Source organism: Malania oleifera, chromosome 2, assembly GCF_029873635.1.
Source record: "Malania oleifera isolate guangnan ecotype guangnan chromosome 2, ASM2987363v1, whole genome shotgun sequence".
Taxonomy (NCBI): domain Eukaryota; kingdom Viridiplantae; phylum Streptophyta; class Magnoliopsida; order Santalales; family Ximeniaceae; genus Malania; species Malania oleifera.
Window position 1 is genome coordinate 14,295,617 of NC_080418.1, and position 72,089 is coordinate 14,367,705.

The 72,089-nt window shown below is 33.5% G+C and overlaps 1 protein-coding gene across 1 annotated transcript; it reads left to right on the forward strand.

The window, feature by feature from the left end:
- Positions 1 to 26,826: 26,826 nt before the first annotated feature.
- Positions 26,827 to 30,728, forward strand: LOC131149443 (probable protein phosphatase 2C 4). The gene is made up of 4 exons (XM_058099886.1): positions 26,827 to 28,724; positions 28,840 to 28,953; positions 29,961 to 30,225; positions 30,327 to 30,728. Exons 1-4 carry the CDS (start codon positions 27,048 to 27,050, stop codon positions 30,440 to 30,442), a joined length of 2,172 nt encoding a protein of 723 aa, XP_057955869.1. The 5' UTR covers positions 26,827 to 27,047; the 3' UTR covers positions 30,443 to 30,728.
- The last annotated feature ends 41,361 nt before the right edge of the window (positions 30,729 to 72,089 follow it).

The following is a 72,089-nucleotide window of genomic DNA, read 5'->3' on the forward strand; positions in this document are numbered from 1 at the left end:
AATACTGATATGTTAAGCAATAGGGAAAAAGGGTGGTGTGCTTTATTACTTGTACTGTACTTTTGTACTCAGTTATTCTGTTTATATGAAACAGATTTCATGACATATAGTAGCTCATTTGCCACACACTAGTAATAGCATATTTTCTCTTACTGAGCGTTGGCTCATCCCAATGTTGAAATATTTTTCAGGTGATCCGGGTAGGTGAGCAGATTAGGTTCGCAAATAGAGGGCGTGCCCCACCAGAGAGTGAGTATCATTTTTTTTGGGAATGATTTTGTGTAGCCCTAGGTAGTTGAGGGCATTTTTGGGGATACAACTATGTTGTATATATTGCAAACCATTTCAGAACTCTGGTATTGAATGTAATGGTTTAGGTTATGTTTATATGATTCTGCTTTTCACTGCTTAAGTTAACACGATGGTATCAGAGTATGTTAATTGCTATTATGGAAAAAAAAATCAATTAATTAAGTAGGTCGTTACAAATTCTATAATTTAATATTTTTTGAAAAGTTACCTAAATGTTTCATGTTAAATGCGGAAACTTTTCCTTAAAAAGGTCTATAAATACCTTCCTTACTAAATGAAGAATACAGTCAAGCAATACATGATTTCTATGCTAAAACTCTCCTAAAGCTCATTCTTGATCACACCTGTGTTGGGGGAAAACTCTACAAAATTTCTAGATTAAAAAGAGGCTTTTAATTCTGAGTTGCATCTAAAATTCTTATATCAATAAGAAAGAACATTTGGTGACTTCTAAACCTTGAGCTCCACATTTTCTATTTAGTTTTTGTTTTGAAGTACGATTTGAGATTTAACTTGTACAATTTGCTCTGTCTTTGAAAGTGTTTTTGTACACAGATATCCATTCTTTTCTACTTGATCTTTGACGGTTCAAGGTATTGTTGAATCAATAGACCAAGCCTTGGTTGTTGCTTGGAGAGGTTTCTCTTCCTGAAAAAGAGGTTGATTATTGTAAAGTTTTTATTCCACCCGGAATGAACAAGGTATAGTGAAATCCTTAGGCGGTTGACCTAAGGCGAGGACGTAGGCTGAGGTAAGCCGAACCTCGTAAAAGTTGTGGCGTCACTCTTTTTCCCTTACTCTCTTTTAAATTTCAGCAAAGATATAAATTGCTTGGATGTTATAATTCTCTCAATTATAAAAACAACGCGCATGGGAAATTAAATAAATCTACGCCTAATTTGTTCTTGGGCTTGCGGAAACCGAAAGGGAGTACGTTGGTTAATCGATATTTTGCGAAAACCGTAAGGGAGTACATTGATTGGTTAACAACCCAAAACCTATTAGCTGAAGGTCTATTTAAATTAGGATCTTGAAAAAGAGTTTGGATGATAGTTTAATTTTCAGTTCAAGAGCAAACTACAAGACTTGCACATTCATATACAGGGCTGCTGAATATTGCAAAGCTAATATTAATTACTTGTATGGTATTTGTTTGGTTTAAATTGGTTGTGTATGTTGTGTTTGTGGATTGAATAGAGTAAGTAGGAGTTTGTGTGGATTGCCTAATCAATAAGAGCAAAAGAAGTCTTTAAAGGATTGTAAAAAGTCAAGCAATTTTAAAAAGACTATAAGGATTTTTAAAATCGCCCAATTCACCCCCCCTCTTGGGACTACACCTTAGGTTTCAATTGGTATCAGAGACCGGTTATAGAAAAACCTAACAAGTAGCTATATAAAGATCAAAATGGCACAAATAGGAGTAGCTCCCTTTGGTGAGGGTCAATCCTCAACTAGGCCACCCATTTTTTGTGGACTAAATTACACTTTTTGGAAGCAACGAATGAGAATCTACCTTCAAACAATGGACGGGAAGGCATGGAATGTTGTTACAAATGGAAATTTGATTCCTACTAAACTAGTAGATGGAAAAGAAGTACCTACATAAGATAAAGAACTAATTGAATCAAATTACAAAATGTTGCAAATTAACTCAAGTGCAATAAACACCTTATATTGTGCACTTGATGCAAATGAATTCAATAGAGTAATGGTGTGTAAAATAGCTAAAGAGATTTGGGATAAATTAGAAGTAACCTATGAAGGTACGGTAGAAGTTAGGGACAGTAGAATTGATATGTTAATTAGTGAATACGAAGCTTTTAGAATGAATTCCGATGAAACTATAACAAGCATGTATACTAGGTTCACACATATCATAAACTCACTAAGTGCCTTAGAAAAAACATATTCCACCCATGAGATGATCCGCAAAATTATAAGAGCTCTTCCACCTACTTGGGAACCAAAATCCACAGCCATAACGGAAGGGAGAAACCTTAAAACAACTTCCTTAGGTGAACTCATAGGATCTCTTCTAACCTATGAAATGATGTTTAAGGAAAGAAGCAATGAAAACAAAAACAAGAAGTCTATAGCTCTAAAAGCCTTGAAAGAACATTCAAGTGAGGAAGACTATGAATCTAGTGAATTAGAAGATGAGGACTTAGCTCTCATAACTAAAAGACATGGAAAATTCTTGAAAATAAACAAGAAATTCACTAGAAAATTCAACGGATCAAAAGCTGAAAGAGGTGAAAGTAATAAAAAGGAATACAAAAGCAAAAATGATCCTCCCACTTGCTATCACTATAAAAAGGTTGGGCACATCAATCCAGAATGCCCACAACTCAAGAAGGAAAAGAAGAAAAATAAGCCTGTAATGAAGGCAACTTGGGATGACACAAGTTCGAGTGAATTGGAGAGTGAGTCAAGAGATCAAGAAGTAACAAACATGTGCTTTATGACACATAACGAAGAGGTAAACTCTTATTACTCTCTCTCTGAAGATTCGTGTGATGAATCATGTAGTAATTCATATGAAAGCATGCCCTCTTACAAAGAACTTTAATCTGAATTATTCTCTCTACATGACAAATTTATTAAAGTCTCAAAGAGAAACATAAGCTTAACAAAACGAAACACTTAGAAATCAGCTTGAGTCTTCAAAACTTGTTGAAGAAGAAAAAGACTTAAAGATTGAAGAACTTGAGAAGAAAGTAGATAACTTGTCTAAAAAATTAGCTAAGTCTCGAGTGAATGAAGATAGCAAGAGAGTGCAAGAAATAAATGATCTTAAAAACCAAATTCAAGACGAAGAAAATGTCATCTACAACTTTACCAAAAGTAAAGATAACTTTAAAAAAATGGTAGGACAACAAAGGATGACAAACAACAAAGAAAGAATTGGTTACAATTGAATACCAAACAAAAGAAAGAAAAACTTGTTTATGGGATATTTTGTAAATCAATCTAAACATTATGCAAGCACTTCATCAACAAATATTTATGAGCACACCACTTGCTACATGTGTAAAAATAAAGGACACATAATGTTTAATTGTCCACTCAAGAAAAAGTACATTAAAGTAAAAAAGGAGTGAAAGATAAATGCTAAAACTAGACAATATTTAAAGAAAGTTAAGAAGGTTTGGATTCCAAAAGTAACAACATAAATCCTTTCTTATAGGTTTGCTTTAGGACCTCTCCGTCTAAGGATAAATGGTACTTGGACAGCGGATATTCAAAGCATATGACAGGAGATAAATCTAAGTTCACTTCCCTCACTCAAAAGGATGGAGGATTTGTAACCTTCGGTGACAATGCAAAAGGCAATATCATCGGAATTGGTAAAATAGGTAAAGACTCTTTACTTACTATAGATGATATCTTGTTAGTAGATGGTCTAAAGTATAATTTATTAAGCATTACTCAACTTAGAGACAAAGAATTTGAAATAATATTTAAGAAAGACAAATGCTTAATTCAAGATTCTAAGGATCAAAAGACACTATTCACTGCACATAGAATGAACAATGTATATTGCATAAACATTGTTGGCTTTGGCATAGGAGGCTAGGACATGCAAGCATGGATCTTATATCCAAGCTTTCTAAAAAGAATTTAGTTAAAGACTTGCCTAACACCAAATTTTTCAAAGATAAAGTGTGTGATGCTTATCAACTAGGAAAACAAATCAAGAAAGGCTTCAAAAAGAAGAAATATATATCAACTAGTAAACCCCTAAAACTCATACACTTAGATTTTTTTGGCCCTACTAGAACTCAAAGCTTAGGAGGAAAACAATACGCCTTTGTAATTGTTGATGATTACTCTAGATATACATGGGTGTTGTTCTTAGCTAACAAAGAGGAAACTTGTAATTCGTTAATCACTCTATGTAAGAAGGTTCAAAATGAGAAAGGGTATAACGTCTCAAATCTAAGAAGTGACCAAGGAAGAGAATTTAAGAATCAAGATGTTGAAAAATTTTGCAAGAACATAGCATAAGTTACAAATTTTCAGCACCTAAAACCCCACAACAAAATGGAGTTGTGGAAAGGAAAAATAGAACCCTTCAAGAAATAGCAAGAACTATGCTTAATGAAAATAACTTACCCAAGTACTTCTAGGTCGAAGCTGTAAATACATCTTGCTGTGTAATTAATAGGGTTTCTATTAGATCAAGTCTCAACAAAACACCCTATGAATTATGGAAAGGAAGAAGGTCAAACATAACTTACTTTCATGTTTTTGGATGTAAGTGTTTTGTACTCAATAACAAAGATAACTTAGAAAAATTTGATGCTAAATCAAATGCAAGTATTTTCCTAGGTTACTCTATAAATAGTAAGGCCTATAGGATCTACAACAAAAGAACACTCACCGTAATTGAATCAATTCACGTAAACTTTGATGAATCAAACCCTTTTCCAAGAGAAGTTAAAAATGAAGAAAATGATGATATTTTAAAAAAGAAGGATGAGTTAGAAATTAAGGAAGAAAAGGAAATAAATGAAGAAAACCCAAAAGATGAACCTATAGAAAATACGGAATTACCAAGAGAATGGAAGTATAAAAAGGATCACCCTCAAGAACAAATTATAGGTGAACCATCTAAACGTGTAACTACTAGATCTTCTCTAAAGAACTTGTGCAATCACTATGCATTCCTATCTCAAAATAAACCTAAATATGTTGAAAAGGCCCTTAAGGATGAATTTTGGATATTTGTCATGCAAAAAGAATTAAACCAATTTGAAAGAAGCAAAGTATGGCAATTAATACTCAAACCTAAAAATCATTCGATCATAGGAACTAAATGGGCAATTAGAAATAAAAAGGATGAGAATGCTATAATCAGTAGAAACAGAGTTAGACTTGTAAGGGTATAACCAAGAAGAAGGGATAGACTATGATGAAACCTTTGCCCCTGTAGCTAGAATGGAAGCTATAAGAATGTTATTAGCCTATGCTTCCTACAAAGAATTTAAGTTATACCAAATGGATGTCAAAAGCGCATTCTTAAATGAGTATGTTAATGAAGAGGTATATGTTCAACAACCGCCTTGTTTTGAAAATATTGAAAATCTTAACCATGTATTTAGACTAACTAAGGTTTTGTATGGATTAAAACTGCCCCCTAGGGCTTGGTATGAAAGACTTAGTGGATTTCTAATTGAGAAAGGTTTTTCAAAAGAAAAAATAGATAGTACCTTGTTTGTTAAAACTAAGGAAGATGACATATTTTTAATTCAAATCTACATAGATGATATAATATTTGGTGCCACTAATGAACAACTATGTAAGGAATTTGCAAAATGTATGTAAGAAGAATTTGAAATGAGCATGATAGGATAGTTAAACTATTTTCTTGGACTGCAAATTAAACAAGCCAAGCATGGGACTTTTATAAGTCAATCCAAATACATAAAATACATGATACAAAAATTCGGTATGGAAAATAGTAAACCAATAGGAACACCTATGAGTACCACCATCAGCCTAGACAAAGATGAAAAGGGAAAATCTGTAGACACAAAGTACTATAGAGGTATGATTGGAAGTCTATTATATCTAACTGCCAGTAGACCCGACATCATGTTTAGTGTCTGTATGTGTGCCCATTTTCAATCAACACCTAAGGAATCACACCTAATAGCTGTTAAAAGAATTCTAAGATGCTTAATAGGCACCATGGACTTAGGACTATGGTACCCTAAGGACACCAGTTTTGAAATGATTTGTTATTCAGATGCAGACTATGCAGGGTGTAAAATAGATAGAAAAAGTACAAGTGGCACATGCCACTTCTTAGAAAGATCTTTAGTTTCTTGGTTCTCTAAGAAAGAAAACTCTGTGGCTTTGTCAATTGCTAAAGCTAAATATGTAGCAGCCGGCAGTTGTTATGCACAAACTAAAACCTAAGGTGTAGTCCTAAGAGGGGGTGAATTGGGTTATTTAAAATTTCTTTGATCCTTTTTGAGAGCTCTTGTCCCTTTTCACAATCTCTTAAAGATTACTTGTATTTTTGTTAATGAGGAAATCCATACAAACTCCTATTTCCTCTAATAAATTCACAATCAACAAATACAATCAATTAATTTACTATTCAAACACAACAACCACACAACAAAAGTCAATTGGAATATTTAGAGGCCATGTATATGAATGTACAACTCCTGTTGTTGGCTTTTGAATTTGAATATTACAACATCCAAACACTTTTTCATTATCAGAACTTAAGTAAACCTTTAGCTAATAAGTTTTGGATATTAACCAATCAACGTACTTCCTTTCAGTTTCCATAAAAGATTGATTAACCAACGTACTCCCTTTCGGTTTTCGCAAGCCCAAGAACAAATGAGGCTTTGGGTTTACTTAATTTCCAATACACGTTTGCTTTATGATTAAAAGTATTAAAACATCCATGCAGGTTATATTGTTGCTGAAATTAAAAGAGAGTAAGGAAAAGAGTGACACCACCACTTTTACAAGGTTCGGCTTATACCCAGCCAACGTCCTCGCCTTAGGTCAACCACCTAAGGAATTTACTATATCTTGTTCCTTTCAGGTGGAACAAAAAACTTACACAATTTACCCTTTTTTTTATGAAGAGAAACCTCTCCAAGCACCGACCTGTGCTTGCTCCAATGATCCAACAAACCTTTGAATCATTTAAAGTACAAGAAGATAGAAGTAGATCTTCGTACAAAAAATACTCTCAAAATTCAGAGCAGGTTGTAAAAATTAAGTTCTAAATTGTACTTCAAGACACCAAAGCTAAATAGAACATGAGAAGATTTAAAGTTTTAGAAGTCACCAATGGTTCTAAAGAAAAATTTGAATGCAATTCGGAACCAAACTTTTGATTTTTCAATCCACCAAAACGTAAAGTTTTTCTTTAGAAAAATGATGTGAACAAAGGAACTTAAGGAGAATTTCAGCGTATTGACTGTTTGATCTCTTAAGCTTATCTTGCTTGTATATTCTCTCTCATTTTTCATTACCCAAAGAGGTATTTATAGACTTTTTCAAAGAACAATGTCCTTATTTAATTAGGTAACATTCGAAAAATCATTAAATTGTTGAGTTAATTTTGAAATTCAAAATTTTGAAAAACTTCCCGTTGAGATCTAAAATCTTTCCAAGTGGTAGTCGCCTGCCATGACCTGGCAGTCGCCTACCAGAGTGAGAATTTGAAAACCCTACTACCTCCTAAATTTTTCTTTTAAATCGTGGCAGTCACCTGCTTATATAAGGCAGTCACCTGACTTTCAGTATTTTTCCTTTTTTTACTTTGAAAACTTTCTTCCTTTGAGGCCTTTTAATCAAAGACATATTTTAAGGTCTTTCAAAAATGTGTTTCTTAGTTTGTTTTGATTTATAAGAGCTTCACATATATCTAGATAGTATTTGGCTTTGAAGTACTTGCAACAATCCTTCTAATCATGGTTTCCTTAAACACTAAGTTCTTCAGCCTCCTTCAGCCTCTCGAGGTTTACTTTTGACTTTAAAAATTGTTTGGCCTTTAACCTCTTCATTTTTCCTTCATTGACCTCAATATTCTGAGGAGCTTCCACTAGATTGACATTGAACTTCAGCATATCAACCGTGAGTGTCCTTTTACCTAAATCTGAAATCAAATCACTCAACACCACATGTTAAAGCATCCTTCATTTTTTTATCATCAAAATAAGATTCAAAATCCCAATTAGGCCAACACAAACACTTTACATGCAACAACAATTAAGAGATTTCAATTTGAAATACACAACTATACCAACTAAGTGTGATAATACGAGTACGATTAATATATCTAAAAATCCTATTTCACACTCAAGAACCAAGCACATTGACATAAGATATCACTTCCTAAGAGATCATGTTCAAAAAGAAGATATCATTTTAGAATTCATCAACACAAATGATCATTGGACTGATATCTTCACTAAACCTCTCTTAGAAGACAGATTTATAACCATTAGAAGAGAGCTTGTCTACAACATAGTAGAGAAACTAACCAAAAGGACAAAGCTTAAAGAAAAATCTACAGTCGGTCAATTGACTCTAAGGTCAGCTGACTGACTGAAGCAGTTTTTTTTTGGAACAGAGGCCAGGCAGCCAACTGACCCTGAGGTCAGCCGACTGACTGATAGAGCAACCCTAGACTTGTTTGTAGAACTCAAAGTTGTCAATCAACTGACCTAGGGTTTGTCTCTTTGTGTGTTCTAAGTTTGTTTTGGCGTGCACTTTGATGATACAACACTTAACTTGGTTGTTTTCCTTATTTCTTGAAAAATAGATTCATGCTTATGCGATAAGCAATATGCTACATGTGTATGTTTTAAAATTGGTATCTTGAAATCTTTAAAGACGATGAAAATATTAATGATGTATGGCTCACTATACTAGTTTGAAAAACTGAGCTTAAAGTTATTAAGTATGATTTAGAAACATGATTTTTGAAATGTCTTGATCATGTATGCCTATGATGGATCACATGAATAAATGAAAAATTGGCATCTATGGACGTATATTGGAATCCATGAATGAATCAATTGGTATTACTTGGTATTTGAGCAATAAAGCATACTTATGCGCATATAATGATATTGATAATATTTCCATGATCTTGGATTTGAATGATGAAACATGAATGCTACTATATATATAAAACATGCATAAATACTTGACTATTGTAGCACACTATATATACTATATTATAATATATTGAAAAATGTGTGGTCATATGTTAATTGGTCTTGAAATTACAAATTGTTAAAATGATGCTTATTATTAGGGGGAGTAGAATAATGCTAGTTGTAAGGGGGAATCTTTTTAAGGCTTACTCATATTTTTACTCCCATTTGTCATCATAAAAAAGGGGGAGATTGTTAGTCTAATTAGGCTTTTCAATCTTGTTTTGATGATAACAAAATGAAGGATGCTTTAACATGTGTTATTGAGTGATTTTAATTGAGGTCTAAGTAAAAGGACACTCATGATTAATCATGGAAGTAAGCTGGAGATCAAAGTTAATCAAGTGAAAGCTTCTCAGTATATTGAAGCAATGAACGAAAAATGAAGAAATTAAAGGCCAAATAGATCTTGAAGTCAAAAGTGAACCTCAAGAGGCTGCAAGACTTAGTGATAAAGGAGATCATGCTTAGAAGGATATTTGTAAGTACTTTAAGTCATCACTATTTAGATATGTGAAGCTCCTTAAAGATACAAAGACTTAGAAACTAGCACTTGAAAAAACTCTTGAAAATGTTTTTGAAATGTTATAATTAAGTTTTTTCAAGTAAACTAGATTTTAAAAAAAATCAAAAATAGAAAATATTTGAAAAAAGAGGACTGCCCAGCCGATTGACTAGTGACCCAATCGAGTGAGTCAACCTACTAACTCTGCGGAGAATTTTTGAATTTCAAACTTGCGGGAAATTTTTCAAAAATTAATTCTATAATTTAATATTTTTTGAAAAGTTACCTAAATGGAAGATTTTCAAAATTAATTCTATAATTTAATATTTTTTGAAAATTTACCTAAACGGAAGATTTTCAAAAATTAATTCTATAATTTAATATTTTTTGAAAAGTTACCTAAATGTTTCATGTTAAATGACGAAAATTTTCCTTAGAAAACTCTACGAAATTGCTAGATTAAAAAGGGGCTTTGATTTTGAGTTGCATCTAAAATTCTTATATCAATAAGAAAGAACATTTGGTGACTTCTAAACCTTGAGCTCCACATTTTCTATTTAGTTTTGGTTTTGAAGTACGATTTGAGATTCAACTTGTACAACTTGCTCTGCGTTTGAGAGTGTTTTTGTACGCAGATATCCATTCCTTTTTACTTGATCTTTGACAGTTCAAGGTATTGTTGAATCGTTGGACCAAGCATTGGTTGTTGCTTGGAGAGGTTTCTCTTCCTGAAAAATAGGTTGATTATTGTAAAGTTTTTGTTCCACCCGAAAGGAACAAGGTATAGTGAAATCCTTAGGTGGTTGACCTAAAGCGAGGACATAGACTGAGGTAAGCCGAACCTCGTAAAAACTGTAGCGTCACTCTCTTTCCCTTACTCTATTTTAAATTTTAGCAAAGATATAAATTGCGTGGATGTTATAATTCTTTTAATTATAAAAATAACGCACTTTGGAAATTAAATAAATCTACGCCTATTTTGTTCTTGGGCTTGCAGAAACTGAAAGGGAGTACATTGGTTAATCGATATTTTGCGAAAACCGTAAGGGAGTACGTTGTTTAGTTAACAACCCAAAACCTATTAGCTGAAGGTCTATTTAAATTATGATCTTGAAAAAGAGTTTGGATGATAGTTTAATTTTCAGTTCAAGAGCAAACTACAGGACTTGCACATTCATATACAGGGCTGTTGAATATTGCAAAGCTAATATTAATTACTTGTATGGTGTTTGTTTGGTTTGAATTGGTTATGTATGTTGTGTTTGTGGATTGAATAGAGGAAGTAGGAGTTTGTTTGGATTGCCTAATCAATAAGAGCAAAAGAAGTCTTTAAAGGATTGTAAAAAGTCAAGCAATTTTAAAAAGACTCTTAAGGATTTTTAAAATCACCCAATTCACCCCTTCTCTTGGGACTACACCTTAGGTTTCAAATGGGATCATCAATGTCAGCAGTAGTGACTCAGCATCCAATCCAGATAGATTTAGAAAGGCTTGGTGTGGAGTTGATAGAGGGAGATCACCATGCACTCATTGCTAATCTAGTACTTCAGCCCACCTTATCGGAAAGAATTAAAGCTGCTCAGATGAAAGATGTGGAATTAGTGAAGATTATGGATAAAGTACAGAGTGATCAGGGAGAGGGGTTTAATATTTCGTATGACGAAGCTTTGAGGCTCCATACCAGACTGTGTGTACCTACTGATGTTGAGATCAAGAGAATTATCCTCGAGGAAGCGTATCGATCCCCTTATACATTGCACTTTGGAAGCACTAAAATGTGCAGGAATCTTTGGGAGTCTTTTTGGTGGAGTAATATGAAGAGAGAAATTGCTAAATTTGTATAGCAGTGTTTGACATGTCAGCAAGTGACAGTCGAGCATTAGAGATCTGCGGGAACGTTGTAGCCACTTCACATCCCCGAATGGAAGTGGGAACATATTTCAATGGATTTTGTCACAGGGTTACCACCAACATTACATGGACAGGATGCCATCTGGGTAGTCATTGACCGATTAATGACGACTATCCATTTCCTTCCTATTAGAATTAACTACTCTATGAATAGACTGGTAGAGTTGTACATACAGGAGATAGTTAGATTGCATGGCATGCTAGTGTCCATAGTTTTGGACCGAGACTCATGGTTCATATCTCGTTTTTGGAGGAGTTTGCAAGGAGCCATAGGTTCTCAGTTGACGTTCAGCACAACATTTCATCTTCAAACCGATGGATAGACAGAGAGGACCATACAGATAGATATGCTGCAAGCTTGTGTGTTAGACTTTGGGGGTAGTTGGATACAGTTTATGTCGTTAGTTGAATTTGCTTATAACAACAGCTACCAAACCAATATTGGAATGGCACCATATGAAACATTGTATGGTAGGAGGTGTTGATCACCGTTATATTGGGATCAAATTGGTGAAAAACAAGTCTTGGGGCCAGAGATGGTTCAGAAAACTTTAAAGAAGATCAGACTCATTCGAGACCGAATCAAAACAACTCAAAGTCAATATAAAAGTTATGCAGACACTCGTCGACGAGAGTTAGAGTTTGGTGTGGGGGATCATATATTCTTGAAAGTTGCACCAATAAAAGGATTTATGAGGTTTTTGAAAAAAGGTAAGTTGAGCCCTAGGTATATTTGACCATTTGAGATCTTGGAAAGAATGGGTCCAGTTGTCTACAGGTTAGCATTACCTCCGGTGCTGTCTAAAATCCATGACATATTCCATGTATCAATGTTGAGGAAATACGTCCCAAATCCTTCACATGTAATCAATTATGAGGCACTGAAATTTAGAGATACCTTATTATACGAAGAAGTGCCCGTGCAAATTCTAGATCGGAAGGAACAGGAACTGCACACTAAAAATATTACGTTCGTAAAAGTACTCTGGCGTAACCACGCAATTGAGGAGGCTTCATGGGAACTAGAGGATAAAATGCGCTAGAGATTCCCACACTTGTTTGGTGGGGCACAATATTAATTAGATGAGTATCATAGTTCAGGTAAAATTTTGGGTTATTATAGTTTATATAGTTAGTTGTATAGTTATTATGTTTTTGTTTTGGTTAAGTTTTGAGAAGTTTAGGGGGAGTTTTAATTTGACTATTTGTGATATCCCAGAAACCATATATGTAACCACGGTATTCTCCCACCACAAGTGAGGGTTATTAATCAAATTGGGACGGGGCCGCTATGTGGGTGACCGCCGACTCTTCCTAGAGTCTAGTAAATAATTCAGTAATTCTCACCGGAGATTATAATAAGTAACGGCTAACAAATTTCGAGGACGAAATTTTTATAAGAAGGTGAGAATGTAGTGATTCCAAAAATAAATAAATCATTATTATTAATTAAATAATATAATATAATAATATAATATACACACACACACACACACACACATATATATATATATACACACACATTCCTGAAGGATCTTAGATCCTTCAAGAAGGAAATTTATTTCCTAAAGCAGAAGACCCCCTTGCTGCGCATGTCTATCTCTCTCTCTGACCACCTCACTTTCTCTCTTCGATTTCTCTTCGTCGGTAAGCCGAATTGAAAAAAAAAAAAAAAAACACCACCACAGGGTTCTAGGGCTGATCCTTGTCAATTTAACCGGAGCAGATTTTAAGTTTGGGCTTATGAGGCACCACTCCAAGGTTAGGGTAAGGATCATGAAATTATATCTAGTTAATTATTTTAAAAGTTTAATAAATTATTGGGAGTGTGTTGTCCTAGGAAATGTGAATATGGTTATCATTTTGGGGTTGAATTGATTAAACTAGGTTTGTGCGATCGCTGCAGGCATCATGTTAGGTTCCTCGCGGGTATATTTTCAGTAATCAGGTAAGTGGAATAAATTATGTTAGGCATTTTGGGAATCAATTGATTAATTTAAAGTAAGAAAATGAAAATGTTGTGAAGGATTTGCTAACGTATTCGATATTTGAAAATACTGGTTTTGGAGTATTATATATTTATTTGAGCAATTACTAATTTATGAAATATTATTTAAAATTAGTGTGGCATAAGTATTTGTCACGCCCCGAACGCAGCAATGGGCTCAGGGGTGATTTAGTAACCTAACATATCCTTGTATCATTCAAACACACATGATACTATATAATGTAAGGGTCCGACCTCGTGGGGTTCCCATATACCCTAATCACATTTACCAACACAGTTTAGGCAGCGGAAAATAATCAAACTATAATACCACGCCATACCATACCAGAGTCTATACAAACCTAACATCCAAGTCCCATAATAAAAAATAAAGCCACGGGTGTCAACAAAACCCAACATGACAACCCGGCCATAATCTAGTACTTACGCTAGTACTAAACACAACTAGACCGACAACCACACTCCCAAAACTAGGACGCTAGTTCTGGCTACTCGAGGGACCTGAAAACATGTACGTACAATAGGGGTGAGACACCTCTCAGTAAGGAAGAATCAGGTTATATCAGTGTGTGGCATATGAGTGTTATTTTAACATAAAACATAACACAGTTCCAGTATTTCTCAATGCAGTTACAATATAATCACAATATAGTTCCAATATATCTCACAAACACATGATCCATATCTAGTGTCGTCACACTCTTTGGAAATGAAGCCGGCGCGCATTACACGGAGTCGCCGACATATGGCGCAACCCTAGGCTCCCATGGGTTGTCGGTACGATATCTGGTGAACCCACACCCTTCGGTGATCAACCGGTATAGAAAGTGATATTTCACACCTTCTTCCTACGGTATTATACCGACCCGTCTCAACATCTAAGCCTTCGGGGATATGTTAGCGCACTTCGATTATCATCAACGTTCGGCCTTATTCCGACTCGCCATTTTCACAAAACCTGGAGCATTTTGGGAACTCACATCCCTATAGCTCATTTCAACAAACCATAGCCTACGGTACACAATCGGTTCGACCTTTCACAAACCTAGAACATTTTTAATAAAATAATTCATTCCACACTTATTTGGTAAATACATAAATTACGATTTCAAGAATATAGTTTAAAAACAAGTCAAGGTGCGGCCATCTCCATACAATATACTCAACAATACATATACGGTTTTCCTATGAAACTAGAGATGCAACCCAAACCCCCTTTTCCCCAAAAATTGTAACTCGAAAACCCCGTAATTTTACTCGTCAGATTTTCCCAAATAAGTAGCCAAATCATACATATGATCTTAAACAACAGTTTCAACGATTCCGATTTCGAAAATAACTGATATAAACAGAAACCCCTTACCTCTCCCCGAAAATCCAAACCCAAACTCTACGGCTCCTAAACAGCGAATCGAGTTCCAAAAACCTATAAATCACGGTACAATACATACTTACAATTCTATTCCTCACAAATCTACCAAAACAGAAATGAAAACCAAGTCTTACCTTGATTTTTGGTTAAAACTAGAAAATCCTCAAAACGGAGATCCGTTCCACAAATCACGAAGAGAATCCTTCCCTAATCCTCGTAGTAATGTTGAATCGTCGATTCTAACAACGAATGGCGAAGAAATCTAGAGAGAAAGAGAGAGTTCTCGTTGGTTCTAGAGAGAGAGAGAGAGAGAGAGAGAGAGAGAGAGAGAGAGAGAGTTTTAGCTTTCTTAGCCAAGAAGCAATGATATAGGATATTTATAGAGCCTTTGACTAAGCCAACCTCGTCGACGAGGCAGTGTCTTCATCGATGAGTCAATGTAGGAAGTTCGTCGATGTAGTAGTGACCTTGTTAACGAGCTTAAGATTTCTGAATTTCCCAAAACCTCTCGGCTTCTCCTCGTCGACGAACCTCTGCATTTCGTCACTGAACCACGGAAGGGCCTTCGTCGATGAAACTCCGGCTTCGTCGATGAAGCCTACTTAATTTACTGTTTTACCCTTTTTTTATTTATTTATTCCATATCTCTTGAATCGAGTTCTTACAATATTGGTTTTGTTAGCGTATATTTAACATATGGAAATATTTTATGATGAGATGTTATTTATACTGGAAGATATTGTAAAATGACAGAATATAATTTATACTGGCTTAGGAGAAATGTAATACATACAGGCATGATATTTTTTTTACTAAGAAATGTGATATATACAGACAAGATATTTTTAATATTGAAATTATTATGAAAATTGTGAAAATGAGAACCCTGATGGACCAGTGATGTATTTTTCCTAGCACGGTACTGTTGTTAGGAAATGAGTCAGTGCAACCACACTACTTGGTAAGAGTGTTGGTATTGAAAGTCGATTGGGCCTACGGAGAGATGTTGACTGCCCCTAGGTCCGGACCAGGCTGTGGTGGGCCAATCGTACTGCAGACGAGGTATGTTTTGACTTAACTTGGTAGGCCAACCATGGCTAAGTCCCACCTGAGGGCCGTATAACCCGGTCATATGAGGTGATTACATGATGATGATATATGAATGTCCATTCAGGTTGGCTCCTCGTTACAGACATGATGGAACTACAATTACAGACATGTTGGGTTTTGAACCCAGGAAAACGTATTAAGCACGTACATATTTTTGAGAAAATATATGGTTGGTTGCAAATGTATATATGGGTACATATTTCATGATTACTCAGCTATATTGTTTATTAAATGAACGTGTTTGATTCATTTAAACTCATGTTGCCATACACTGACAATAACTTATTTCATCTTACTGAGAGGTGTCTCACTTCTTAATATTTTAACATTTCAGGAAATCCAGAGAAGCGAGCTTAGAGAGCTCTGGACAGGATTAGTAGTTGGGTTGAAAGATAGTGCTGGTGAGACATGAGTAAGTATATGTATATGGATTTACTTAGTAGTACCTTGGGTTTTAATATTACCTAGTTTTAGGAAGACATGTGTATATGTATGATATGATGGTTCTAGAACTCTGGTATTGTATTCGAGGTTATGTGTATGTTTCCGGTACATGTTTTATTTGAGTTATGGTATCAAAGAAATATGAAAATGAAAAGGAAAAAAAAATATATGGTAGAAATTTCGAGGCGTTGCATTAAAAACCCATTACATTAAAATTTGAAGCCAATTGTTATGTCAAAAATCAACTAAGTTAGGATCTGCTTGACATATTATGTTTTCTATTTTTGTTTTTGCACCGAAACTAATTATAAAAGCATGTTTGTTTATATTGCCAGCTTTCTGTTTTTGTTGTTGATTTTTTTTTTTTTTTGCTTAAAAATTGAAAATCAAAATTTGTGCTTTTCAGTTGTTTTGACAACCTGTTGTCAAAATTTTAAATATCCAAAAATAATTCTTCTAAATTAAATTATTCATTTTATACACTTTCAATTTAAAATTTAAAACAAAACAATCATATAAACTTAAATATAATTGCATAAAAAAATATTTAAATTTAAGAAAATAATAATAAAGCTAATTACAAAATATTTCGACAAATTTTCAATTATCATGTCCAATAAATTTATTGTAAAGTAAACTTTAAAAGTATAACAATTAAATAAAATAACTATAATCAATTTTATTTTTATTAAAATATTTTTAAATTTTTATTATTTTACAACTTTATTATTCTAATCCTTTTTTTATAATATTATTTGATTTAAAGATAAAAATTAAAATTTTTATTTAATTTTAATTTTATAAATATTGACCAAATAGGTCACTAGTTTCTGATCATTTTTTTCAATTTTTTTTTAAAATATATTAAGTAATATTCGGGATCACAGATTTTGAGACTTGAATTAAGATTTATGAATATTTAGAAGAAACTCTATACTTAATCTAGAAAAATTAAAATTTAAGATCTGAATTTCATATTCCCATGAATAAAGTGAGATTGAAAAAATTTAGAAAATAATAAAAAAATATTTTTTAACTTTTTATATAAATTTAAAATTAAAAAATAAGGTGACACTTTTGAACGTAAATTTAAATAAAAAGAGTAAGCTGATATGGTACCAAAGTTTTCAAGACAATTTAATTTATTTCAAGCTTATAAAAGATACTTTTTACGGGATATAATTAGTAAATAACAGATGTCGATAAAATTGTCAAAATTAGCTTTTGAGCGGTATAAAATTATCAACAAAAAAGCACGACGAAAACATGAGGGCGGTCTAACTTGGCAATTAAGAATAAATAAATCTATTTTTATGGTGTTAAAAGTACAATTAAGGAATATTGAAGGTGTGGAAATCCCTCAAACTCACTTTTGAAAAGAAAAACAAAAAGAGGCATCCTTTTTCATGGATGGCTTGGAACCGTGGGCCCACCATGGTCCCTATCACAGCTGGGCGGATCAGAGCCCTCCATCATTTCAACTCCTTGATGGTAACAGTGAAGTAAGTAAGTTGAAGTCCACAAAAGGACCTTACTGTTCCTTGTCAGTCAAAGTACGTGAAACTGGCACGAGTTAATTTAATAGTTTAACATTTGTACACATGATTTAATTATTAATTATTATAATGCAAATAAATAAATAATTAATATGGTGGCATGCAACCACCCCACCTTACCAAAATAAATACATACCTAAACTTTGCCTTAAATTTAAAATTTTAATTATTTTATTAATTTAATGAAAAAAAACATGTGGGAGTGGGAGAACTGTAGGATTAGGGGGGATATTAATGACTGCCAGGTGTCAGTCAAAGGCTGGGTTATAAATCTGAGTCGTCCTTTCCACCCGATCCAACGGTGTTGATGGCACACTTTCCCAGGCTTATTCATTGGGCATCCGGCTTTGACTTCTCCACCCAATCACAATTCATGACCTTCCCCCTCCCCTTCCTTCAATTTTTCACCCTACCCGAGTACAGAGTCCCCTTTCCTTCACGCGCTCACTCCCCTCGTGAAGCGCACGCGCTACCCCCAACCCTCCCCCGCGTCATCCAAGATCCTGCTCGGAAAGAGTATTCTAGGCAATTTATGCATGATCATTTTATTTTAATTTAATTTTAAAGTGTATAATTGGATGATATAATTCAAAAAAAATATTTCTAAATACTACTTTTTTTTAAAGGACAGTTAAAAAATGACAATAAAAAATAAAAAACTGGTGACATAAATAAAGACATTTTTATAATATGTTTCGTTATTGTACAGTAGTAAATAGGTCATTAGCAATTGAGCTAAAATCAATTTAATTTAGATTTGATTAAAATAAATAAATAAGTTTCAATAAACTACTAAATTTAAATTATTTCAATTTCTTCCGTGGATTTTTATTCGATTTGTTTGATTGTTTTCGTTCAATTCTTTAGTTTGTATCAATGCGTTCATCATTAATTTTTCACACCAAAATAGATAATAGAAAGAAATTGTCCTAATAAGTTTATTTATGGGTATATTAGCAAATTTATATTACAAATTTGAATAATTAATTTTGAAACAAACCAAAAATAAAAATAGTTATTTCTCGTCTTAAATAATTTGAACAATTTTTTTTTTTATACATCTCTGCATTGACATAGATTAAAAAATCAAGAGACCATTAAAACAATTGAATGCCTTTAAAGCACATTGAAGCTTGGCCAAGTGAATTTATTTTTTCTAAAAATAAATATATATATATTTATCTATTTATTAAATTTGCAATAAAGTTACAGAAATAAAGACTTAAAATCATTAATTGTTGGTGATAAATTTGATATCTTGTTCTTTAAATTATTTGTTATTTTTTGTACCAAAAACAAAGATCGGTGCTATGTGACTGAGAAGAGATGATTCTAATGGTCATAATTGACAAAAATATTAGTAGAAAACTCTTTAAATTAATTATTGATAACTTTGCTTTATTATATTATGAGCATATTCTAAGAAAGTTTGATTTTAACAAACTTTGACTAAGAAAGAACTCTATTTCTATACTATTATATATATATATATATATATATATATATATATATTAAATACCGTAACGCTATCTTTATAAGTATAAATTTCATATCTTAGATTTAAATTTGGATGAATTTGAACGAATTTCAATACAATTTTATATTATATTTTATCCAAATCAAAAGTTTATCCAAACATAGTGTAAAAAAATTTTAAATAACTATCTTTTCATAAGGTAACACATACTTATGAGGTTAAAGTAATTTTCTCTGACAAACAAACACCAAAAGTAGGAAAATTAGGCAATTTTATTGTTCCCTCTTAAATTTTTTTATTTTTTGTCAATTGATGGGTACTATTGTTTTTCATAAAATTAACATTATATTTGAATGAATTTTAACAATTTTGTAATAATCCGGAAAAAAAATTTTATTATTGTATTAAATTAATTAAATAAACAAATTAAGTGAATAGGATTATAATGGTAATAAAATCTGATTGGAATAAGATATATATATATATATATATATATATAAAATTAACATTATATTTGAATGAATTTTAACAATTTTGTAGTAACTTGGGAAAAAAATTTATTATTGTATTAAATTAATTGAATAAACAAATTAAAGTAAATGGTAATATTATGATAATAATATCTTATTGAAATAAGATATATATATATATATATATAAGTAATATAATATAGTTATATTTGATTGCATTAAATGCAATTCTTTTCTTCTTCAAAACCCCCCTCTAAATCTCTCTGCGCCCTCTCTCACTTCACTCTCTCTCTCTCCCCGTTCTCTTACTCTCTCTCCTCAACCTATTTTTTCTCTTCTCGATTTCTTCGGTCAAATGTGCGTCGATCAAAGAACGGAAAATACCTTTGAGTTTCATTCTTGGTCACCAACATTTTAATCAAAGTGAATTTGCCATAAGAGCGTCGTAGGCACTATTCTTGGGATGAAGTAAACTCACTCTCTCTCTCTTCAATTTCTCTCCAATTTTCAGTCAAATTGACAATCGGACACCACCACAGGGTCTCAACTTCGATTCTGAGCAAATTAATCGGAACATATTTTTTATTTGAAGATCTTAGGCATCATTCCAAGGTTAAGGTGAGGAGTGCAAAATATATTTGTTGTTTTAAAAAAATTTAACCAATTAAATTATAATATTTAATTATTAAATTGTAGTATTTGATTATATTAGATTTTTGGAAATATTCTTGCGATTAAATTATACTACAGGGATTTGATTAAATTATATTTTTGAAAATATTTTGGAATTAGAATAAATTGTGGGGATTTGATCATATTGATGTTTTTAAATATGTCAGAAATTAAATTTAAATATGGAAAGTAAATCATACCCGCGTTTTTAGAATTTAACTAGTTAATGAGAGCGTATGAGTGATAGTAATTATTCTGAGATTTAACTAACTAAGCTAAAATATATGAATACAAGGATTTGTGCGAATGCCGCAAACACTGCCTTAGGATCTCTGCAGGTATTTCTCCAGGAATCAGGTAAGGGAAATATATTATGTCAGCTTTTTAAATATTTTAAACCAATTAAATTTGAGTATATAATATGTATACGCCGTATTTGAATTTCTGTATGATTTGTGCATATGAAACGATTGTTTTTTAGTGTCATACCTATTTGGAAATAACCAGGAGGGTGGTTCATGTGCCTCCATTTTAGGAAAAATTGCATGTTTAAAATTAACTAGAATTTTTGGAAAACAATCAGATCAGATTTTAGAAATACGCACTTTTTCTTGGCGGATTACTTAAATGAAAATTTTAGCGTATAACCGTGTGGCATGAGATTAATTAACAAATAATTTTATATGAGTTTATTGAAATTGTTATGATATGATATTGTGAGTATGTGGTGTAATACTAGTTTATGGATATATGTTTATAGTGGGATTATTGTGAAATTTTAAAATGACAGGTTTGATATCGATATGGATATGGAGATACGACAGTTTAATTTCATTAATCATGAAATAGTAAGTTAGATTTTACGTTTGATTGAAAAATATGAAGTGATGATGCTCAGTATAGAAACTCTGTGTGAACTCTATACTAATGTCGAAAGTCTGTGTGGCGTATAAATTGAAGTAGTAATGCTTAATATAGAAACTCCGTGTGAAGTCTATACTCATGTCAAAGGCCTGTGTGGCATATAAATTGAAGTGGTGATGTTTAGTACAAAAACTCTGTGTGAAGTCTACACTAATGTCGAAGGCTTGTGTGGCGAATAAATTGAAGTAAAAACACTGTGGTAGAGATTTCATGACAGTCTTTTGTGGTTTTCCTGAGGCGACGATTTCAGGAAAATTATGGCATACCATCAATGGTTCTGTTTCAGAATTGTAAGATCTAAACCTGAGATTAGAAATTAGGAGGGTTACCAATTCGTGGTGAGGAGGAAGTCTAGGTATTTTAGTATAAGAGGGTAGTGAATTTCAAGATTAGTTAGTTAATGGTATTAGTTGTGTGCTGGCAGTAGGATTCTAGGAAATCATTCATTGTTTTATTTTCAGGATGGACCGCGAGAACAATAATGCAAACGCTGGAGGGAGTAGCCATATGGGGGCAACACATTTAGTTATAGCTAGGAAGGATTATCAATTCATGTAGGGTGAAAACTCAGCCATTGGGTGTTGATCTATCGGTGGCAATGCCGACGGGGACCGTGGTAGTGTGTAGAAGGATTTCTAAGTATTATCCGATCAGCATATAGGGGAGAACACTGCTGGCTGATCTTGTGGTTTTTGATGTGCACAATTTTAACATAATTCTGGGGACGAACTGGCTAGAATCTAGGTATATCATTATGGACTGTTATAAGAAGGAAGTAGTATTAACACCTCTCGGGGACTAGGAGTACAGATTTGTGGGGTCATACGTACGCACTTCGCCACCGATCCTATCAGCCATACAGGCCAAAAAGCTACTCCCGAATGGGAGTCAGGGGTACATAGCTTGTGTAAGGGAGTGCTAAATGGTAATTTAAAACTTGAGGATATCCCAATAGTAAGGAAATTTCTTGATGTGTTCCCAGAGGATTTTCCGGGGTTACCTCCTGGGCGTGAGGTGGAGTTTGTTATTGGCCTTTCTCTTGGAATGACACCAATTTTGTTTAGGCTCCGTACGGATTGACTCCAACAGAGTTGAGAGAATTAAAAGAACAATTACAGAAGTTGTTGGACAAGGAATTTATTAGGCCAAGTGTATTACCATGGGGGTGCACCAATGTTGTTTGTTAAAGAAGGACGGGTTGATGAGAATGTGCATCGACTACCGAGAGATAAATAAAGTGACGATTAAGAACAAGTAACCGCTTCCTCGTTTAGGCTATCTGTTTGACCAACTTCAAGAAACACAGGTTTTCCCTAAGATTGATCTTCAATTCGGGTACCAACAGGTGGGGGTCAAGGTAGAGGATGTACCTAAAACATCGTTCTAAACTCGATATGACCATTATGAATTTTTGGTTATATTTTTTGGACTGACTAATGCCCTTGCTACATTTATGGACCTCTTGTGCAACGTATTTCATGAATATTTAGATATCAATTCATGGTGATGTTGATTTACAATATTCTGGTATATTCAAAGAGTTATGAGGAGCACAAGGATCATTTGGGGATGATACTTCAGGTATTAAGGGAAAGGAGATTGTATGCCAAATTCAAGAAATGTGAGTTCTAGTTAGAACAGGTTGCATTTCTTGGGCACGTGATATCCAGGGGTGGTATTTTTGTGGACCCGAGTAAGATAGAGGTAGTATTGGACTGGGCAAGACCAAAGAATATCCATGAGGTCAGGAATTTCTTGGGATTGGCGGGATATTATTGCCGATTTGTAGAAGGTTTTCCAAGTTGTCAGGCTTTTTTGACCAAGTTGACTAGGAAGAATATAATATATGAATGGACAAGCGAATGCAAACAAAGTTTCAAAGAGTTAAAGCAGCGACTCATCACTGTGCTGGTACTGACCATTCCTTTAGGAGAACGGGGTTTTGCAATTTACAGTGATGCGACTCAGAAAGGACTTGGTTGCGTGTTAATACAACGAGGGAAAGTAAGTGTGTATGCTTCTCGGCAACTCAAGGAGTACGAGAAGAATTACCTGATGCATGACTTGGAATTAGTGGCGGTGGTTTTTACATTAAAAATCTGGAGGTATTATCTGGACTATGGAAATGTGTTTATATATATATATATATAGAAATGTAATTTTTACCGAGTTGTAAATGTAATAGTTTGATATGAACACGTGAATGAATGGAAATTGGAGAAAATACTAGTGTTCATTGAAGTAATTATAGAAAAAGGCAAAAAGGGGGATGGTGATACGAAGCACCCCGATCCTCGAGACTTAGGTATGAGGGCGTGCTGATTTGAGGGACAGTGATGTGAGACGCCTCTCAGCGAGTACTTGATATGTACAACTCATGAAAATTGTAGATTTATATGAATGGGGTCGGAGAATATTCGATAGACTTCTGAGAATAATTATTATTGTATGATTAAACATGATGTTCAAACGACTTTATGCCGAATTCAGTTCAGACGGATTTACGTCGAGTTCAGAAATAACAGTTTTAAACGGAAATGTAATAAGACATATTTTATACAGAATTGTGAACATGTCATATTTTATATGGACTTATGAAAATGAGATCATCTTACAGTGTTGTTATTACAAATTGTATTATATGGTACTATAGGGCAAAAGTTATGATGTAACGGTTGTGTGCCGAAACAGCTGTGTGTTGAGTTACGATATGACGGTTGTGTATCGGGGTATGATATGATGACTATTTGCCCAGATTTGATATGACGGTTGTATGCCAGATTATGATACGATGGCTTTATGCCAAGACACAACATGACATGTTTTATATGATTATGTGAATATGATAGTTTGATGCTATTTAAGGATATGTTAGACTCTGCATTGATTTGGGAAATGTGAGATGACTATGAAAACTGTTGTGTGATGATTCAATATAGAAACTCTGTATGAAGTCTATACTGATCCCGAAAGAAAAATATGCTCAGTATAGAAACTTTGTGTGAAGTCTATACTGATCTCAATGAGAAGTTATGCTCAACATAGAAACTTTGTGTGAAGTCTATGCTAATACTGATGGGAGAATATGCTCAGTATAGAGTTTCTTTGTATGTGTATAGAAGTGAAAATAATTTTTATTATTTGTCATGCATTTATATATATATATATATATATATTTATATACGTGTAAAAACATAAGTGAGAATAGTTACCTCTGTCATAAGTGAGGATAACTAATAAACTTGGGACGGGACCGCTATGTGCGTCGACATTTCATTACGTATACACTGACACTTAAAATAGTAATTAAGTGTGATAATCTGCGATATATGTATGCGTCGACATCCATGCTTACATGTACCATCACTTATTTGGTAATTTGTATAGAAATTAATAGATTCTACAAAAAATAAAAATAAAAACTAATATTAGTAATCGAAGAAAATTTAATTTCAAAGACTACGAAGGAGATTATTAAGTGAGAGACAAAAAGTTCTTTATTTCTATAATATTTTTCAATAAATAAAAATAATTTAAAATATTTTTTAATAAGATACCAAATATTTGTAGAATTATATTTTTAAAATTATATCTTTTGTAATAGTGGCAAAATTTATGGGTAAAAATAGTAGGTGAGAATGCATTATCAGTATTTTCAAATTCTATTAAGATAAGAATCAATAATTAACAAAACAAGTGGCATTTAAATGCAATTAACATGTTTCATTAAACATGCTAAAGTCTAAAAATTTTATTAAATTATTTTAAGTGTCAAGATTTAGCCTTTAATTTGAAACAAATAAGATTCTTGACAAATTTTCAAACCATATCTTTTGTGAGAGTGATGAAATTGGAAATCATCATATTCAAAGTTAAGTCAAAATGTTTTAAAAATATTACCTTTTTTTTTTTTTTTCTGTTTCAAATGTCACTTAGAATAATATTTTAAAGAACGACCCTAAGGCGGTCATTGGTAAAATCCCAATAATATATTTATATATTATTTATGTACATAATTTCATTCTTATTTTCAATAAGAAGAAAATTAAAATATTGCATGTTGACTAAGGAGTAACGAGAATATAACTTTTCACTCGTGCTCAAATTTTATCTTTTTTGAGTCAAAGAATTTTCAAATTCATTAAAGTTTATTTTTCTTAACTGACGTACAAGAACCTCCTTTCTTGAAAGGAAATAAAAATAAAACTTTATCCTTAAAAGTGAAATATTTAATTGAAAAATGTTATGACAGTGTATATATTTTATTAAAGGAAAAGATTTTACCCAACAAATTAATTATAGAATCTCAAAATTAAATAGTATAACTTAGAAAAAGAGAATTACAATCTACAAAATATAAATTAATAAATCTCAAAATTTGATATTATAATTTTTGATGAGGAAAGCGTGCAAGTGTGTAAAGTATAAATTATTTACTAAATCCTCGGTGTGAGCGTGTAAGGTAAATTAATCACTAAATCTCAAAATCTAAATGGCGTAATTTCAAAAAGGAGAATATGCAATGTGTAAAGTATAAATTAATTACTAAATCTGAAAATGTAATGGTGTAATTTCGAAAAGTAAAGGGTGCGAGAGTATTAAAATGGTGTAAATATTTTTTACATTCATTCCTAATTTAATGTGGTGCTAGCATTTTTTTTTTATCAAATCTTTGGAGGGTGCTAATGCATTGACTAAGGGGATGTTTGGTAAAATTAAGTGCTAAGTGTTAAACATTTAATTCAAATATGTTTTTATGAATCAGTTCTAAATTGAATTTGAATTTATTACTAAATTTAAAATCTAGATTATTTTAGCTATTTGGTGTCTAATATTTGAATAAGTATTATTTTTCAATTTTAATTTTCTTAATCTCAAGAGCACACATACTTCATAAAATTAATAAGCAATTGCATAAGTTAAAGTTTTTAATTTAAGATAAACAATATTTTCTTGTTATACATTTAAATAATAATTAGGAATAAAATTTATTTCATTGTTCTATAAAAATAAAATCATTATTTTAATTTTAATTACTTCAATATTAGTTTTTTTGTCATTTTTAATTTTTATAAAAGATAAAATTAGAAAAGAGATATATGAATTTGAATAATTTTATCAAATGAATTTTAAAGTGTAATTAAAAAAAAAAAACGCTAGGTTGGACGGCACGTGCAGGTAACGCTCCGTTTAGAGTGGTAGGGATAAAACTCCCCCGTCGACGCGAAGGACCCTAACCCACGAGTTTACTTAAGAGTTAAGACCACCCCTTAGTCAACGCATTAAACAGCAAAAGCACAGCAAAAGCACGAGAATTATTTTTTCCCTTTTTTTTTTTAAAAAAAAAGGTGCAAACAAAGAAAGTTCTGTCCAGTTTCAAACCGCTCCTCCAAAGTCAACTCCTCTCTCTCTCTCTCTCTCTCTCTCTCTCTCTACTGCATCATCTTCTTCTTCCGCTTCTCTCTCCCTCTCACAGTCTCTTTGCGGATCAATTAGGCCATGAAATATCGGTTTTGGAGCTTTTGAAAAGCAGGGGAATTTGAAATTTCCTTTTCTTTTGTTTTGTTTCTGTTTATTCATTCTTTGTATGGGCAACGGACTGGGGAAGCTCACCACCTGCTTCAGCAGCAGCGTCGGGGAGTCTCGCCGGCGGCCGGACTTTCCCGTTCTGATTTCAGACCCTCTCGATGAAGGGTTAGGCCACTCTTTTTGCTACGTCCGACCCGACCCGTATCGACTATCTTCCTCTAAGGTTCACTCCGAAGAGGCCACCACTTTCCGATCAATCTCAGGGGCCTCCGTGAGCGCCAACACATCGACGCCTCTGTCCACGGCGTTCGTCGATCTCTATTCCTACACCACTCTCGATCGGGCATCGGCTTTCGAGAGCTCAACTTCCTTCACCTCCATGCCCTTACAGCCTATCCCCCGAAATTTGATGAATTCGGGTCCTTTACAGGGGATTCCTGGATCTGGACCACTCGAACGTGGATTCTTGTCCGGCCCGATCGAGAGAGGGTTCATGTCGGGACCGCTCGATCGCGGGATGTTCTCGGGTCCAATCGAAAAGGGTTCGTCGGATCAGTTCCAAAGGAGCTTCTCACATGGGGGTTTTGCGTTAAGATCCAGATCGACAAAGGGGTCTTTGATTCGGGTCCTCCAGAGGGCGATCTCGAAGACGATATCTCGAGGGCAGAACTCAATTGTTGCTCCGATCAAAGGAGTCGTTTCGGTGAAGGACCCGGCTTGGATTGTCGGGTCGGAGAAGAACAATGAGAATCTGACTGTGAGCAGTCTCAATTTGAGCAGTGATGGGAGCTTGGAAGACTATGATTCTTTGGAGAGCCAGAATCTTCAATGGGCGCAGGGGAAGGCCGGAGAAGACAGAGTTCACGTCGTTGTCTCGGAGGAGCACGGGTGGGTTTTTGTGGGGATTTATGATGGATTCAACGGCCCTGATGCGCCCGATTATCTTGTGTCCAATCTCTACTCTGCAGTTCACAAGGAGCTCAAGGGATTACTGTGGGATGACGAGAAGTTTGATTCCTCCCCGGCTGCCGCTCCCCCGGCGACCCCTGCTTCTTCCGATGATTGGAATTATTCAGAAATGGATAATTCACATCAGTTTGTGGACAGCGATTTCCCGAGGAATCGAACAACCGAGGGTTGTTCCCAATGTGAGGAGCAAGAAAATTACCCATGTGGAAGCGGTGAGAATTTTGATCTGAATTTGAAGAGGAATAAGCAGGGGAAGAATTTGAGGAGTAAGTGCCGAGGGGCGGGGAAGAAATGGGAGGAGAACCAGAGGAGGTGGAGATGTGAATGGGACCGCGAGAGACAAGAGCTCGATCGAAGATTGAAGGAACAGCTGAATCGATCGGGTTCGGATAGATCAAAAGCCATTAATCATTCAGATGTACTGAAAGCTCTGTCTCAAGCATTGAAGAAAACAGAGGAGGCCTATTTGGAGATTGCAGATAAGATGGTTGTGGAAAATCCTGAGTTAGCTTTGATGGGTTCTTGCGTTCTTGTGATGTTGATGAAAGGGGAAGATGTTTATGTGATGAATGTGGGTGACAGTCGAGCTGTGTTAGCTCAGAAGGTGGACACTGATTTTTGGCTTGCAAAAATCCGCCAGGATTTGGAGAAGATCAATGAAGAAACAATGCACGATCTGGAAGCTTCGGACTGTGATAAATCCAATGCTGTAGCCTGTTTAACTGCTTGTCAACTCACCATGGATCATAGCACTTCTGTGGAAGAGGTAAAGTCTTTGTAGAGAAATGCTGGGCTGATTGATTGGATAGAAAGTAGACTTTCTTTCTTTGCATTTCATTATTTGATCAAGCGTTAATTGACGATATTGTGTTGCATTTCAGGAAGTTAAAAGAATAAGGAATGAACATCTGGACGATATTTGTGCTGTGATAAATGACCGTGTGAAAGGCTCGTTGAAGGTCACTCGGGCTTTTGGTGCTGGTTTTCTCAAACAGGTATTTGCAGATTTGTTCTCTGGATGTTTTGAACTTATTCAATAAGAAGTAGGAACAGATTATGATTCTGAACTAGTTTAGCTCTTTTGATGCTGGAGGAAAGTAGATTTGGTGAAATGTTTCGGAAGACCACTTCATGAATACTTTATAACTCCAGATGATTGATATCTTTTAGTTAACAAACCCTATATGCAACCTTTCTGGAAAAGTGATCACCTCTTTATTAATCTCATAGAATGACAAATTTCATTAAAATAGCTTATTAGCATCATAATTATACTAATACGCACCTCATTGGGAGAATCTATCATCTCCCGTCTAATTTCATTTTGGTTTGATTGGCTTGACACACTGGTGAATTTGAGCTAGGAGATTTGCAGCAAGTTTTAGTCACTTCCAATTTCCCAAAAGGATAGTTAAAAATGATGAAGGAATTCTTTTCTTGCAAGTGTAGTAGTAACCTTGGAGACCATTAGCTTCTGTTCTTCTTGGTAGACAAATTCAGCGGAATCATATTCCTTCATTCCTCTTTCGAAAAATTTCCAATTAAGCCTTCAGAAAAATGAGATATACTGCAAAATATACCAAAAAGAAATTCTAGGTGCCTATAAATCTTCTTGCTGTGGATAACTTTTTAGAAGCAAATAGCTAGGTTCCTTTGTCCACACTGAGTAATGAGATTCTGAATTTGAATATGATCCCTCAAGGGGTCTTTCAGAAGTTTCATATGAGTGTTCGCTGCAAAGTTGAGCATTCCTTTTGGGGATAATAATATATGGAGTGCAAACCTCAGATAAATGATAAATCCATAGCTCATAATGCACTTGTACTTGGGGAATTTTCTGTCATCAAGTATAAGAATTCATATTTCCATGCCTATGTGTTTAGAAACTGGTGTTTCCATTTGTCTATCAGTGTATTAGAATTCATCTTCTGTGCTTAATATTGTTTGATTACAATCTAGGCTTTCGATTTCTAATACTGGGTATTACTCCAAATTGATGCAGCCTAAATGGAACAATGCGCTCCTGGAGATGTTCAGAATCGATTATGTAGGGACTTCCCCATACATCACCTGTTTCCCATCTCTATACCACCACAGATTAGGCCCGAAGGACAGGTTTTTGATATTGTCCTCCGATGGTCTCTACCAGTACTTCACGAACGAGGAGGCTGTTTCCGAGGTTGAGCTTTTCATCACCTTGTCACCCGAAGGCGATCCAGCACAGCATCTGGTTGAGGAACTGCTGTTCCGTGCAGCGAAGAAAGCTGGTATGTCTCAACAAATACCATAGAGAATTTATCTTTCAACTATGCGACATAACCCATGGAAAAGCAGATCATTGATTTTTTGTTTTGGGTGGGGATTGCAGGTATGGATTTCCATGAATTGCTTGAAATTCCACAAGGGGATCGGCGAAGGTACCATGACGATGTTTCCATCATCGTCATCTCCTTGGAGGGGAGGATATGGCGGTCTTGGGTATAAGCAGCAGCAGCAGCAGCAGCAGCAGGGAGAGCCCAGCTATAGAAAATATAGAGAAATCAGCAAAGGCATTTCCATTTTTGGTTTCCTTTTTTCATTTTTCCGATATCCTGGCCATCATTGTAGGACCCCAATTAAGCTCCAGAGTGCCTGAGAGACTTGGTTGTGTAATTTTACCTGGGTGATGAGGGGTGTAAAGGTGTAAAAAACTGGTTCATGTTGATTCTGTGAACTGTCATATAGAATTGTAATTTTCTAATCAATAAAAAAAATGCAATTCCTTTCGAAAGAGTTTTGCCTCTTATTCCCCTTAATCGCCATCTATTAATTTATTCCCGTCCTTCGTATGAACATCTTAATCAAGGTCGGTCTGGAGGTACCACGTCAAGATTAATTGTAACTCGATCGGGTGTCTACTTTTTTCGAGATGCCAAAAAATTTATGTCAACGCACTTTACAAGACAGGATCGATGTTAGGACACTGATTACTTCGGAGAACTCTTAAGCTGACCCTAGCTCCTCTTTGTCGATTATTAATATGAAAGATGGGTAATGCATGAAGGCTGAAACCCAGAAAGAAGGTAGGCAGGAACAGTCAACTGGAATAAAATCTTAAAATTGGAAAGGGGAAATGCATGATACATGAGACATTAATCAAAGAGAAACATCAAAACCCTGCATAGTCAACCAGTCACACAAACATCACATTCAAGGTTTCCAAAAAAAAGCTCCAACACATTGAAGGATGATTCTTCAGTCCACCGTTGGCTTCTTTGGATCATTCACTCATTCATTCATTCATTCAAGCCTTCTACTGCCACCCATTTGCCTCTCTTTCACTCTCACCCTCATTTATTTAGGGTTTAGGCAAGCGGCCCAAACAGAACCGAAAGAAAATAAGAGAATTGATGAGAATGAAGTGTATGCGTGAAGGGGTTGGGTGTATTAATTGGGAAGACGGATTTGTAAGAATCGGCCAACTCCTACCCACCTTTTGGAAGGATAGTAAATGCACAGCAGTTGGGTGACGAGGTGAGGAGGTGGAGGCGGAGGCGGAGGCGGAGGCGGAGGCGGAGGCGGAGGCGGGTGCGGGTGTCATCCTCATTTTAGCAATTAATAGAACATGCCTAGTAAGTTCCATCTCATTCATTTCAACCCATATTTTGCTTCTCCCGCGGTTCTCCCCTTCTCCACATTTTATTATTATTTTTTAAATATTTTTTTATGAATGTTGACTTTTTAAGCTGTCTATTTTTACAAATCAAAAGTTTTAAAAGATTAGTATGAACTCTTTAATTTTCCCATCTCATGTTTAGAAGGGGTAGGAATCAAATTACTGATGATTTTTTATTTTTTATGTAAGGATAGGAAAATATAATCAAATTTATCACGATAGATTAGTACTTTATCTACAAATTTAAGCTATTAAGTTGTATGCCAACAATATATATCAAGTATCTCCTGATAATCAATTCTGATAACATGTTAAATTATTACTTTACCTAAAAGTTTAACCCATTAAGTTACGAGATAACAATGTATATCAACCTTTGACATATCACTTATCTGGTCATTCTCTATTTAAATTTTCATTATTTTTCAAATCAGGCATACTATAAATGCAATACCCATGTTCACTTTTTTGTTTAATTTAATTTGAGGAGGAGATTAGGCCTGAACCAATTGAATAGGTGTACTACCTTTTCATCATAGCTGCCCGACAGCAAAGGCAATTGACCTTTCCTGGGATTGGCTTTGGGCCTTTCCTACACAGCTTAGGTGGAGGGAGAATATCGAACCTCCCGCACGACGGGGATATTAATTCAGTGGTAGAGCGCGCTCATAATGGACTGAACTTGAGTTAGTCCATTTATCATTTTTCCAAGATTTAAAAATCAAAACTTGCAGTATAAAAGTTCAAATTTTTAACTATCAGAATGTTTGAGAAGAGATACACAAAAGTACCATTAAGAGTAATTTAATAAAATTTTGCAATCCTTGCTCCCAAAATAAATGCGTACGCAATGTTTTAACTTTTTTGTTCAACCTTTTCGTCTTTTGTATATAAAAAAGATGTATGGTTTTATGTCCATTAAATTATTATATACTTTTAGCGTGTCAAATTAGTTATTATTGAATCAACCATTACGCAACGAAATAATAAGAATTTTTTTAAAAAATAAAATATGCGATGGAAGTCAAATTCTTACACCGCGTGAGTATTGGGAGTTCATGTGACCCACCAGATGTGTCTTGATCGACGGCTGCTGCATCGATTGCACGACTATCCCGCTGCATCAAAAGGCAGACGATGATATTGACAGGCAACTGGACCTATACAAGACTTGGGCCACCAAATCTCCGATTTGTAGGCCCACTGGACTCTTCTGGCCCAAACTGGGCCGGCACAAGCCGGTCCTCGCACTCGCTAGCTGGCCAGCTAGCTTTGAGTTGTGGCCTGTGGGCCTCAAGGATTCACTTGGACATGGACAATACAGTCCAATGGTTGGGACACTTTTTGTAGACAAGTAAATACACATAAAGTCGTATTTGAGAGCATATATTTTAAGATTTTAATTTAAATTTATGTTAATTTTTTTAAAGAAAATTATATAATTTTATATGGTGTTTAGGCTAAATCCAGACAAACCAATGTTTTGTGTTATGGACGAGCTTAATTTTGACCAAAAATATATTTATAATTTAAAGAGTTGACGTCTGATCAAAATATTATTATTATTTGTTTTATACGTAAAATTGCAAGTATAATTTCAAAATAATTTATTTAATTTTTCAAAAAAATTAAATCTAGATGCATCTTAGCCACTCATAAATATGATCATTAGTGAGATCCATTCTCATGAGTGGTCCGAATACGCTTACAAATCCACGTTTGGAATACTTAGCACGAGTCAAGTTTAAATATAAAAAGATAAAGATTTTGATCTCATCCTTAAAAATGGAAAAAAATTTAGGGATAGTATCTCATACATTTAGTTTTGTTTTTTTACTTTTTATTCATGTACTTGTTATGACATTTGTATCCATATGATATTGCCTCTTGTTGAAAAATGTTAAAATTTTTACTAATAATTATATAAAGGAAAAGAAAGAAAAATATAAAGAATTCTACCTTTTTTAATGTTTGGATATCCAAAAAAAGAGAGAAATAAAATAAAAATATAATAAATTATTTAACAAAAATTAAATTTGCGCATCCTCAATATTTTTTTTCTTAATTTTTAATTTAATTAGAATTATTTTTCATTAATATTGTCTTATATAGAAAGTAAATGTAGTAGAAAATAAATTTTCTTTTCTTTTCTTTCTCCAAACAAAATTCTTAATCAAACTGGTCCTAAGCATTTTAAAAGTAGTTGATTAACTTAGAATGAATGTTAGACATTTGTTCTACTAATTATATTAATGTTGTGTTTGGAAAATTTCAATGCAATTTTGTATTATATCTTCTCCAAATCCAATACAAATTCAAATTCAAGGTCAAGTGAAACATTGGGTAAGTGTTCAAAAAGTAATTGATTAATTTTGTAATCTAAAAATGATATAATAATAACGATAATAATATGACTATTTTATTATTTTTACTTATTAAAATTATAAAAAAAATCATGTAGTTGTACTAGATTATTTGAAAACATAGCAAGAAAATCCTAGGATATCAAATATCAACAAATAATCAAATAATGTAACAAGAAGATCTAGGTTAAATCAACAATGGACAAAATCGTCGACGATTTCATCAAACTGTCGACGATTTCCTACTGAATTAGTTTCTGTCTGAAACCATTGATGTAACCATTGATGGTCTATACAAAATCATCGATGATTTTCAAATAATCTAGTACAACTATATGATTTCCTTTATAAAAATTGTCAGTTGGCATCCCACAATTGAGCACCCAGTCTTACTTGTTGACATTAGACTTTTTTGTTAAGAAATTGGATTGCATTTGAAACATTTAAATAAGAATGTCGCCATGCATTTGTCAATCTCTCTCTCTCTCTCTCTTCAAAGACATAATCAAATGGGCTCCTTTAATTATTAATTCTTTTAATTAAGCTGATAATCAACTTAATTAATTAATTAACTAATCAATCAATCAATCGACCATTCTCATTTCTCATCAATCACCCTCCTTTGGACTCATAAGAGAAAACAAAAGGATACCAACAAAATTTAGCAAATAAAATTAAAAGACTACAAATTAATTAATTTAGTAATTTAATAAATTAAGTAGTAGGTCATTTTCTTAAGTTGACTATGCTAAATTCTTGAGGGATGGTTGGATTTAAATCATCTTAGTTCTCTAAACAATTTCCTTTTTGTAAATCCAATATATATAAGTCAAAAAAAAAAATAACAGGATTTTATGAGAAGGAAATTTGTTGCCTTTTTGAGTTCTATCTCGTTTTAATTATGACAAATACAAAGTATCTTACCTACACATTGAGTATGTGTGCAGTATTATCACTTTGCATACACGGATAATAAGGACAACATAAAAGTCATGAGAAGCTGAAATTCAACGTCACCTGGCGCATGACATGATTATACGAAATGCAAAAGAAATGAAAACAAATATTTCAAATTGTAATTGCATTCAGTTTATTTGGATCTGTGATATTAATATGGTCTATAATAATTGCATCTCATGCATGATAGGGATGAATGCTTAATGGATCATGGATTGACTTATAGGAACCAATACCCTTAAGATAAAATGCCAGAACTTACTCACACAGGGTTGAAAATGCTTTAGGGCCAAAATGGATTTAACAAAGACTTCGGTCGACCGACGCCATATTTTTAGGCTTAATTTATAAGCTTAGTTGACCGAATAGACTGTAGGCCAGAAAGTCAACATTTGACTAAGTCTCGGTCGACTAATCGATCTGTGTTATAAACGCTTCGGACGATCGAATAGGTAGAAGTCAAATATTTGACTTGACTCAGTCGACCGACCCATTTTTGAATTGAGCTTTCTCGGTCGACTGAACTTCAAAAGTGCATTTTTTTATCTTCCCTGGTTGACCAAACCTGAAGTTCAAAATGAGCTCAGTCGACCGAAATTCAAAGTTCGGCAAACCGAATATCTAGCTGGTCAACCAAACCCATGAAGGGTTCAAAATCACCCTGAGACGGTCGACCATACCTACGGGCTACAGTTCAAAATTAAGGTGGTCGATCGAATTTATTAATATGGTCGACTGAACATTGGCCACGGTAGACCGAATCTCACGGGTTGCCAAGAAATAACCACGGTAATTGGGGTTAAAACTTAATTAAACTTTTTTCAAAATTCTAAATAAGTCCCCAACAGTTATATTTTGTGGAGTACCTATATATGCCACTTCATTTGCTTTAATCAGGTAGGAGATTAGCAAATAGATTTAGGAAAAATCCTCTCAAACTCTTATACTCCCATTTGCCCATACAACATATTTTCAAGCAAAATTTTTCATACTCTTTCATTACTTGCTAAAATATTTTTAAAAGTGGAGAGATTTATTTGCTTATACTTCTCACTTGCAAATTAATTGCAAGTTGAAGGGGAGTTTTGAGCTTTATTGTTGCGAGTATTTTCCTACACCAATCTCTATATACTCTCAAATTTCTATACTTATTTTGAAATTCTTCATTGAGAGTTTGCTTGGTAATTTTTCTCATATTGTTGTTAATTGATTAGCATTGTTTGGGAAAATTATTTTAACTTGTGAGTTTCTTGCATATAAATTGCAAGAACTGAAAGTATGCATTTAACCTTGATAAATCTTTTGCAAACTTATTCCATAACCTCTTTTGTGCTTCATTTTTTAAATATATTACTGAGGTATTTGATTAAGGTTATTTAGATTCTTTGTTTGCTTACATTGTGAAAATATCTTCTAGAATGAAAGACCTCACTCACTCACATGTACACACACACACACACACAAATATATATATATATATATATAGTAGATACATTGTTTAGACCAAATCTCACTTGAGCATTAATTCTCTATCATACTTGAGTGCATTGGTTGTATAGTACTTATTGTAGTACATATTTGCTTCGTGTAAAAAGCATCTCGATTGTACACAAATTTTATATTATCTGATTGTATTCCAGACATGGCCTGCGATGGATCTTCTCCACCCCTTTAAGGAGAGATTATAAAGGTTGGGGTCAGTCCTATTAATCTGACCCGAGGTTTCCCTTGCCCAGTAAAGAGAGGGTGTTGTAAATGGTGTCGCTCCACCCGCAAGTGAGCAAAGGTAGTGAATCCTCTTACTTGTGAGCTTGAGGCGGGGACATAGACAGTGTTGGCCCAACCCTGATATCATAATGTGTGTCATTCTCTCTTTCTCTTATAGTCTTTATACATCCGCACTTTGATATATGCACATGTATGTTTAATCATTTATTATTTTGATTGTTCTTCATGCATGCTTTGAATATTGTGGGTACTGGAATCTATTTAGAAAGACCGTAGGTTGCAATACATTGCTTGTGGACTCGAATTAAACCTAAGAAAGTTTTAAAATTCCAATTCATCCACTTTTTGGGAATACACCAATTCCAACAAAATTAAAATTTTGTTTGGATTTTAGATGGTTCCGTACAATAATTACTTGTAATTGACTCGCAAACTTTTTTTTTTTTTTCTAAAAATAAAATTTAGTTTGATTTATGTTTATACTGGGTCTAGACTACATAATCTCTTGTCATAATCCCTTTTCACTCCTTCCGAAATCTGAACATAAGACTTTTAATAGGCAAGTCTCAAATTTTAATAATTAAAATGTTTCTTAGGAAACTTATTAACCCAAAAAGACTGCATACACAATTTAAGACAATGCACACTATAAAAGCAAAATCTAAGGTATACTTGTCTTTCCTAAAAAGGAAAAGTAAAAGAGAAAAACATGTAGGATCGATTAGAATTCCCATAAAAGCATGGTGTAAAAGTGGAAGACATAAATTCTATATTTAGAATTAATGAGGCAAAAATCTTACAAAATCCTCCTTTTTCATAAAAGGGGTTTGGGAGTAGGAATTGACTTGAGCCCTACATTTATTTTGAAGAACTTAAATTAAAGGTCACAAATAAAGAGCCAGGTCGTAGGTCATTTTTTTTAACACCCTACTAATTAATCTCTAAAAAAAAGACATAAAAAACATAATTCTTTTATGTAGAATTAAAAAAAAAAAAAACAGATTATAAGATACTTGCAGAAATTAAGGTTGCATATTTTGACACCCTTCAATAGATTTCTCTAATGAAACTTCATCATCCCACACTCACCTATATGACCTAACCGCATATGCCAGAAGACTGTACTATCTGACTCATACTCTGCAGCTTTAGCTCCACCTACAACTATGGTACCTAGCAAGTGATTAGATAGTTTTATTATTAATTAGAAATTTTTGATTCAAGTGAGTTTTTTCATTCAAAGACTTGATAGTTTTAATATTCCAAAATCTACTTGATTGACAAGTCTAAAGGTTATGTATATACACTTGAGAGAAATATTGTTTTGACAAAGTGTATTTCAAATCTTTGCAATCTTCAAAGTTGTTTGTGTATTCAAAGATTTAACCTAAGTTCTCCGAAGCATTGACTTACATAAATATTTTTGGGAGATTTGATAAAAGGGATAGTTAGTGAATCATACTCTTGCATATAATGATTATATCGTTTCATACATTCTGAGCTTCAAGTTTCATCATATAATTATGTATTAGGAATTTCAATTGTACTCACTAGTTTTGTTAGAAGCAACTTAGAGTATTTTACAGATTTGATTGTAATCACAGTTCGGGTTGTGAACCGGGTTTGAGGATAGAGTTATGTCATTTGTAAGCTGCAGAGTAAGAGGAAGTTGTATCTCTTGTAAGCAGCGGATGTAAGGGAAGCTCCGTCCCAATTTAAGGAGCAAGGATTATAGTGGAATCCTTTAGTGGGTTGCTCAAGGCGAGGACATAGATCGGGTTAGCTGAATCTCGTAAAAACTGCGTTTGCATTCTCTCTTCCCTTATCTCTGTACTTTCTGCACTATATTTCATTAAGCGTATTTCATGTGTATGTTGAATAACTCTACACACACTTAATTGGGTAAAAAAAATACATTGAAAAAATAAATTTAATTCAGTCTTAAATCCCTATAATTGATTTGTTAAATATAAAAATAGGGATTAAGTGGTAAATAGTTTCAAAGAATTTTAAAATACCTAATTCACCCCCCCCCCCCTCTTAGGATTACACCTAAATCAACATAACTGATGTACAACTAAAAGGAGCTGTAGTACGAATGTAGGAAATGAAATGAAAATAAGAATGGAATGAAAGGGAAATTAAATGTGAAATGTGAACAATGTAAAATGGGAAAGAGCCATATAAAGTGAAATGCTACAAAATGTCAAAGTTGAGAACATGAACATATGAGAAATACAGAATAAATGATAGACAGAATAATGTATTATTATAGTATTAGTATTCATGCTAGTATGATATATATTTATATGGATGTGGCAAACTCTTCGCCCGAGTGCTTGCTGAGAAAGGCGAGTGCCCTAGTAGATATCGGATGTAGTAGTAGGCTGCATAACGTATCAAGGTAGAGGGAAATTGCTTGTATGGGCAGGTAAATTTCCTTATTCTTGGAAGCGTTTGCTGGTAAACCTTTATATGAACAGTGTGAATACGAGATTACTTTTTCACATAAGGGCTTACTGAGTAAGGTAAGTGCCCTAATATACTTTAGTTGTGACCATTGGTTGCCTAAAGTATCAGAGTAGATGGGTGCTACTTGTATGGGCAGGTAATCATCTTAATCCTTAGGTATTCTCGTCGGTAAAATACCTTACATGTGTTTGATTAGACTCAGGAAATGATTTCAAAAATTATGTTAATGATTTGCAAATGATGAATAATATGTTATTTATGTTATTTACAAACCTCATGTTAGCCACACACTGATTTAATATATTGTTTCTTCCCTTACTGAGATGTGTCTCACCCAAGTACAAATTTATCTTTTTCAAGACCTCCTCGTGATCGAGCTTAGAAAGGTCAGAGCTGTTATAGCATTTTTGAGAAAAGGGGTATAAACTTGTGATGATATTTTGGATTGTATCTAAGTATTATGTTTTATGTTTTATGTTTTAAGTCTTTTGAGAAATGGATGGTTGTGAATATTGGATGTTGGAGATATTTATATATGTGAATGCAGTTTGATGAATGGTTTATTTTGGAATGTAGGTAGATGTAGAAAACTCTAGTATTATTCGTTGAGGATTGTAGTTATGTTTTCCTTGCATAATGGTTAATGGAATAATAAGAAAATAGATTATGTGGCACCTAGGTCCCACCAGGCGGGTTTGAGGTACCACGAAGCACGGTTTATTCAGGTATAATGCACAAGATCGAATTTTCAGGTTCGAGGCGTTACATGTGTAGTGCTTAACTTTTGCTCAGAGATCATGCAGAAACAAAATGCAAGAGTTAAAAAAGTTCCTACCACACACACAACCCTTATTACAAATTATTCTACAATTAAGCTTCGAGTTGTGCATGGGTCCTTCTGAGTACGTGTCCATTTGATCTTTCCTTCTTAATGTCTACTTGGTTCGATCTTGGCCTTTGATCCAGTATTTCATGTACGAGTACCTATGCTAAGCATGATCTACAAAGATAAGAAAACACTAGGAACAATATATAGGTTAATATCATCAAAACGCTTTAAACAATGATGGTGAAACCACCAAGGCTAACACTCATTTTCATTACTCCACTTGTAGACTTGTAATAAAACCCATTACAATCTAAAGTGTTCAATGAAATCAAATTCTTCCTTAAATCCTTTATATGCCTAACATCACACAACATTCTAACAATACCATCAAACATTTTAATTCTAATATTCCCTATTTCAACAATTTTGCATGATGCATCATTATTCATTAGAATAGAACCATAATTTACTAACATATAGGTGTTAAACCAATCTTTATTGGGTGTTATGTAATAGGAGCATGCCGAATCCAAAATCCAAGAATCTGTGAGATGATCTGAATAAGATGAAATAGAAATATGTCCTTTTTTGTGGACAATATTGTTTTATGTGCCCTTTTTTCTCATAATTAAAACACTGTATGTCCTTCCTTTTCCTGGAATTGGACCGAGATTTATTGTTACTTGGTCCGCTCTGGAACTTTATTCTCCCACGTTCCTAGTTACCCCTTATCACAAGCCCTTCACCTTGTAAATTATCATCGTTGGCTTTCTTCCTTTGATGAAAATCTAAAAGAGCACTTGTGATCTCCTCCAATTAGAGAGTTTCTTTTTCCCATATCAGAGTTGTAACAAAATTTTCATACATAGGAGAGGCAGGTAGGGAATTCAATAGAATCAATGCCTTGTTTTCGTCTTCAAACTTCACATCATCTCGCGTTAAATCACTAATGATCTAGTTGAACATGTTGATGTGCTGGTTCTGATACGAACCCTCTAATATCTTAAGACCACACAGTTTCTACTTAAGATAAAGCTTATTCGTCAATGACTTGAACATATACCAACTTTTCAGTTTCATCCAAACTGCCACCGGTGATTCCTCATTCATGACGTGATACATCACATCATCAACTAGACAAAACCTGATAGTTATCACTGTTTTCGCTTCTAGTTCATTCCAATTCATGTCGTTCATGCCTTCCGGCTGCTTTTTGTATAACACTTTCACCATGCCCTACTGCACAAATAGATCCTTGACTCTCCTTTGCTTAATCCAGAATTTTCAGTTCCGTCGAACTTCGCAGAAGAAATCCCAGCCATTGTAACTTTACTCCAATACCAATTGTTGCGCAATAATACGTGCGAAACGGTGCAACAATTATAATGAACAATACAGAAACACATGAAGATAATGAAAACAATAAACAATATTAGGATTTAATGTGGTTTGGCAGAATGCTTACGTTGACAGGAGCAAGTGGTGAATGAAATTCACTATCATAAAAAATAGGGTTACATCATTGTATTTGTACTAACCCTAGACGTACTGTTGACTTTTTGAGTCTTATCTCATTTTTTATGATGATAAATACAAGGTATTTAATGTTTGCCGAGTTTTTGTGCAGGACCAAATTGACAAAATCATATGGCGACACATAGTGGCTTGAAGAAAAAAAAGACCCAAAGTGTCCAATTTCTTTGTGTTGTTATATTTATAATTCGGGTCTGTAATTATAATCCTTGGTCTGTAAATAATTAATGCGTGACATGCATAATAGGACCATAAGCTCAGGAAGGACCATATGAAAATCAATTATCACAGTTTGATCATAGGGAACCATATGACCTTATGGATCACCCTTCAGTCGACCGATGCTGAATTTTTTTGGTCGGCTTTCAAAGACCATAGACTGGCTTTAGGTCCCAAATTATCACATGAAAAGTCCCATATAACTTAAAAATAAGAATTATGTGAGAAGAGGTGACTTTAAATAAAAATATGGACTTGAATGCACAATTTTAGTGTGTTCGGTCGACCGAACCTGAACACACATAAACTCTCGATCGACAGAACCTCCCCAGGGTCAATAGTTTAATTAGTTGGTCGATTATCCTTAAAATGAGCGTCAACTCCCTGGTCGACCGAATTGGCACGTGGGAAATCCCAATGGCCTGGTCAACCGAACTCATAGTTGTAAAATGGGTCGATCGACTGAACGTTCAACTTCAGTCAACCGAACTTTGCCCAGTCGACCAAACCTCGAAGGTTTTGAAATCACCTCAAGTCTAGTCGACCATCACTACAGTTCAGAAACACCCTGGTCGACCGAACTAAGCAACTCAGTCGACCGAACCTTAAAAAAAACCTCTCGGGTTGTACAATTTTTACCGAGGTTATTTGGGGTTTGAATAGGGTTAATTTTCTTAAATTCTTTTAAAACAATTTTAATAATTCCCTTGGTGTCCCCAACGGTCATAATTCTTCTCATGTCTATAAATATGAGTTCATTTGCACAACTTAAGCTAAGATTAAGGATTTAATTAAGGAAATATCCTCTTAATTTTTGAGAGCCCTTTTCTTCACATACAAGCCAAAATTCTTATCCTTTGCTCATTCCTTTGAAAAATATTATTGACTGAGAGCATATTAAGATCACCCACATTCTCTTTATAAGCTGTACTCTCTTGGTTTTGATTGAGTGTTGATTTTGTTAATGAGAGTAAGCTATAAATTTTCCCTATAGATTTAGCTCATAAATTTATTGTGTGGGAAAAATCTTGCTAGATTGTGTGTCTTTGCATATTGATTGCAAGACTCTTGAACTTGTTTTGTGTTCTTGTATAAATCATTTTTTACAAGCTTGGTTTTCTAATATCTCTTGTGCTTAAAGTTTTTGAAAATATTTTTGAGATATTTGGTCACTCCCTTGGAAATCTTTGAAACACTATTTGTGATTGAGATATATTTTTATATATATTGTTTCAAAGATCGATTGATAATACACTTTTGCACTTGATTGCTTAGTGACATTAACTTGAGTATTATTACATACATTTTTGCACTGAGCTTATAGTTCCTATCATTTGGAAGTGCATTAGTTATTGCTTGTGCGTATCGGTACATATTTGTTTGTATTAGAAGCATTTCTTTGTACACATTTGATTACTTGTTGTATTCCTGACGTATGATCGGAAGAGGGAGACTTGCCCTAGCAAAATTCTTGGATTGACTTTAACCCAATTAGGAAAGTTAGGTGCACCATCCTGGTAAGGTGTAGTTGTATGTTGAGGTCAGCCCCGTTAATTGACCTAGTTGTAATCGGTGCCGCTCGACCCTTGAAGTGAGCCCTTAGTAGAATCGTCTTGCTTGTGAGCTTAAGGCAGAGATGTAGGTAGTATTGGGCGAACCCTGATAACATATCATGTGTGCATTTTAAATTTTCGTTACTTATATTCCTGCACATGTATGTTATTCTGTGAATGCTGTGCATGATTTAATTTCCATGCATTTTATTAATCTGCGCATTTGGGATGCCATAGACAGACCCTAAGTCGTGTATTACTGCTAGAATTTGAATTGACCTAGGCACAAATTTTTAAATATCCAATTTACCCCCTTTTGGGAATACACTAATTCCAACATGTACAGAGGTATCAATCCGTTGAGGATCACTATCATAAAAAATAGGATTACATCATTGTATTTGTACTAACTCTAGACATACAGAGGTATCAATCCGCCAAGGATTTGCCCCCACATCCCCAACCTATTAACTGTCACAGTTTAAATTTCAAAACCGATGCCGAATAAAACCGTCGACAATTTTCCTTCACTAGAATAAATCGTCGATGTACTTTATTATATCAAACCGTCGACAATTTTCTTCTAATTGGCTTTTGGCTGAAACTATCAATGTAACCATCGACGTACCTATGCAAACAATTGATGGTTTTTCTTCAAATCAGTTTCTTTGTTTTCTTCAGCCTATTTTCTTTGTACATGTGTTCCACTCGATATGAGTCACATACTACAATAATTTTTAATTATATTAGAACAATTTTTCATTAATATTATCTGATAGAGAAAGTAAATATAGTAGAAAATAAATTTTCTTTTCTTTTCTTTCTCCAAAAAAAATTGTTAATTCAAACTAGTCATAAGTATTTTTAAAGTAACTTACAATCAATGTTAACATATGTTCTGCTAATTATATTAATGTTGCATTTGGGAGCTTGAATTTTGGACCTTAGATTTGGATTTGGGTAGATTTATACAAATTTTAATGTAATTTTATAGTACATCTTATCCAGATTCAATACAAATATAAATCCAAAACCTAGTGAAACATAGGGTAAGTGTTAAACAAATAAATAATTAATTTATAATTTTTTAAAATAATATAATATAATAATAACACTAATAATAAGATTATTTTTAGTTATTAAAATTGCCTTGTCTTACTTGTTGACATTAGACATCTTCAAGTTCAAACAATTGGTAAAGAAATTGGGCTGCATTTGAATAAGAATGTGAATTTTGGCTACTTGCTCCCCCCACGTCGCCATGCATTTGTCAATCTCTCTCTCTCTCTCTCTCTCTCTCTCTCTCTTCAAAGACGTAATCAAATGGGCTCCTTTAATTATTATTATCTTAATTAAGCCCATAATCAACATAATTAATTAATTAAGTAATCAATCAATCAATCAATCGCCCATTCTCATTTCTCATTAGTCGCCCTCCATTTGTGTTTTTACTCATAAGGGAAAACAAAAATTTGAAATTAAAAGACTACGAATTAATTAACTCCAGTAATTTAATGAATTAAGGAGTAGGTCATTTTCTTATGTTGACTGCTAAATTCTTGCAAGATGGTTGGATTTAAGTCATCTTAGTTCTCTAAACAATTTCCTTCTTGTAAATCCAATACGTATATAAGCCAAAAAAAAATATATCAAGATTTTACGAGAAGGAAATTAATACTTTTTATTTATTTATTTTAGATGGTTCCGTACAATAATTACTTGTAATTGGCTCGCAAACTCTTCTTCTTCTTTTTTTTTTTCCAAAAATAAATTTTAATTTGATTTATATTTATACTAGATCTAGACTGCATAATCTCTTATCACAGATCCCTCTTCACTCCTTTTGAAATTTGAACATGGGACTTTTAATAAGCCAGTCTCAAATTTTAATAATGAGAATGTTTCTTAGGAAAGTTATTAACTCAAAAAGTCTGCATACACAATTTAAGATGATAGTGAAAGCAAAAATTAACATAGACTTGTCTTGCCTAAAAAGAAAAAGTAAAAGAGAAAAACATGTAGGGAACCATTAGAATTCCTTGACTTGAGCCCTAAATTTATTTTAAAGAACTTAAATTAAAGGTCGCAAATAATGAGCCAGGTGGTAGGACATTTTTTTTACACCTAACTCATTAATTTCTAAGAAAAATTTAAAAAAGATAATTCTTTCATGTAAAATTTAAAATAAAAAATTATAAGATATTATATTTGCACTTAAATTCATATAATTGAAATGTTTGAATTTGGTGTCTCACTAATAAGGGTCCCAAATTATTTTGGCAAGCCCAAAAATAACAATAAAATCTTTTATTAGTATATTTTAAATTTTATCTGAAAAATATAATAAAAAAAATGTATATGCTAAATCTATAAATAAAAATTTGATTTTACACATCATTAGTATATATTTTTTCTTTATTTTTAGTCACATTATAATAAACTTTTATTTTTTATAGAATTTGATAGAAAAGGAAAATATAAGGGAAAATTAGTTTTCTCATTAGTTTCTTTCCTTTCCTTTAATCATGTAAAATTCTTAACCCAAACGGACCATTAAAGATTTGAAGATGAGTTCAGGTATAAAAGTTTCAAGTTTTAATAGAGAGATACAAACACGTGGAAAGGAATTTGGGGAAAGGAAAGGAAAGGAAAGGAAAGGAAAATAAGGAGACAATTTAATTTTCTCTTGTATTTTCCTTCTATATAAAATATTATCAAAAATGAAAGTTTGTTTTACTATAACTGAAAATTAAGAAAAATTAAAAATCAATGATGTGTAAAATTAATTTTTTATTCATAGATTTGATACATAAAAATATAAATTCCTTAATATTTCTATTTCTTTAATATTTTTCTAAATTCTCTAAACGTAAGATTTTTTTTTAAAAATTGTTCAACCGTCTAGATTATTGACAAACTTAGCGACATTATACGTACTAATATTCCTATATATATATATATATATATATATATATTTCTTAAAAATTAATATTAGTATTCCTCCAAAAGTGAAGTTTTCTTAAAAATAAAATTACACAACATCATTGTTATAATACCAAAATGGGCAGATTGAAATTTAGGCTTTAAAGTTAGATTAGGTGTTCCCAATCACAAACTTTACCTTCAAAGTCTAGTCCTTCAATTTGGTGACATAAAAAGGATTCCATATTTCATTTTATATATTTTATTTTTAGATGGATGGTAGTTGTAATGATTTATTTAGTTACCTAATTTTCTAAGCTTGTTAAAGTACAAGGGTAAAAAAATTTGAAATATTTGACAAAGAAAAAAAAATCAGAAAGTATTTTTTATTTTTTTGGGACTTACCATATGCATGCATCCTTTGAAAAAAATAAATAGAAAGACCATATGCATGCACCCTAAAAATGTAGGGTTAATTATTCTTCAAAAATAAAAATAAAAATAAATATAAAGCACAATATCATTTCCTTTTCTTTTTTCTTTGAGGTAAAGTTTTCAATTTTATTAATTATGTATTTAGGTAGAGTTTGAATTTAAATTTATATTGGATTTGAATAAAATGTAATATAAAATTATATTAAAATTTGTCTAAATCCACCCAAATCCAAATCCATGGTCCGAGATCAGTGCTCCCAAATACAATATGAATGTAATTTTTGATTATAAATACCATTTAAAATTAGGTTCTATGAGAAGGAGTATTTTATAACAATACATATATAGAATTAGATATTAAAGTAAAATTAAAAGGGATTCAAACTACGAAAAGTTATAATACTGTTAGTTTTTTTTTTTTTTTATTTCACAAAAATTAGTATACTAGATGAAAAGGCTATTTTTGTAGATAGGAATGCCCTTAAAATGTATTAGAATGAAGTACAATACAATTTTATTCTATGTTTTATTTGAACCCACATAGTATTAAATCCACAATTCAAAATTCATGCTCCCAAAATATTGAGTAAGATAGTCATAATATAATTTTAATAAAAATAAATTAAAATATATTCTTAAAAGGTAAAAATTAATGAAAATGTTTTATATTGATGAATTGAAGGTTTGCATACGACCACCCTGTCGTGACATTCCCGTGAGTGAGGGTGCCCCGGGGTGGGCGAAATAAAAAGTATGATTGATATTTTTGTGAAAGATGGATGTTGGAGTCACCACTAACATTTTGGAGTGCAATTAGAATTATCACCTAATTAAGGGTAAAATTGCTCTGCGTTACCAAAGCAAGGATTGAGAGTTCAGTTATGTGGGGGGAAGGTTCTCATAGCCCCTACACACCTGTTCTACGAACGATACCTAATTAATTAGAAAATTATCCCAAATTTAATCTAATAGCCTTTTATTTTACTCCCCTTGAAAAATTACAAAATTATTAATGTACATGCAAATAAATGGATCATGCAAATATTTACATAGTATATTTAATATAAATATTTCCCTTAGGACTAGGGCACGGGGAGCTTAAAAAGCTCATGCCCTTTTTTGAAATCATAGGGAAGGAAAATCGAGAAAATATATAACAAAATTAAACTCCTAGATTTTTTGAAATTTTATGGGATTTTTCTAAGTATTAAATGATATATATATATATATATATATATATATATATTTCTGGAAGATTTTTGAACTCATTCGGGATGAAAAGATTACAAAACAATTATAACACCTCAAAAATATTTTTTCTAATTTTTCTGAAATTTTTTTGTAGTTTTCTATATTTTTCTTGAATTTTTAAACTATTAAATAACATAATACAAAAAACAAAATAATAAAAAATCGGTCTAGGACAAGTTCAGTGAGACGAACTAGTTCATGGAGGAACCGGTCATAAATGGCGGGTCAACCGGTCAAAGGGTCAACCGGTTCAAGGTGTGGCCACGTGTCGGCCACCAAGTGGATGGGAGCATATGAATGGGATCAGTGACGTGGCTTCATCGTAGCCATCAGGAGGCCGCGTCGTACTCTGCTTGCATGGAGGTAAACGAGCCACAAGTTGGCGGCCGAACGGATAGGCGAGTGCGGGTGTGGATTGATGACATGGCTTGATCCAAGCCGTCCCTAGAAAACAAAGATCGGGCGGATGGGAGTTGGCTTGCTTGTGTTGACTTTTTGAATCCAATCTCAGTTTTGATGCGAACGAAACACAGTGAACTTATGTGTGTATTTAGCATATGAATAGGTTCATACTTGAGATCACATATAAGGGACAGGGAGAATAGTGACTAAGACGAATAATACACATACACCTACCGTACTTCATAAAGTGAAGAGCAAGAAGGTTGAAGACATTTGTTTTTATTGTAACTGCATTTAGTTTCTGGGTCTGCAATATGGTCTGTAATATTTGCATATCATGCATGATGGGGTGTATATGCTCAAGAGACCTTAGAATGACCATAGGAATTATCACTCATATAACCTAAAATGCCTTATGTTTATTCACATAGGGTTGATGAAGCATAGAGACCAAAACGGGACTTAAATGCACATTGTAAGCGGTCTTGGTCAACCGAACCCTAAGCTATATAAAAGACTCGGTCGACCGAACTGACTAGAAGTCAACATATTTACTTCGCTTGGCCTTCCATTCTGAAATGAACGTGTTGATCACGGTCAACCTAACTGACACGTGTATGACCCCCAACGATTTGGTCGATCGAACTCGTAGTTCAAAATAGTCTTGGTCGACCGAATCTTAAAAAATGGTCAACCAAACTTGCCTTGGTTGACTGAACCTATGAAGGGTTCGAAATCGCCTTGAGACGGTCAACCATATCTCAAGTTTAAAATTGTCACGGTCGACCGAACTCAGTAATATGGTAGATTGAACCTTGAATATGGTTGACCGAGGCTCTCGGGTTGGTAAAATTTTTACCACAGTAAAACTTCATTAAACTTAATTAAACAATTTTAAAAATACCCTTGATATCCCCAACGGTTATATTTTTGCCTAACTCTATATATACTCCCTCAATTGTACTAATTAGTGAGAGATTAACATTTTAATTAGCCAATTTTCTCTGAAAATTTTATTGGGCTAAATCTTTCATACTCCCACCTTTTACAAACATTTTTTCAAAATCTCTTTCTAATATTCATTTAGTTACTTATTTTTTAGAGAGATAATTTCTTCACATTCATCTTACAAGTTTAAACTCTCCCACACTTGCATTTGTTTGTGTATTGATTTTTGAGAATAAGTTTAAATTTTTTCCCATTGTATTTAACATATAAATATTAGATTAGGAAAAACTCTTCATTTTCTTAAGAACTTGCATCCTTATTGCAAGTTTCATAAGCTTGATTTGTGTTTTGATAAAAATATTTTTAGCAAACTTAAACCCTAATATCTGTAGTGCTTGATATTTGAAAAATACTATTGTGATATTTACTTAGGGTTATAGAGATTCTCTGAATATTCATATTGAGAATATATTATTTTGAAATCAAAGGTCTCACTCTCACATATACATATTGACACACATATTGTTGAGAGTTAACACATTGGTTAATAAAATCTCACTTGAGTTTAATATCCTATCATCCATGAGTGCATTGACTACATTTGTTGTATTGACACATATCTGCTTAGTGTAAGAAACATATTTGTTTGTACGAAAAATTTCATATCTGTTGTATTCCTGACTGGTTATCGGAAGGGGGAGACTGGCCCTGTGAATAGTACCAGACTTACTCAAACCCGATTAAGAGAGCACCGGACTGGTTCAAACTCGGTTAGGAGAACTAGGTGCACCATCCTGGTACGGTGTTGTATTTGGTGTTGCTCCACCCGTTAATCGTGTTGACCTAGTTAGTTATATCTCATTTTGATAATGACAAATACACTTAGTACTAATGTTTGCACTAAGGCTTGCATGCAGGTTCACTCTACGCATGGAATTGAAGAGAATTCTATATCATGATGGCGTATGGTGATATTACAGAAGACTGAAGAATATTGTACCTTATTTGTAATTGTGTTTTTATATTCTTCATTCTAAGTTATGGACTATAACACTATATGGCCTATAATAATATGCATCATGTATGGTAGGACAATATGCTCTGAATGACCTTAGATAGACCTTAAGTTCCCACACTTAGTGCACAAAGCCCCATTATACTTCACATGTTATCAGGGGTTAAATTAAAATCAAAGAATGGACCTTAAGTTAAAATCATGAGGCTTCGAGCGACAAAGTCTGGCAAGTCAAATTGTCTCGGTCGACCGAACCGTGGACTGGTCAAAAAGTTGACCTGGATTCAAGTGATCAAACTCAAAATGACTTAAGTGTCCACGATCGATCGAACCTATACCTTGTACTTTTCCATCGTCACCGGGCACCCAAACTTACAGTTCATTTTACCCTCGGGTGACCGAACTTGGCAGTTCGGTAAGCTTGAGAGTTATTTTAATTTTTACCTCAGTTAATTAGGGTAAATAGGGGTTAATTTTTTTAATTAGTTTTAAAATAAATTAAATAATACCCTATGTATCCCCAACGGTCATAATTTTGGCCGTCTCTATATATATAGGTTCATTTGCAAAATTTAAGAGAGATTAGCATACTTGATTAGCCAAAAATCTTCTGTTTTTCAAAGATCATATCTTTCACATACTAAGCCCATACACTCACTCTTTGCTATTCTTTTGAGAAATCCAACTTCTTAAGAGTGTTATTGAGTGATTCAAAGTGCTTAAACTCTCCTTGTTGTTCATTGCTTTATTATTTTTCATAGAGAGTTTTTGCTAGGATTTTTCCCCCGATTTAATCAAAAGATCTTTGTGTGGGAAAATCCTTGTAACTAGTGAGTCTTTGCATCTTGGTTGCAAGACTCATCAAGTTTGTGTGTTTTGATTTGCAAAATATTTTTTCACAAGCTTACATTTTTCAAATTGAAATTAGGATAGCTTCCCAAGAAGGGGGGGGGGGGAATTGGGAATTTAAAAACTTTCTTTTTAATTCCTTTTAAGAATACTTAACTTCTTTTATTGTTTAACCAATTCTTTTACTTATTTGTTTAATTTTTCAAACACACAATAACTTGATTTCTTTTATACAATCCACAACACAAGCACTTAAACAACTAAATCACCAAACTAATCAAACACAATTTGAAAGCAAACAACCAAACCAAAATTAAGATATACAGTAGTAAGAAATTAGGATGGTTGTTTGTTTATGTATGCCTTATAAATATGAATCAAGCCTTGTAGTTGAATGATATGCTTGTTAAAATAAATTTGCTTCTTTTTTATGATTTATAACCACACATCCACACTCTTTCCAAAATTCAGAATTCAAGTAAACTCTTAGTTAATTTTCTTTGGGTGTTTTAACCAAGTAACGTACTCCCGTATGGTTTCCGCAAAGTATGGTTTAACCAACGTACTCTCTTTTGGTTTCCGCAACCCAAATCAAAATTAAACTTTAAGTTTGTTTGATTTCCAAATATACGTAGTGTATGTGATTTCAAATTTAAGCCATCCACGCAATATAAATATGTTGAAAATAAAGAGTAAGGGAAAGAGAGAGTGAGACACAGGATTTTACGAGGTTCGGCTTCAACACAGCCTATGTCCTCGCCTTTGGCAAAACCACCAAAGGATTCACTAAACCTGTTCCTTTATCGGGTGGAACAATACCTTTACACATCCTTCAGAAGGCTAGTGCAGCACCTCTCTAAGCGATAATCCCTCGCCTAGCCAACGATCCAACAAACCTGAAATCGTCACAGTATAAGAATATAATATTAATTCAATGGTTCGTTTAAAAGAGAAATGGAATTGCAACCCGGAACCAAGTTTTGATATTTTCAATCTACCAAAATTGTAGAATTCCTCTCCAGCAAAAGATGTAAGCAAAGAAGAACTTTAGGAGAATTTCAACACAAGTGAATTTCACATTTTGTCTGTTTTCTCTCTTTTCTCGTATTTTCTCTATCATGTTTTTTCATTACCCAAAGAGGTATTTATAGGCAATTTAAAAGATCAAAGTCCACATCAAATTAGGTAAACTTTGAAAAAACATTAAATTGTTGACTAAATTTTGGAATTCAAAATTTTAAAAGATCAACATCCACATCAAATTAGGTAAACTTTGAAAAAAGATTAAATTGTTGACTAAATTTTGAAATTCAAAATTTTGAAAGATCAACATCTACATCAAATTAGGTAAACTTTGAAAAAATATTAAATTGTTGATTAAAATTTGAAATTCAAAATTTTAAAAGATCAATATCCACATCAAATTAGGTAAACTTTGAAAAAACATTAAAAACGTTGACTAAATTTTGAAATTCAAAATTTTAAAAGAAACTTCCCGTTGAGATCTGAAATCTGCTCCACGTGGTAGTCGTCTATCATAGTTAAAATTTAAACCTAGAATACTGGCAGTCATCTGTCATAGTTAAAATTTTAAATTCAAAACACTTTGATTAAACCCTTTAACTTGCCAGTCGTCTGTCCATAGACAGATAGTCGTTTGTCAAGTGCATGGCTTATCAGAAACTCTATTTTTATTTTGAAAACTTTCCTTCCTTTAAGACCTTTGTTACGTTGATTTCAAAAACATGCTTTAAACTCTTTAAAACAAAGTGCTTCTTAGTTTCTTTTGTTTTTATAAGAGCTTCACATATCTAAATGACATTTGGTTTTGAAGTACTTACAACAGTTATTCTAATTATGGTCTTCTTAAATCCTTCAGCTTTCTTCAATCTCTTGAGGTTAACTTTTGAATTTGGGTTTGCTTGCCCATAACTTCTTCATTTGTCGTCCATTGCCTTTGATATTTTGAGGAACTTCCACTAGATTAGCATTGAGCTTTTAGTTTATTAACCTTGAGAGTCCTTTTACCTAAAAACACATTACTCAACACCACATGTTAAAGCATCCTTCATTTTGTTATTATCAAAATAAGATTGAAAAGCCTAGTTAAACCCAACACAAATATCTCTTGAGCTATTATTTTTGAGAAAAATCTTGTTTGAGATATTTTGAATATTCTTATTGAAACACTTTGAAACTTGTGGTGATTGATTTATATTAATTATTTGTTTCAAAGTTTGCTTGGAAATACACTCTATATCTTGACTGTATATTTACATTAGATTGAGTGTTTAGCACACATTATTAAGCACTGAGCATATTTACTATCATATGTGCTTGCATTATTATCTGGATTATATTGTGATACATATCTGCTTGTTGAGAAGCATATTTTCGTGTATGCAAATTTTATATTAAATATTTGTTGTATTCCAGGTATGGGCCTGAAGAGGGAGACTAATCCTGTTGAATAGTCTCGTTTTCATATTTCTGCATAAAAATTGTCATATCATAATTTCTAAATAAATTGTTATATCATAACTAATCACAACATAAAGCTGACTGAACTGTCACGACACTAGGCCAGCTAAACTATCACGGCACTGGGCCGGCTAAACTGTCACGACACTAGACTGACTGAACTGTCATATTATACTGAACAATATCATAATTTCTGTAATGTTTATAGCATTTTCTAAAAAATCATTATCAAACCGTACTTGTTCCGTGTAATCATAAAATAATCTAGCCAGTTTATATATATATTGTAAAATATTCATACTCATGCCACACAAGTGAGTATCACTCTATAATATTCTAACTGCCAGGTAAGAACATATTTTGCTGAAAAATAATATTAAATCAACTTCTAGGGTTTATTCAACTCTAACACCTGGTTTCCCAAAAATACACATTAAATTATAAACACCATTCGTATACCTAATTATCCAGAAAAATCATACGTATAATTTCTGTAATCAAATACTACATTTTAACTGGTAAATTTCTTTTTAAAAATACTTGATATAATCTATCCTATTGATTTAGGTGTAATCCCAAGAGGGGGGTGAATTGGGTATTTTTTTAAAAAATTAAGAATATTTACCCCTTAATCCCTATTTCTATATTTCACAATTTACTTATCAAGTTCATGTGAGGTTATTCAACATACACATATGCAATGTACGTAATGAAATGCATTGTGGAAATTGAAAAGAGTAAAAGAAGAGAGAAGGCAAACACAGTTTTTACGAGGTTCAGTCAACTCGGCCTACGTCCTCACCTTTAGTAATCCACTCAAGGATTCCACTAAAATCCCTGCTCCTTAAATTGGGACGGAGCTTCCCTTACATCTGCTGCTTACAAGAGGCACAACTTCCTTCTCACCCAGTTCACAATCCGAACCGTGATTACAACTACAATTTCAAATCTGCAAAACAACTCATGATTCGTTACTAACAAAAGCTACTGAGTACAATCGAAATTCCTAACACATATCCATATGATGAAACTTGAAGCTCAATATGTATGTAACGATACAATCATTAATGAATGAATATGCTTCACCAAAATTTTCTTTTTATCAAATCTCCCAAAATAGTTGCATGAGTAATAGCTTTGAAGACAAGATGCACAAATATCAAATATGATCTTGTTAAAAAGTTTGTCTTGAATATTATAAAGATCTAAATCAATAAGCTTTCTCCCAAATTTTCAACCACAATATGATCTTTGTAATATGCAAATTAATATATATATATATATATATATGATCTTTGTAATATGCAAATTAATATATATATATATATATATATATGATGTGATTACCAAAGATTAAAAACTAATATAAGATTTTTTAGAAAATATCCCTCAATAATATATATAGTTATGAACTTCTAAGGATATTTAATCAAATGGTTTTGAAGTATCAAAAAATCAAGTCTTTAACTAAATACACACTTAAATCAGAACTATTTAAACAATGGCAAAACTTTTCTCAAGTAATGATCTTGTCAAAACAATCTCTATATGTATATGAACACTCAAGATCAATCTCTCTAATAATATTCAATAATAAATGATGAGATAAGAAACTCTTGAAAATAACAAATGGATTTACCAAACCTTAATACCAAATAGAAATGAAGATGTGTATATGAAATCTCTTCATTTTTCTAAGTTGATTTGCCCAAACTTGATAAGTATAAGTTGGAGTGCAGGTAATCGTATAGCAATATGTTCAAGTCTCTCAATTCTCTTCCAAAAGTATGGGGAACTAGGGTTTAGATGTTGAATATATAGGTACCTTACCCTTATAATGAATCTTAACCGTTGGATCAAAAAATAGTTCACGTGTTCTCTCATTAAAAATCAAAATTTTAAACTTTCCCGCAAGTTCAGATGACTGAAGTTTCTTAGAGTTTCGAAAAAATTAACCTAAACACAGGGTCAAACGACTGAAGTTGGGGTTCAGTCTTCTGAAGTGTCGGGTTCATACGACTGAAGTCTGAGTTCAGTCTTCTGAGGTGCTTCTATCAGGTTCTGTATTTCACCATTAATTCTTTAGACGACTGAATTTAATCTTTGGTCTTTTGAAGAAATCTTCAGATGACTAAACTTGAAGTTCAGTCTTCTAAAGTTCAATCTTTAGACGACTGAACCAGAAGTTCGGTCTTCTGAATTGAACCTTTCTTGAATTTTTATTTTTAGTTTCAAAACTCTGTTTTGCTCTCTTTCTTTGCCCGTTTATAAAAATATTTTCTGGGGTTTTAAAAGTATATCTAAGTCTATAAATATCCCTTAATGATGTTCATGAGATGTATGAGTCCTAAGGTCATTTTAGGATATATGTTGAGTCTCAAATTAAATCATATGAAATGTAAATACATTCAGTTCTAAATACCCATTCCCATGACGATCTTGAACTTGCCGTTTGCATGTTCATTCTTATACTCTTTTAGTTTCATGGATTATGCCAAGATATGTATGCTTTATTCTTTATGGCTTCTATAACTTGTTATCCTTCCGTGCATGCTATATATTGTTCATGTTCACAATCTCAATGCACAGATCAAATATCAAGTGATTGTCATTATCTTAATAAGATTGGACTCATAGAGTCAACACCTCCCCTTTTTTGATGATGACAAATACATGAGTAAAAATATAAAATGAGTTACACCTAACAAGACTCCTCCTTAAATAATGAATTCAATATTCAGCAAGTGAAGTATGTTCATGCCAAATGAAATATGCTCATGTCAAATAAAATATGCTCATGCTCATACACAATTCATTTTGCCAAACCATTTTTGCCCTTTTTTTCTTGCTATAGCCTGATTCTTATCCTATAGCCTGATTTTTCTCCCCCGTTACATAACTAGTGTTGCCAACAATTTTTGCTATTATTCTTCTCCCCCTTTGCACAATTAATTTTGCCAACAATTTTTGCTCCTGGTTTTTCTCCACCTTTTGACATCAACAAAAAGTTGTATAATAATACATGAGTGGTCATAACCTTATGTTCTTCTCCCCTTTGAAATCTTAAAGTTTTAAACTTGTTCAACCATCAGATTTGAAAAATTTTACTTCTCCCCCTTGCTAATGCATAAAGTTGTGTTGTTGAATGTAAATTGCATTGTGAACATACACAGTGTGGCAAATTTCAAAGATTATGTGAGGATTAACATGTGGAAGTAAAAATTCTCTTATCATGATACCAAATGTTAACTAATGTGATACTGAATGAGAACAAGTGAGCTAAATATGAAATTTTTTCCAATTGTGAATATTAAGTGACGTTGCTCCCCCTGAATTATGTCATCTAATATAATTCTAGACAACCTCTCGACTATGCATCAGACCTATTTGGATAAACCTATCCTTCACAAGTGGTTTCGTGAATATGTCTACCCATTGTTCATCTATGCATATAAAATCAAGTGTCACATCTCCTTTTTGCACATGATCACGAAGAAAATGATGTCTTATTTCTATATGTTTAGTTCATAAATGTAATATGAGATTCTTTGAAATGTTTATTGCACTCGTATTGTCACATCTTATAGGAATTATGTCATAGTTTAATCCAAAATTTGTTAGTTGTTGTTTCATGTATAGCGTTTGAGCACAACAACTACCTGCCGCTACATATTCTGTCTCAGCTGTGGAAAGAGTTACAGAATTTTGCTTCTTGGAAAACCAAGAGACTAATGAATGTCCTAACAATTGACATGTACCACTCGTGCTTTTCCTATCCACTTTGATACCAGCAAAATCAGCATCTGAATAGCTAATAATCTCAAAAGATGTGTACTTAGGATACCATAAGCCAAGTTCCACAGCTCTTATCAGGTATCTAATTATTCGTTTAACAGCTAAAAAATGTGACTCTTTTGGTGCAGCCTGAAATCTTGCACACAAACATACGCTAAACATTATGTCAGGTCAGCTGGTAGTTAGATATAGTAGGCTACCGATCATTCCACGATAGAGCTTGACATCTACTGGTATACCTTGTTTATCTTTGTCTAATTTCAAAGTAGCGCTCATAGGTGTACCTAGTTTTTTTTCATCTTCCATATTAAACTTTTTAAGTAGATCTCTAATGTACTTCGATTGATTAATAAAATTTCATATTTTGCTTGTTTGATCTAAAGTTCTAGGAAGAAATTTAGTTCACCCATCATGCTCATCTCAAATTCATTCTGCATAGTGCTTGTAAACTCATTGCACAAGTCTTTATTTGTGGCTCCAAATATGATATCATCTACATATACTTGAACTAGGAGAATGTCATCTTTCTTAGACTTTATGGACAGTATTGTATCTATCCTTCCTCTGATAAATCCATTTTCTAATAGAAACCCGCTTAGCTTTTCATACCAAGCTCTAGGAGCTTGCTTTAAACCGTACAAGACTTTTGTTAGTCTATATAAGTGATCTGGATTCTTATGGTTTTCAAAGCCTGGGGGTTGTTCTACATATACCTATTCACTTATGTAGCCATTTAAAAATGCGCTTTTGATATCCATTTGATATAACTTGAAATCTTTAAAAGCAGCATAAGCTAAAAGCATTCGAATGGCTTCCATTCTAACTACAGGTGCAAAGGTTTCTTCAAAATCTATTCCTTCTTCCTGGTTGTATCCCTGAGCTACTGGTCTTACCTTATTTCTAACAACTATCCCATGTTTATCTTTCTTGTTCTTATATATTCATTTTGTTCCAATAATTGTCTTATCCTCAGGTTTAGGAACTAATGTCCATACTTTGTTTCTTTCATACTGGTTTAACTCTTCTTGCATAGACAACACCCACGATTCATCCTCAATTGCTTCACTCACATTCTTAGGTTCTTCTTGAGATAGAAAGGCAAAATAACTAATTATATTCCTAAGTGAGGATCGTATGGCTACTCCACATGATGGTTCACCTATTATTTGATCAATGGGATGATTTTTTATGTACTTCCATTCTTTAGGAAGTGCATTATCCTCATTTTCAATGTGATTAGATTCCGCAGATGGTTCCTTAAGTTCATTTTTCTTTTCTGAATCATTTTCAATAGACAGTTTCTTAAATTCCTTGTTTATCTCAATTTCATCTTCATCAGTTCTTTTGGAGAAGGGATTTGACTCATCGAACACTACATGAATAGATTCTATAATTGTTAATGTTCGTTTGTTATATACTCTATAGGCTTTACTATCTAAGGCATACCCTAGGAAGATACCTTCATCTGATTTCACATCAAACTTTCCTAAATGTTCATTGTCTTCAAGCACAAAACATTTACAGCCAAAGACATGAAAATATGATATGTTTGGTCTATGGCCATTCCATAATTCGTACGGAGTCTTATTTAGAGATGGTCTAATCAAAACTATATTTAGAACATAGCAGGCTGTATTTACTGCCTCAGCCCAGAAGTACTTAGGTAGTTTATGTTCGTTAAGCATAGTTTTGACCATTTCTTGTATAGACCTATTTTTCCTTTCATCTACACCGTTCTGTTGTGGTGTTCTAAGAGCCAAAAAATTATGAGCTATTCCTAATGAATTGCAATAGTCTTCCATGCCTTGATTTTAAAATTCTCTACCCCTATCACTTCGAATTTTAGTGATAGTATATCCCTTTTCATTTTGGATTTTCTTGCACAGGTTTATGAATTGTTCACACGCTTCATCTTTGTGACCTAAGAATAGTACCCATGTATATCTTTAAAAATCATCAACTATGACAAATGCGTATGATTTTCCTCCTAAACTTTGAATTGGGTTTGGACCAAATAAATCTAAGTGTAGCATTTGAAGTGGCTTAGTAGTGGATATTGCTTTTTTATTTCTTAAAACTTGTTCTTTCTTGTTTTCCTAGTTAACAAGCCTCGCAGATTTCATCTTTGACGAATTTTGTCTTAGGCAATCCCTTAACTAAGTCTCCCTTAGCTAGTTTAGATATCAAGTCCATGTTTGCATGTCCTAGTCTCCTATGCCAAATCCAACTAATTTCATTCATAGCAGAGAAGCATGTCACACAATGTGAGGTTAAGTTATCAAAACTGGTGGTATATACGTTTTCATGACACTCAGCAGTGAATAATATCTTATTATCAGTTTTGTGTTCAACAATGCACTTGTCATGTTCAAAAGACACTTTGTAACCTTTATCACACAATTGGCTTATACTCAATAATTTGTGCTTTAAACCATCAACCAGTAAAACATCATCTATAATTAGTGATGAATCGTTACCAACTTTACCTACACCTGTGATCCTTCCCTTAGCATTATTCCCAAAAGTGACAAATCCTCCATCCTTGGGTGTGATGGACGTGAACTTTGCTTTATCTCCGATCATGTGACGTGAACATCCGCTATCCATATACCATTTGTCTTTTGAGGAGGATGATCTTAAGCATATCTATAAGACAGAATCAGATAACTACTTTTGGTACCTAGATTTTCTTGAGTCCATGGGGGTTAGTACTAGATTCTCCTTTGACTTTCCAGAGTTTATTAATTTTGACATCTTTATTTTTGAAAGGATGGTCAAATTTTATGTGACCCAACCTCTTACATTTAAAACATGTAATATTTCTATAATAGTCCTTAGTTGGAACATAAGATTATGAATCTCGTACAAAATATCTCATGTAAAGATGTCTCTATTTTAGATTCTCCTTCCCATTAAAACCAAGACCTTCCTTCTCTAGGAAATTTCCTTGAGTTCCTTTGAGTTTTTTAAAATTATTTTGTCCTTCAGTAAATTTACAAGTAGTCTCAGATTTATCTTTCAAATTATTTTTTAACTCCTTAATTTTCAAATCCTTGTCTTTCATGAGAGATGCATAAGATTCATTTTGATGTTCAACTAAACATGAAAGTTCTTTGACTTTATTTTTCAAATCAGAAATTTTCTTAGTTTTCTTCTCAAGCATTTTAATGGAGTACAAATATTCTTGTTTCAGCTCATCATATGAAAGCATACCAATCTCATTTTCAAAATCACTAGAATAATAAGAAGATGATGAGAATGATGATTGTACTTCAAAATCATTATGTGCCATTAGACACAGATTTGCAATCTCGTCATCACTGGATTCAGATTCTGAATGACTTGTATTGTGCGTATCCCAACTGACTTTTAGCTCCTTCTTCTTTTTCTTCGAGGCTTTCATTAGTTTGGGACACTAAGGCTTGATGTGTCCAACCTTTCTGCAGTTGTAGTAAGTTTGTGGATCTTCCTTCTTTTTCTTCATGCTTGACTCCCCTCGTTTTGATTTTAAGTTTCGAAATTTTCTGTTAAACTTCTTATTCTTCTTCAAGAACTTCTCAAACTTCTTTGTTAGCAAGGTCATGTCATCTTCTGTATCGGAATCACTTCATTCACTAGAGTTGTTTGACGATGCATTAAGTGCTGTGACTTTCTTTGCTTTAATTTGCTTATTCTTCCTCTCATTTATTGCAAGCTCATAGGTGATGAGCGATCCAATTAATTCATCAACAGACATCTCCTTGAGATTTCTCCCTTCTACTATTGTTATAGCTTTCGCTTCCCAAACTGGAGGTAGTCCCCTGAGTATTTTCCTGAACAACTCATAAGTAGGGTAAGATTTACAAAGAGCATTTAAAGAATTTGTGATGTGTGTGAATCTAGTGTACATGGATTGAATAGATTCATCAGCAGTCATTTTAAATGCTTCATACTCACTAGTGAGCATGTATATCCTAATATCTTTCACTTCATTGGTACTTTCATACGTAACCTCTAATTTTTCCCAAATCTCTTTAGCAGTGTTACAGGCCATTACCCTATTAAATTTGTTTACATCTAGTGCACAGAATAATAGATTCATTGCAGTAGCATTTATTTGCACCGATTTCCAATCCTCTTCAGTATACTCATCTTTAGTTTTGGGTACATTAACCTTATCAACTACTTTCATAGGGACATGGTTTCCCTTGGAAACAATTTTCCACACTTTCCAATCTACATTTTAAAGGTATATACTCATCCTTCTTTTCCAGTAGGTGTAATTTACATCGCAGAAAATAGGTGGTCTAGTGGACACCGCAGAAAATAGGTGGTCTAGTGGACGAGTGTCCCTCACCGAATGGAGTTACACTGATGTGTGCCATGTGATCTTTTTACAAATGAACAATTAAGTCTATGTAAACCTGCTCTGATACCAAATGTTGATTTAGGTGTAATCCCAAGAGGGGGTGAATTGGGTATTTAAAAAAAAATTAAGATTATTTACCCCTTAATCCCTATTTCTATATTTCACAATTTACTTATCAAGTTCGTGTGAGGTTATTCAACATACACACATGCAATGTACATAATGAAATACATTGCGGAAAATGAAAAGAGTAAAAAAAGAGAGAAGGCAACCTCGTCGACGAGTCCATGAAGGGAGTTCGTCGACGAACAATTACACCTTGTCTACGAGTTTCAAGCCTTGAACTCAGCGCTCTCGGTAATGTCTCGTCGATGAGACACGCGTCCACGTCGACAAGCCTAGGAAGTCCGTTCATCAACGAGCACTCTGCACTCGTCAACGAGACCTTACTGAATCCCCTTTTTGAAAAATCCTTTTCTCTCCTTTCTTTTATTATTTAATTACTATAATTCTTCGAGTCTCTACAGAATTGTTGCTGATAAGCAAGGAATCAAGAAGGAGTTTCATCTGCCTAAGGAGCAGATTGCTGAGCTGGTTGCTAAATAGGTGGTTGTGGTTCCTGAGCTTTTTGCCGTCTCCGATTAAATTTAGGAAACCATCCTTGATCATGTTTCTCATAACCCATTTGCTTAAGAGTGGTATACGAGAAAAGGTCATAGTGGGTTCTCTTAATGAACAAGGTGGAAGGGGTGGCTACGCTAAGGTGTGCAAATACAAGATTCAGAATGCCATCATATGGAATAATTACTCGATGAGCTTATTCTCTAGAAATCATCCACTTGAGAATTAAACTTGGCAAATCAAGATTTTTCCCTTTGAACAAGCACCATAGTACAAAACAATCCAAGTAAGACACGTGGTCGTGTGATCCTACTCGAGGAAAAATATTGTATGTGATAAGCTTTTGTAGGATTTGAGCTTGCAAATTCAGTTGATTATATAGTGGATGATGACCAAAATAGACAGGTTCCTCAGACATGACCAATGGTAGAAATTCTTTAGGGGAGAAATCTTGAGCCATAATCCAAGATTGACCAAGAGATGGGCATTCAAATTCTCCCTCTTTGATTTCAAAATTGAGGCTAAAGATTGTGGAGTAATGGCAAAGAGTTTGTCCATTACTTGGGTGGAGGTCACGAGGTCTCCCTTGATGATATTCGCATAAAAATGTTTGACCAAATTGGGGTACATTCCCTTTGCTTGATACGTAATGAACTTGTCCCATCCTAGAGTTTTAAACATGGGTAGAATGGCGAGAAAGTCTTCTTAAAAGAAGGTTGTATCAAAGACTTTACCAAAAATTGGTTCAGTTGCTCGACGATGATCCCAATAAAGTTTCTTTGCATGAGGAGTCATAAGCCATTTTTCTATGTCATTGCTATCATCCTTCCCTGAAGTAAAACCTTTGTTTTCTATAGTTTTCGTTCTTGACATGATGATTCTGAGCAAAACAACCAGTGAAATCCTTTAAAATCATGTGAAAACGAAGTAGGATGATGAGCTTCGAGGTTTAATCAGAAGATTTTGAGTGAGAGAGCACTTAGGATTGAAGGAGAAAATCTTTTGGATAAGAGAGAAACAAAGTTAGGAGACTGAGGGTTTTAAACAATTAGGGTTTTATGTACTATCGTATACAAACCTTCCGTCAGTTAGTCGACTGACTTCGATATGTTAGTCGCCTGACAAGTGAGGTTTTTGAATTTTTCAAAACAATGACTAGTCAGTCAACTGAGCCTCATGAGTCAGTCACTTGATCTTCAGTCTTCCAATTCTTCTTTTCAAACTACTTCTCTACTATGTAATAATCCTAGTTTACTTCAAATTTTCTCTTTTCTTGATTTCAGATTATTCTTTTGCATATGAATCCCCAAATTTCATATTTCTTCCCAATTTAGAAATTGATGCATATGACTCTTTTGAATTTAATTCTTTTGAAGTTAAGCCTTTTACAATTCATCCTCTGATTGTGGCCAATAATGTTTGTTCTTATATTCTTGATTTTGTCATCAATAAATCTGGAAATTATTCTTCAAAAAAGTAATAATTCATTTTGATTTTGTTCAACACTCTTGTATTAATTGTGACTTTGTGAACTTTCTTAATTTCTTAGTAGTAGCTTCTGATCCGAACTCAGATAAACTACATTTGTCCATGGGAAATTAATCAACTTGATTATGCTATCTTATCTCTTGAGTTGTAGCTGTTATTTTAACCGTGACATACTCAATTTACTTTGGCTTTAGATTGATTCCTAAAATTCATCATCTTTACTTAGCTTCTCAAGGTCTCTATTATAGTAGATATATCTATTAGTAATTTATACTTTAAGCATTATCTACTATCCAAACACAATTTTAATTATTACTAAATATCTTCTTGTTTTAGGATTAGCTAACTTGAACTTTATAGGTTGTTGAAGCAATACTAACCCTTTTTATTTTAGTACAACTGAACATCCTTGTTTCCTAAAAGGGAAAAGACTAATTCTAAGATCTTTGGTGGCTTTAGTTCGTGAACTAGGCTATCATTTTGGTACCCGTACTTTCTTGGGTCTGGATGGTTTAATAATAAATGATTCTTTTACTCACCAAACATGTTTAGTTCTCACACCCTTTCTCTTTAATGGACATTCAAACTTTATGTGTCCCTTAACCTTACATAGGAAACACGTAGTGTGTGTACAAGCATTTGAGGAGGTGCTAGCATAGTCTTTAGAAGCTTTTACAAAGTACCCTGTTGGCCTAATAAGACTTACAATTCTTATTTTGATGATAACAAATCAATGATATGTTTAATATGTTTCAACTAAAATTTTTTCAGGAAAGTGACAAAGTCCAAGTGCATAAAGAAGCCTATGGATTACAAAAAATTCTTGAAGAACACAAGTATAGTTTATGGATTACAAAGAATCCTTGAAGAACACAAAGAAAAACTTATGGATTACAAAGAGCATAAGGAATAAAATTATACTGGTGAAAAGCTCAAATAAAAGATTGAAACAACAAAGATGATGGAAGAACAAGATTGAAGATTAAAGAATTATATTTTAGGATGTTCTTAATGTAAGTATTTCAAAGGTTAAACTCAAATATAAAGTGGTTTGAAACTCATAGAAAATCAAAAATATTTTTTTTAAACATATATACTCTAAAAGGTATTTTTTTTAATAAATAAAAAGGGCTTAAGAAGGGAAGATTTTTTAAACCATTTTTTTAAACATATATACTCTAAAAAGTTTTTTTTTTAATAAATAAAAAGGGCTTAAGAAGGAAAGATTTTTTAAACCATGTTTTTAAACATATTTATTTCAAAATATTTGGAAATAAATTTTAGGAATCTTTGGGAGTAATGGATGGCTTCTAAAAACATCTATAAATAGTCAAAAGCTTCAAAGGTTTAAAATAATGATCATAGAGGCAATATTGAAAGGTTTTTGAAATTAAGCAATTCTCAAAAGTTTCAGATCCAGAAATCTTCAAAAGTTTCAGATCCAACAATCTTCAAAGTTTAAGATCAAGCAACCTTCAAGGTTTTTAGATCAAGCTACTTTTCAAAGGTTTTTAGATCCAGTGATTTTCAAATATTCAAATTTCTCAAAGGATCTAAAATTTTCTTGTGCTTAAACTTTCTGATATGATATTGATTTATATTTTTGAAGCAAAGCTTTAAAAAATAAGAATCTTTCATTTTCTTTGAAAAATCATTTGGTAATTCATACTAAGCGTTGAACTTCAAATTTCTTATATTTGAATTACTTTGGAGTATAAGTGAGCTGATCATTGTACTAATCTACTCTATTGTGAGAGTTCTCTTTTGTACACAAATTTCTTTATCATAATTCTTAAACGATTCAGAGTTGTTGAATCGTTGGACCAAACAAGGGGTTATTGTTTGGAGAGGCGGGCTCTAGCCTGATAGAAGGAGTGGTTGTAAATTGGTATTATTCCACCAGGTAACAGAACTGATATAGTGGAATCCTTTAGTGTTTTGCCAAAGGCGAGGACGTAGGTTGTATTGAAGCCAAACCTCGTAAAAATCTTGTGTCTTTCTCTCTGCTTTACTTTATATTATTTACTTGCTATTGTGGTATGATTTAAATGTGCAGGTTGCAGATTCTTAAGTGAGAAAGAAACAAAGGTACTTGATATTTAGAAAGTACGTTTTGATTAATCATTTACGGAAACCCAAAAAGGGAGTACATTGGCTAATCTGCGGAAATCTTGATCAAGTAAAGTGCATACTAAGAGTTTACAGAAAAATTAACAAAAGCTTTTACATTTTGATTGAGTGATTGAATTATCATGATTTCATTGATTGACTTGTAAATTTAAATTTCAATATTCTTAAGTGTGGTTATCATTCATAGGGGTGAGCAAATGGTCGGTTCGGTTAAATTCGGGTAATTAACCGAATTAACCGAAAAATTCGGTTAATATAAACCATTAACCGAACCGACCGAATTGACGAAAGAAACCGAACCAACCCCGACCGAATTGCCCATTCGGGTAATTCGGTTAACCGATTTTAACCGAAATCATTTAAAATTAATTGTTAGAAATATAATACAATTATAAATTTTTTTTAAAACCAAATCCAACTTAATTAAATACCTTATTTATTAATTTTATTAATGAAAATAATATTTTACCATAGAACAAAGAATCCAAATAGGTTAATTAAACTCCTTAATGCACTTACATAAGAAAAATTTATATTCATAAATTATATTTAAAATCTAATTAATTAGTAATTCGGTCAATTCGGTTAACCGAAATTTTTTAGAATTATAACCGAACCGGTATTTTTACCCGAACCGAACCGACCAATTTCGGCCGGTTAATTCGGTTAATTCGGTTTTCACCGAATTTTGCTCACCCCTAATCATTCATATATATCTTGTTTTCTGCGTTGTTAAAATCAAAAGTCTAAAAATTATTAAAATATCAAAAAGAATCCAATTCAGCCCCCCTCTTGGGAAGCTATTCTTCATTTCATACCCCATGTATTGTAACAACCCGAAGAATAATGGTATTTAAATAATAAAGAGGGAGAGAAATGGAAATAGTAACAAAAAGAGGCAGCCAACTTCGTCAACGAACGCGAATTTGGAATGTAATAACCTAAGAATTTTCCTAGGGCCTCGTCAATGAACATAGGGGATTTGTTGACGAGGGTACATGAGGACCTCATCGACTAGGAAGCATTTCGTCGACAAGAAAATACCGAGCGGCTATTTTTCAAATTCTGAATTTCATCGACGAGAAGATGGCATTCGTCGACGAACCTCCTTCTAGACCTCATCGACGAGATGACGTGGCTTGTCGACGAAGGCCGCAGTATAAATAGTGTAACCCTTGGATTTTTACGCAGAATTTTCAACAGAAACTTTCCTCTCTCTCTCTCTCTCTCTCTCCTACAGTCTCTCCTTCATCTCTCTTCAATTTCGGCCCTATTAGTCGCCGGATCAACGATTTGAGGCCACCACGACACTCCTGGCGAAGTTCTCTCCAAGTTTACCAGGGTGGATCGTCGATGGGATCGAGTTGAATTTCTTCACAAGTTCAAGGTAAGGTCTTTTATTCGAAATTAGGCTTTCCAACAGTTGTAGGAAATGAAGTAGACAGAGAAATAATGATGTTTTGTTCTGGTGAATGTTGTTTTCAGGGAGTTTAGTGGGAAACCCTGTGGGTGTAGGACAGATATTCAGTAGGGGCTTTCTAGTAGTCAAGTAAGGGAAATATTCTATTTTAGGAAACCCTTTTATGATTTCAGTACGAACTATATGTTTTTATCAAATTATTATTCAGATTATATATATATATTTACAGTTTCCAGAACCTGATAATATTAATATTTAGTTGTGTGGCTTCAGTTGATAGCAGAGCAGTACTATATTTATAGAATTTATGAATACCATGTTTATGGTTATTAACAGAAATACCATGATATTTGCATGTTTATAGAATGATGAATTTTTCAGTGTATAGTATACTCAGAAATATGCATTTTTTTGTAATTTCGGAATAATACATTTATCAATACCATAACGCCCCAATATACAGATAATCAGACAGTAGTTCAGTTATACAGAAATCAGATTTTCAGTCAATTTATTTAGAATTTCAAGTAAATTATATGAGGTTATGGTTATTTTATAAACCACAGTAAAAACAGTATATTACAAATATCAGTTACCTAAATAGTATCAGACCCTGATGGATCAGACAACAGAGCACAGTACTGTAGCTACAGATATTCAGTTCAGAGCGCAACTACTTTACTCAGACAATAAGTGGTATGAGGTCGATCATGCCCATGTCGGGACAGGCTCTCCATCAGATATGGATTGAGGGGGCCGATCAGACTATCAGAGTTCAGTTGACTTACCTTGGCCGGGCAACCATGATAGGTCCCACTTGCGGGCCGCACAACCCTGTCATGAGGGGTTAAATCATGACATACAACCATTCAGGGAAATTTCTCAGATATTATGAGTACTATTAGACTTTCAGGAATAGTAGTATTAATATGAAAAGTAATTTTATATAGATTGACATGTTAAGTTATGTAGTTAATGGTTTTATTATACGTTATGTAATATCGGCATTTTTCAGATTCAATTATTCATACTATTCTTAAATCAGATTATTTTTACCAAACTATAGCTCAATGGCAACACACTAGTAATAGCATTTTCGTCTTACTCAGCGTTGGCTCATCCTAGTGTGGAATTATTTTTCAGGTGAACCAGCTAGGCGAGCGGAGCAAGCTCGCAGGTAGAGGGGCTGTTGTAGTGCCTTTTTGAGAGTGAGTATTTTTGGGTGGCATGTTTTTATAAACCCTTGGTATCAATAAGGGTAGTTTCGAGAGAACAATGATGATTGTATATTTTGGGTTGATTTGACACTCTGGTATTGTATTATGTGTGGATTTATTTTATATGATTGGCTTTCTACTGTTTAGGTTAATGATTGGATTTAAAACTAGGGAAAAAGATTTTATTTTATTGTCAGGTCGTTACAATTTGGTATCAAAGCCTAGGTTGCTAGGTTTTGTAGACTTTAGAATGTAGCAGAAGTAATACCAAAGAATAGGAAATGATTTGAGGTTTGTTTTGTGGTCTGGGTACAGGATTTTTCGTGGTGGTTTCTGTGTTTTTCCTGGGGTGACGATTTCAGGAAAACCATAGTAAACTATCGTTGGGTCGTGTGTCCAGGTGGCAGAACTGGATTTTGAGTTAAGATTAGGGAGAGTAGTTAATTATAAATATAGGATTTTAGTAGAATGAAATAGATAGGATCTATGCAGAAGATAAGGTTCTTAAGTGTGTTCTTCTTTTTTAAGATGGATCAGGAAGTAGCGGTACGAATACTGGGAGGGATGGAGCAGGACCTTCCAGTATGGGAGGTGCCGATACTGATGTTGTTCTGCACAGCGTCACCGAGCAAGTGATGGCTGAGATGGCCCAGATGTAATAACCGAGAAAAATAAAATTTTAAAAATAATAATAATAATAATAAAATAATAAAAGAAAATAAATTAATTAAATTAACAAGTAAAATAAATAGTATGATAAGGAAAATATATATATATAAATATTGAAGCATGTATATATATATATATATATATGTGTGTGTGTGTGTGTGTGTGTGTGTGTGTGTCTATATATATATATATAAGTAAGTTATTATGATATACATTTAATATATAGGTTAAAGGTATATATATATATATATATATATATATATATATATATATATATATATAAAGTGTGAAAGCTTCTTTAAGAAGCTTTACTTTAATTAATGTTTACTATTATATATATATATATATATATATATATATATATATATAAAATAACACAAGCTTCTTCAAGAAGTTTTGAAAGTCAAAATCCAAATTGAATTGGATTTTTGGTGTGCGTAGTGCACTCTCTCACACACACACTCTCTCTCTCTCTCCTCTCTCTCTCTCTTCTACGACTCTCTCTCTCTCTTCGATTTCGGGCTAGTTGTACGCCAGATCGACAAACCGAAGCCACCACGATGCTCCTGGCGAAGTTCTCTACAAGTTTGCCGGAGCGGATCGTCAGGGAAACGAAGTTGGATTTCATCCCAAATCCAAGGTAAGGTTTTATATTCAATATTTGGATTTTTGACAGTTGAAAAAAGTGATATACAAGTAAAAATACTGAATTTTAATATTGAAAATTTTTATTTCCAAGGGTGTTGATTGGGAACGTTGGGAATCATTCCTAAGTTGAGGTAAGACTTTTTAAACCGAATTTGACTTAGTGGTAGTTATAGAAAATGTTGTACGTATGAAAATACTAAACTTTAATTCTATGAGTTTTCATTTTCAGGGTGTTAAGTTGAGAATCTTGCGAGTACGGGGAAGATTTTCTTAGGGACTTTTCAGGAATCAGGTAAAGAGATAAACAAAGCTAGTTTTGTTTTGAGAAAATGCATGTATATATATGTAGCATCTGGTTTCTGGAAAAATAAATATATTTATATATATGATTTATATTTGGAAAATACTGTTTAAATGATGATATGTTGAATACGTGGAAAATTTGTTTAGTATGGCATGAGTATAAAAATGTTATGAAATACTGTTTTCTGGGAATAGGGACAATATGGATTTCTATGATGGAAAATCGGTGTACGGGCCGAGATATTTATATATATATATATATATGTGTGTGTGTGTGATTTGCCTGCGTACGGGCCGTGCTATGTGGATATGTTTGCCGGTGTACGGGCCGTGCTATGTGGATGAGATTTGCCAGCATACGGGCTGTGCTACGTGATTTGCCGGCGTACAGGCCAAGCTGTGTGATTTGCCAGCGTACGGGCTGTACTATGTGATTTGCCGACGTACGGGTCGAGCTATGATAAAATGTGTAATTCCGGCGTACGGGCCGATGATTTTCACGAAATATTTATATGTGAAAAATGATATGATTGATTTGATAATTATTGATATGAGATATCCATGTATTACGATTTTAGTATATGTATATGATATTAAAACCTGGTTGGCTTGGTCTAGGCTAACACTTGCACGGTACCGTTGCTATGTGTCCATGATCCTCGTGATCATGATATCTGTGTTAACGTTGCTGTACGGAGTGGTGTGAGATTGGATGGTCGATGTAGTTATTTTCAAGAAGTGTGCTGTTATCGCCCCTAGTGTACGGACCAGTCTGGGTAGACCCATCGGACCTATAGACTACTGTTTGACTTGGCAGTGGTCGGCCAACCATTGTCAGGTCCCGTCTTCGGGCCACACAACCCAGTAATGTTGGGGTAATACATGACAACAGTCAGCTAACCTACCAGGATTGTTTTATGTTATTATTATTGTATGAGATGAGATATGTTTATGAAAATGCAGTATATTCTGCTATGTGTTGATATATATGTATGTTTTCCCAGATTTGATAAACAGTATTGAATATGTTATGTATGGTATATGTAGAATACAGAATACTCATGTTGCCACATACTGGTATTAGTTTATTTCCCTAACTGAAAGGTGTCTCACCCTTAAATCTTATTAACTTTTCAGGAGCCCCGGATAGGAGAGCGGGAAAAGCCCCGCTGATATAGTATGGTCTATCTGCCCTTTTTGAAGGGTAAGTTTTGTAGAGATAGTTAGATTTTGTGGGAAATGTCCCCAGGTTTTATTTTTGGGGTGTATATATGAAAATACAATAATTATAGTAACTTTGGTATATTGTGGTATATGGTATTGAGATGTACATGTTTGTATATTTTCTGCTGCTAGGGCTTCTGATTTATGTTCTGATATATCCCTGGTGCCCATGGGCCCAGGTGGATTGTGACCTGCTGAGCTGGAATATGGGATATGTGATATTGATATTATATAAAGAAAAAAAATATATGGAAAAAAAAAATGAGCAGGTCGTGACAGCTTGGTATCAGAGCCTAGGTTGCTAGGTTCTGTAGACTTTAGAGTGCGACAGGAACAATACCAGAGTTTAGGAAAGGATTTGAGGTTTTGTTCTACAGTCTAAAGGCAGGACTTCCGTGGTAGTTTCTGTGTTTTTCTTGGGGTGACGATTTCAGGAAAACCATAGTAAGCTATTGTCGGGTTGTGTTCCTAGAATGTAGGACTGGCGATTAGCAATGAGTTAGAGATGTTGAGATAAGTGGTGAGGATAGGTGGGTAAATTATGAGGATAGGATTACTGAATTGCAACTGCTATTTTCAAGGATGGATCCAGAAAAAAATAGTGCCCATGCGAGTGGCAGTGATGGAGCAGGACCATCAGGTGCAGCTGGGACAGA

What these genes read in the sequence shown, in the direction of transcription:
- LOC131149443 (XM_058099886.1), top strand. Translation starts at nt 27,048, where the DNA reads ATGGGCAACGGACTGGGGAAGCTCACCACCTGCTTCAGCAGCAGCGTC. An exon ending in ATAGCACTTCTGTGGAAGAG is followed by an intron (nt 28,725 to 28,839) that starts GTAAAGTCTTTG and finishes GTTGCATTTCAG; the next exon opens with GAAGTTAAAAGAATAAGGAA. An exon ending in CCGTGCAGCGAAGAAAGCTG is followed by an intron (nt 30,226 to 30,326) that starts GTATGTCTCAAC and finishes TGGGGATTGCAG; the next exon opens with GTATGGATTTCCATGAATTG.